We start from the raw sequence: 61,136 nt of genomic DNA, 5'->3' as shown, positions 1-61,136 counted from the left end.
GGGAGGGGAGGAGGAAGGAAGGGAGGGAGGAAGGAAGGGAAGAAGGAAGGAAGAGCAGCACGAGGGGGGCAGGGGAAGTAGGAAGGATCAAGTATCCTAGGGAGAAGCTGGGATGGGCCCAACACTGCCACTTTCTTCAGCCTAAGACCGAAGGCCATGTCTGTCTAGGGCCACCTCATCCCTGGGTGTCATAGCCTGCTGTTCTCCAGGGCTGTGCTCTCTCTTAAGATGTAGGTCTATCAGGAAGCTCAGGAGCCCACTGGCTAGGAAAACCATCCTTGGAGAGAGGTGAATGGCCCCTGGGTAACGAAGGAGGATTAAGGCCTACGAACATCCAGGCCTGTACACTGGCCTACCTCTGTAGACTTCCCCACACTGATCCCCGTGAGTGTGGCCCCGGGCCCTGAAGGACAGCCAACCCACTCACACTCAGCCTTCCCTCACCCCCAGATACGTCAGGTAGAGCTAGCGATTCATTTCAGACCTGAAAGCAGTGTCTCTCCGTTCCAGTGGTCCCCTCCTGGACACCGTATTCCTCCCACCCCTACCTTGACACTGGTCACCCATGGTAACAAATGACAGTGATTGACTGTTGAAGCCCGGGTATTCCCCAACAGACCACCAGGAGGCAGCGTGCCCACCCCTGCACCCTGCCAACCCTCACCTGCTGACAGCTCTCTGGATCTCTAAGCATCTCTGTTTCAGCAACCGAAAGATGGCCAAGGCTCTGTTGGCTGTGGCACCCTTGGGTGTACAGGTGGATCTGTAACAAGGAAAATACCCAGGCTGGGAAGCAGCTCCCCAGCAAGGTCTTTCAGCTGAATAGTGGTATCTTTAGAGACCACTTATAACCAGAAAGGACAGGGCTGGGCTCAGGATACCCCAATAATGCTGGGGGTGGAGGCTGCAGAGGGGCACCAATTTCCCTGAGGGCTTCCACACCTTGTTCATCAGGACACAGGTAAAGCAGGGTCCGGCCCTGGTTGTAAAAGTCAGAGGTGGGGAAAGCCCAGCAGTCCAGTGGTCCCATAGTGGTGACAGAGATGGACCACAGGGAAAGACAGCCTGGGTCAACGGGGTAAAGGTCCATGTACCTGTATTACCTTGCTGAGAAGGGCACACTGCTCCCGCTGACTAGAGATGAGGCATCGCCACCTAAACCGCAGCTTTCCCATCAGCCATTGCACTAGCCGGAGATCCACAGGACTCTTCGTTTCCACAAAGGGTGTAGGAGGACCAGGACCGGTTAGGGCCTCACGGTAGAGAGAGAACAACAGTCAGCCTGCTATACAACCCATACCTCGAGGAAGGACCAGGACAGGCAAGCTGTACTACTAACATAGAATCAAGCCTCTACATCCTCAGCGGGGAAGCTGCATAAGAACCGCGGGCACCAAGGGCAAAAACCATGTGACCTGGGAGCGCAGAGAAACGCAAAGCAAAGCTCAGACACCCTCATTACATACTCACCTCACACTGGGGCAACTGGTCACCCAGCTGGACACGGGTCTGGGCAAGCAGTTGCTCAAGCAAAGGTCTTCGGGCCAGGAGCCAGGATAAGGCCAGCAGCAGTTCCCGGCTTCCCTGAGAACTGCCGTCGGGAAATTGTAGCAGCACAGACCTGGGGTAGCCTTGGGACTCCAGTGCTGACTTCACCACACGGACTTGGGCCTCTGGAGTGGGAAATCATCAGCTCAGGGGATGCTAACCTGGAGATTTCACCTGGATCCCTCTGGGAACGTGAGAGCACCCCTAAGCTTAGAACCTGCTAACGATGGACAAAGGAGGCAAGATCTGAGCGTCTGTGAGGAGGCAAGGTGATAACGGGCGGGCAGGATTTCTGTCAGTGGTTGGTTCAGGGTGTAGCCAGTCTCGGAGTTTCACTGGAGTGATCAAAGCCACTACTACCCAGGTAAGCGTGATAAAGGCTAGTGGGAACCTATACTTAAGGAAGTGGGCGCAACAGTGAGCCGAGCAAGTGCCCGCAGGAAGGGAGTAGACAACGGAGGAGCTTTAATGGGGCGGGAGTTAGTGGATTAAGACAAAACTACAAGAGCCTTGGGGCGTGGCTCTCTGAGAGGGCGGGGCTTACCTGGGGCAAGGTCTGTCCAGGTATTGTTTGCTGCAAGCGATGAGAGCACGCGCAAGAGAAGCTGCCAGAGCACTGGAGCCTGAAGCAAACAAGGAGTTGGTAGTCAACGGGTATCAAGGTGTTACCTACATCGGCCCAAGATAACGCCTGCCCCGCTCCCGATCGCCTACTCGGGTAGCCTCACCGCCTCTGGTCGATCGAACTTTGCGCGACGGAAGATTTCGGGGCTGGGCCCAGCTGGCAGGGACCGACTCAGCGCGGCGACAGCCTCAGGCAGAGCCCGGGCAGCCCCTTCCACCCGGCTCCGCCGTCGCCCCATACAGCCGGCACTAGACAGCCTCGGATCGCCCGCCCGGGACCACGACCAATCACAGTTCCGGCTGGAGCCCGCCTTCTCCGCTCAGGCCCAATGAGCGGCGACCCTGGCGTTTGAGTGGCTACTAGTCTATCCCGTAGGCAGGCACTTCCGGGGTCGGGGGCGGGGATTGGATTTGCCAACTCCGTTGGAACTCACCAATCAGCACCTCGACTTAGCAACCTCCTTAGCAACCTCGGACTCAAGCAGAGCGATGGTGGAGGGCGCGCATGCGCCCGAGGTGTTCCCTGGAGGCATGGAGGAAGGAGCAATGTGGCTCCACCCAGCCACGAAGGGAGTGTCTCTGCAAAACCACCCAGGAGCCCGCCGCCAGGGGTCGCCAGGCCCCCGCGAGAAGCAGCTGAGCCCTGCAAAGTGGGTGGGGAGTTCCGGGAGCCACGTCGCCAGAAGTCTTCTTCAGAAAGCCATTTTCCCTCTCAAGTACAGCCCCAGACTTCGTTGTCCCCATTTTCATTCTTCCTTCAGCCACTAGAAGAGCAGTTTTTAAGGAAAATTCTCCACTTTAGAAAAGGGCACGGCCCTCTATTTGAAGATTGAACTTAGTTTTGCACTCAGCCCTACAGGATCAACCTTGGTAAGCTGTGAGAATCCTGCAGGGGGATTCAAAGCAACTACATGACGATGACAATGGCAGAATGAACCCAGAGTCCAATCTGTTGCGCAGGGAAGGACGCTGCACCACATGCAGTCGGTAATTAGCCTCTGCAACCCGCATGAGCCTACTACGTGGCTACAACCTAGGTGAAGCCAGAGCAGCCTCTATGGGGAGCCGGATGCGAAAGACCACATTATGTGCTCCAGTGCGTGTGGAGGAGGGCCGGATAAAAGCCGGACGCTGCCTACGGAGATCAGAGACGAGCCTGCAGGCAATGAGTGGCAGGGAGAATTGTGGGGGCGAGACCTGTACGCTCGAGCGGACACAAACTAAGCTTTGTGCACCCGATGTCACCAGCAGAAATAGTTGGAGCAGCGTTCAGTACTGTGTGTACTCTACATCTCAATAAAGCCGGGAAAGAGGCAGGTGCAGAAAGAGGCAGGTGGAGAGGGAGAGGGTGCGGTGCGGAAAAGGAAAGTGCGGTGAGAGGGAGGGGCAGAGCTGTCCTTAGGCACCTGCCACTTTAACTGCGTCTGCAGGATGGCCACGCCCTCCGGAAGTGCGAGGACTCCAGGCTCACCTTTCCCTTGACCCTCCCAATGTTTTGCTGCAGACCTTCCTCTTCTCATCTGGATACCCTCAGCTATCCTGCTTCAAGGTCTCCTCCTTCCTGGCCCCTTACCAAGCAGCTAGAGCTGCTGATCCCAATGGCCACGCCCAGCTAGATTCTACCTCCCCTTACCGCCCTCACTGCAGGGCCGTGCTTCTGCACACCTTAAACGCTTCGAAGAGCCCTGAAAAGCACAAAGACCGTGCGCTCTTGGCTACCGTGCCAAGGAACTGATACACTCTAAGGGAACTCTTTGCCTCTCAAGGCTTCTTTGCAATACTATGCGCTTCCCCCACCTGACTTACTCATTCCTACAGGCTTCAGGTGGCTGAGCGAGCGTTCTCCCCAAGTCTACTCCAGTTGAGAGACATGGATCTGGGTTCGAGGGGCTGGGATTATTAGGAAGACAGGGACCTCAAGTGTGGAAGACAACGGGGAGAAGTGAACTTCTTCCCTTCACCCATGCAACTCTTCCAGATCCTCTGCAGGTCTGGTTGGACACTAAAGATACCCACACCCCTCCCAGTAGGAAACTAATACCGAAGGTCACTCTCTGCTACTCTATATTGTGGTCACTATGGCTTCCACCTACTGAGATTCCAGAATCACCCAATAACACACACACTACACTACAGACCACCTATGGGACTCACCCATAGCCTGTCAGCCTTGTTCCTGCAGTGTCGGTGCCAAAGATGAATACAGGCTAGGACAGGACACTGCTGAGACCTTTGTGGCTTTGTTAAGTCCAAAGGGTCTTGAATGGCCAGTGGCACCGGGGAAGGCAAAGCTGAGAGCTGCCTGGCTCTACATGAGTTTCCAGAAAGCCCTTTCTACTGCCACCCTCAAATCCCATTAGAGCACTAGGCCACCCAGGGCATTCCTGGCGGGGGAAGGGGGGGAGGTCTGGGTCCAGCCTGAGCAGCTGCAGAACTCACCCACAAGGGCGCACTTCTGGGGACAGGGCGGGATTGCAGGAAGTGAAAATGGAAAGGGTAAGAAATCCACACAACTCCCCCAAAGCCGCTCAAAAAGGGAACCAAACCAGCTCCCACTGATTCACCCTCTGAACCATGGCCAGACCCGCCTACTCCATGTTCCTGCTGACCCTGACAGCCAGGGCTTCACCCCAGGCCAGAACCACTACAGAACCAGGCTACAGGAACTTTCCGGATCCTGATGTTGGATGTAGGCCTGAACTGATGCCCCTTTCTCCCCTCAAAGGGTAGTGGGCACCCAGTCAGCAGCAACAGGAATAGCAGTGCCCTGCATTAGGCCTGGGGTTGAGGTACCCAGTGCAGCTCCCCTCCATCCTCACACCAGTAGACAAAAACACGGGCCTTCCAAAGATCAGGTTTATTAAAGGCACGGAGGGCTCCTGAGAGCCCTACTGTCCGTGGGGGGTAAGGCCTGGCATGTGCCTGGGCGGGAAGGGCGAGTTTCCACAGCCTGTAAGAAGAAACAAACAAACGTGAGGGTAACATTTTGTTGCTTTCTCTATCGGGAGGAGTCTATGCTGTAGCTTGGTGGGCTGCGTGGGGTTGGAGATGGGGCTATACCTCGGTCTACTTGAAAGTGTGGCTCTCAGCTCCACCTCGCCCAAAGCCTGCAATAAATAAATAAATAAATAAATAAATAGATATAGATTAAAAAATAAGGATACTGATATGTTGGGGAGGGAGGTCAGCTCTGGGAGGCCTGTTAGGGAAGAGGTCCAGCAACATACCTTTGGGCCCAAACATGGCCGAGTAGCAGGGATGATTGCAGTAGGGCTTGCCTTCATGCTACAAGGAAATGAACACAAGGGGTCACCTTCATCCCAGCTCCTATGGCTCCTCCCTCTGCCTCCTAGCGGGCCCCTTACCTCAGCATGACCCCCAGAGGTCAGTGTCTTTCCACATTTCTCACACTTCAGGCAGGGACGATGCCAGTCCTTGCCTAGTGACGTCACTCGCTCAGCTGCAGAAGCACAGACCCACTGTGAGACACTGGAGTCCCTGCATCCCCTCTCCCACTGCACAGACACCTACACTTCATTCTCTCAATGTGGTAGTCCACCCTGGGTCCCCAGACTTCCACCGTGCTCCACAGAGGAGGTACCTTTGATATTCTCAAGTCAATCCTACTTCACAAACCAGAAGGGTCTCCTTGTCGATGGGATATTTAATTTTAGTTTTTTGTTTTTGTTTTTCAGAAACAGGGTTTCTCTGTGTAGCCCTGATTGTCCTGGAACTCACTCTGTAGACCAGGCTGATCTTGAACTCACAAAGATGCTCCTGCCTCTGCCTCCTGAGACTAAAGTGCTGGGACTAAAGGCGTGGGCTACCTGGCCACCCAACCCGGCTAATTGGTGGGACATTGCTTGTAGGGCTGGAGAGGAGGAGGCCTTCAGACTTGGGAGTGGGGGAGAACATGTCTGGAGGATCTAAGGCTGGGTCGACCAGGTTAAAGTCCTCTGACCTCTTCACTGAACCTGGGCACACCCTTCTCAGCAGGGACGGGGGACCTCTTACTCATGCACTTTCTTGTAGGAGCTCTAGGGCGCGCGAACAGCAAGGAAATGAGCACCCCCGGACGTGGTTTCGGGCCGTCTGTTTCTACTTAGCATTGGGAGGGGCCACCCCAGTCCAGCGTTCCTTCCTATCCAGCAGGGACCCCACCCAGGGCGCACAGACAGAAGGCGGGAGAGACAGCAAGATCCAGAGGCCAGGGTCACAGAGATGGGGAGACCCAGAAGCACGGGAGTCACAGAGACCTGGAGACCCAGAGGCAAGGAAGCCAGAAGAGCGATCCAGAAACATAAGACAGCGAGTGGGGACAGATGTCGGTTCCGTTTAACACAAACTGTCCCACCCTCAAGCCGCGGGCAAGGTCTATGGGTTCGATCCCAGGCGATGCCCAGGACTCTAGACACTCCGCTCCTCCAGAACAGCCAACCCAGTACTGTCCGCCTCTGGACCGTGCTTCCGCGTACCGCCTGCTGTACGCCCGCGGGCATGTGGAAAAAAGCTGGGATACCCAAGCTTGCTCACCGAAATACACCTCCTTGTCGCACTTGGGGCACTTCGGCATGGTTGTACCTGGTCCTGCACAAGTGGCTGCAGCTACAAGGAAGTAGGTTGTAGGCTCTGGACTGGGTGGCGCCCGCCTGGTCCGCGCTTTTTAGGTACCCCGTGGCCCTGCCCTTTAAGGCCCCGCCCCGCCCCCGCCCCACCCCCTCAGTCAGGGACTTGGACCCCTGAGAATTCTGATCCAGGCCGACGGGCCAAGAATGGTCATCTGGTCCATGCTCGCCTCCGGCAAGATAAACTGGCCAAGGGCCACGCAGGGGTGCTGAGTCTTCTGGGACCCCTAAGGAGCCCAGCTGCTCCTGCAGACCCAGGCCACGCCCCCTGCCTGGGGCAGGGCAAGCCTCCGGTCCTGAATAGGGAACGTTGGGTCCTCCCCTCGGAGGATGAAGCGCCCTATTTAACGTCCTGCACCTGCGACAGCTAGCTGGAGCCCGGGTGGGCACAGGAAACGTCTAAAGTCCAGATAAAGTGGGGCGTGGTGTGATTGTCCGTCCTACTAAAACTGCTGAGGCCAATCTGGTCTCCAGGGTGAGACCCTGCTTCAAAACACACACACACACACACACACAAATAAAGCGCAGGGAGATGCAAATTTGCATTCAAGGATTCTGCATATATTTTGACTCTTTTCCCGGAAAGAGTTGAGGACATTCAGAGTCCCAGCCTTGTAACTCAACTCCTCTCATCCCTTCTCAGCTCTAACCCATGCAGACGCCAGGAGGTCCACCCTGGCCAGCCTGCATGTGAACACCCTGACCTTTGCCAGCTGACTGGAGTGCAGCCACAACTTCACCCGGGGAAATCAGAAGAGGGGACTCCCATCCAGAAAAGCCCTTCCTGCCACAGGAACAACAGAATCTGAGCTTGAGGACCTAGCAACTTGAGGTTGGAGACTAGAGGTCAAGTCAAGGAATTCGGGTGAGGCCATGCCCAGGCCCCTCTGCCGATGCCTCGAGGCACAACTGATGACAAATGCTCCTTATCTCTGGGAGAAGCGCCTGGAGCTCATCGATCCAAGTCCACTGCCCAGCTAAGGAGGAGGCTGAGCGGTGGCTGGCACCAGGTAGAGGTCAGACTAAGCCTGCAGTAAATATAGAGGGCTGGGGTGGAGGGGGCTTCTACTGGCCTCCGTCTCAGAGTGGTTTGTACACTCAGCGGGGGTCGGGGCTCTGATCGTTACCTAACAAGCTGACGGTGCAGTTGCTGATAGCTGGACATCCAGCTCTCACTGTTCAGCCCTGCCTGACTGAGCCTCTTGTTCACACCTACCCATTATCTGTCTCCAGGCCTGGCTCTGGGCAAGGATCAGGGGTACCTCCATCTCAACGGCCACTGCTAGGGGGAGTCAGAACTCTCAAGATGGGGTTAGTGATGCGCCACGGGCGGGGCAGGGACTACCCACAGGTGCAAGCACAGCCCCCTAGAGTATCACCTTCCTCCCAGGGACCCTAACTTGAGGGTACAGTTCCGTTCCAAACTGGAGCTCCACAAACGTCCAGCTGTACAAAGACATTCCGAAGCCCTTGACTACCAGCTGGAGGCTCCAGAGCAGGGGCGAACATAAGCCCTACCATGATAGACTCCATCTTCTACTCTACCATCACTAAGACCTACCTAGAGGCCTACGTTGGCACCCCCGAGTGGTTTCTGGACTTAAGGCCACCAGCCTACCCATCCACCCCCAGCCATTTCTTGTAGTCCTTCAGCCCTGATAAAAAGACAAATTTCTACAGCTCCTGACTTAGTCTACAAAAGGGGGCGGGGGGAGGACATGCTATGGGCAGAGGTTCTGGAAGGAGAGATTTGAGCAAAGCCTTTGGTGATAGAAAGAGAGGCCAGAGAGGCCCAGGCCCATCTGGAAGGGTGGTGTCTCTACCACCGCAGATCCCTGGGGCCTGGCCACAAACAAAGCACACTACCTCACTGTCCATGGAAGAAGTCAACTACTGCCTGCCAGGGGTGTGCACTGGGTGGAGGCACAAGGCACCTGGCAGACTGCCTCCCCTCTGGTGTGTGAGTGTTTGTGTGTGTGTGTGTGTGTGTGTACATATGTCAGGGGCTGAATGCCTGGATGCACATGTATATCCTGGGGCCTGCAGGCATACCTGTGAGGTAAATACCCTTTGGGGTGGCTCTACTGTCCCATGTATGGTTTCTCTCAGAGCAAATAGCTATGTTTCTATATATCTACACTCAGGGACCTTGTTTGTTTTGTTTTTTGTGGTTTTTTTTTTGGGGGGGTTGGTTTTTCAAGACAGGGTTTCTCTGTATAGCCCTGGCTGTCCTGGAACTCACACTGTAGACCAGGCTGGCTTTGATCTCAGAAATCCGCCTGTCTCTGTCTCCCAAGTGCTGGGATTAAAGGCGTGCGCCACCACCACCTGGCTTGTTTTTTCTTTTTTCCTGACAGGTTTCACTGTGTAGCCTAGGCTGTCCCGGAACTCTCTCAGTAGACAAGGCTGGCCTCGAACTCAGAGATCTCCCTGCCTCTTGTTCCTGAGTGCTGGGACTAACGTTGTATGCTACCACTACCTAGCTAACACCCAGGGACTTCTTGACAGACTCTTCCTACCTCTCACCCAAGAGACATGTGCTGAGGTAGGTGGGTCAATAACCCTGTCCACGTTCCTTCCACCCACAGCCCCACCCCGGAGATAGCTCCTTCTCCCACTCCTGAATTCTGGCCCCACCCTGCACCACTGGAGAACCCTCCCGACACCTCCAAGCCACAGGAGCCTTCTCAGCCTTCCCTAATGTTGTTTCCTGTTGCCATGGCCATGGGAGGGATGCCAAGGCAGGGGCCAAGGGCTGATACCTTCTTTGTTGGTACACAGCAGTTTTTTTTTTCCAGACATTCCACTCAGACGTACCCACTTAGAGACACAAAGACTCGCACAAGCCGTGGCATGGCTTCACAGGCCCGTGATGGGCTAGAGTCACGCCAGAGGCTGAGGCTACAGAGCCAGACCCTGTCAAGAAATAAAGAAAAGGAAGAGAGGGAGGGAGGGAGGGAGGAAGGGAGGGAGGGAGGGAGGGAGGGAGGGAGGAAAAAGAAAAGAGAAAAACCAGGGATGATGAAGAGATAAAGCAACACCATCCTTGTTTACTTTGCTCACAGCCCTTCACTCCCTCAAATGTCACATCTGCCTTGGAAATACATGAGCCTGCTCTTGGCCTGAGAACTCTCTTTCAGCATTTGGAGGTGGAAGCAAGAGGATTCAAAACAAGTCTCAGTTCCATAGATCATTTGAGGCCAGCCTGGGCTAAATGAGACTGACTCAAAAAATAACCAGAACTACAAAGGGGTGGGGAGGAGGGGATTCTTTCATAGCTTCCATAGTGACTGCAAATGCCCCCCTACACACACACACACACATATACACACACACACAAACACACACACACACACACACACACACACACACTGCTGCTGCTAGTCAGACCACTAGCCTCAGCCCTCAATCCTCTTGGCTGAGGCTCAGCCGGTGTCAAAGTCCTGCCAGCCTTCCTGAGGCCCAGCTCTGTACTCTCACCTGCCTCCTCTTACCCCAGGCTATCCCTGGAGGAGGATAACTGACCAGGTCTCCTGGGCCAAGTGAAGGCCTGGTGTGTTCTGCACAAGCACCCAAAGGGCATACTGTGATCTCTCCACTGCTGGTACCAGGACAGCATAGAGGCTATGGGGGAGGGGAGGACGCAGAACCATGATCTATCTGCTCAAGCCTTCTCTGTACACACCCATGCGCCCTCCACTGGCTGGGATACCACACCCCGAGGCCAACCAGAGAAGGTAGGGCTTAGCCCCGTGGGCTGGTGACCACTGAGGAATCTCAATACCCACTCCCACTAGGAAAGCTCAGCGCCTCAGGGAGGGGCCTCTGCAGTGTCGCAAAAACTACTTTCATCTCCTGGCTCTGCTGGTACCTGGCTGAGGGTGTAGTCACGTGTGGAGATGTCCATCCAAAGGCTGGAGGTCATCTGAGCCTGCCCTATGTCCTCTGCTCTCAGGTGCAAATGCTGCCGGCACACACTTTAAAGAACATGCAGAGCCCAGACATACACAGCACAGGCCTCCCTAGGGCCCACCCTCCTCTCCCCCCTCAGACCAGTGGAAGACATTTACAAGTTCCCAGGGTCTATTTTCAGCAGCCCGTCTCCAGGGACCCCCGTCTGGCACAAGATCTGGCCCTAGGGTGGGTCTGCTGGAATGGTTGACCAGAATCAGAAGGGATTGCACACTGCTTCCCAGACAGGTTCTTCAGCCCCTCGGGCCTTATACCTCAGGCTTAGGCGGACAGCAATTACATTCTTCCTTTTCCAGAAGTAACGTGTCATAGCCAGGAAGGGGGTGGTAGACAATGGAAACAGGGCTCCTTAGCTACCCTTCTCACAGTAGGACTACACTTTTTACCTACACCCTATAATCTGGTCAGATGGGGTACCCCACGCTCTGCCTTCTTATGGCCTGCCCAGTGTCCAGTGGCTGCTTCCTGGAGCCAAAGCCCAGAAAGAACCGTCTGGAATTCCAGTCTCTCCAAACCAGCAGCTGATGGCCTGGAGCCCACCCCCGCAGGCAGTCTGGCCTGGGAAAAAGGGCTGCCCACACCTGGCACCCTGGGCTCTGGCCAGCCCGAACTGTACCCACTCAATAGTCAGAGCACTTAGCACATGGTGATCCTTTTGATACCCTGCCCACGGGCTTCAGCCAGCAGCCAGTGAGCAGGGCCAGCCATGTCAGATCCTGAGATAAATGGGATCAGCAGGCAGCCAGGAACTTGAGGAAGACTCGGGCAGAAGGGTTCCCAGGGCCGATGCAGGAGTCGCTGGTCCAGGAGAAGCAAGGCTAGGCAGGAGGGAGGATGCTAGGGTGTTGGCCAGATGACCTAAGATTAAGGTAAGTGGAGAGAAGGAGCTGTAGGCTGGGTACCCCATAAAGAAGTCCAGCTGAGTATACTGGTAAGCAGAGAGGAGCTAGGAAGATTCCAGAGCACAGCAAGGCTAGATACGTGGGATTCGTGGTAGGACGTGTCAGGGGAACTCCTGGAACTAAACCGTGCAGAGAAGCCTGGGCTGAGTCTCCTTGTGAGGTTCTGGGCTCGACAGAATTTAAAATGGAGTGAGGTGGTCTGTTGGCATCTAGAGTCATCTCGGAGTCTAGGTGTTTATTTGGGAGATCGGAAAGCTCAGGGCACCCTCCCAGAAGGGTGGATGCCAGACAAAGGCTTCTATTCTCTCCCCCATCTTGGATGCGTCGGAAGCTGGTGCCACTGACGCGACCTGGCAATGCAACGGACACCGCCTGGCAACAAGACCCAGACAAACAGTCGCAGCACCGCCGCGTTTCCACGACAACTCCTTGGAAACAAACACCAAGCAACGTCATCTTCCTCAGCAGGAAAAGGCCAGATCCTGCCCCGCCCCTCCGATGTACAGCAAAGCTGGCCGCAGGGTGGGGATGGATTTGCCCTGGGAAGACCCCTGCCCTCGTGACCCAACCAGGGGAATCCCCTTCTCCCCTTCAAAGAGCCCGCCCAGGATCGAGGAGGGCCCGCCCTCTCGCTTCCTTCAGGCTGAACTGGTAGAAGTTTTTCTGCCCGGAGGACTGAAAATTCATCGTCCCCTCTACTCCCACGCACTGCTAACCAACTAGAGCTGCCAAGCTCAATCCAAAATGTGCAGCCAAGAACCGGCCTCTTGGTGGGAGAGGTCATATGGGGGAGGAGTCCCAGAGCCCAATACCTGCTGGACCTCCCTTGGCAAGGGTGAAGAGAAGGGCAGACCCCAGACTCTGCGGCCAGGGACACGACGTTATGTCCTGTATGACGTGTGCATACACGACAGTAGCCCCAGACACAGTCACACCTGTGTCAGTGGCCTAAGGGCTGGACGAGAAGCCAGGGACAAACCTGAAAAGCCTTCTTGGCCGGTGGCAGTGACCAGATCTGGGAGCCACTTAGCCCAGACACTCTGAGATTTGGATTGAAGGGAGCAGGACTAGCTAGGGCAGATCAAACAAAGTCCCCCAAGCGCCACCAAAATGCAGGGGCGCCGTCTAGTGGGCATTCGGGGAAAAGCACGTGAAGGAAGGACACGCCCACTGCGAGAAGCGGGTTCCAGTCTCAGAAGCTGGGCCACGTGAGACAGTGGCTCACTGCCTCACTACAAACCCAGTTAACTAGACCCTTGCCTAACAGACTGTCCTCATTCTCTTCCTTGGCCCTACACTAGAGACAAGCCAGGGTGGTCAAAGGCCTTGTCCCCTGGACATAGCAGGAAATGGTCATTGCTGAGCCTGGTCAAACTGTCCACTTCAGGTTCCGCCCCGTTCTCACCAGCTCCCCATGCTCTGCACAGGACCTTTCTGGTCTCCGCCTCCAGGCCTCATTACATGGTTCCCAGTTGGACCTCACACACCTGTGAGGTGTTCCTCCATGCTCACCATAGGTGGCCTGAAGCTCTACCTCAACCAGGCCTCACACCTCTACAGCTTCAGAGCTGTGCCCTTAATGGATCCTATCTGCCCATCAAATGGACCCCTTTCCTCCTCACCTCTGCCCAGTGCCACCCCCTCCCTGCTTCCCACACAGTTCAGCGTTGGCACGGATGCCTCCCTAAATCGGCCTCCCAAGAAGGCTGAACTATATATCCCCACCAATACTGGGCCCAAGGGGGTACAAAGGGATGTCTGTGGAGAGAGAAAGGGACATGGTCTTGGGTTTACACACACCCCCACTTCCCCCACACACAAACACAACACTGGGTCCTGCAATCCTCAAACCAAACTATTTATTGACGGCAAAAGTCTCCATAGCTGTGAACCGTGTGAAGGTAAGTAAGTAGTGTGGGAGCCAGCAGAGGGCTCCTTGCAGGGGTGCCGTCACCCTGGGTATGCTGTGAGCTCATGGCCATCACCAGCAAGCAGAGCATAAATAATACTGGTGGGCAGGTGTGGGCAAAGGGACCTCACAGGACAGCCACCTCGGAGAGGTATCAGGGACATGGGGACACAGGGACAGAGAGAATGCTGGGTACAGGAACACAGGATCCATGGGGGCTATGGAGGCACACAGACAGAAAGTAAAACTGTGGGCAACACAGGGCATGCCAAGGTGATGAAGGGGACTACCCAGGCTTTCTCCTCCACCACTTAGGTCCTGGATTTGCAGGCAAGACATGCTGAGGCAGGATGAGGCGACAGGTCACTTTGCCTCAGGGTCAAATAGGGGACCCCGAGGACAGCACCTTCAGCTCTAAGGCTGAACTGTGCCTTCTGGGTCCTTGTCGTAGATATAGCTGCCCACAGCTCCAGTATTCACTCCTGTGGAGAAAAGCACCCCGGGGTGGCTGAGCAGGAGCGAACAGGGATTGGGGGAAGGAGAAAGGTCCTTACCTCCTCTACCCCGGCTCGACTCACCTTTGGGTCCAAAGAGTATTCCATAGCAAGGCTTGTGGCAGTAGGGCTGGCCATCATGCTGTGGGCAGTGTAAAGGGAGTACTGAGAACAGACCACCCCCTCTTCCTTTACTTCCCCAGATACGCTGAGACCTTCATGATGTGGTAGTCAGCTCCCTGAGGACTCTTAGGGGTCAAAGGTCATGCCCACTCACTTTGAAGGGAATAGCAGAGCCCCAGGGTGCATCTGCAGAATCTGCCCTCTAGTGGCCACAGGGCAGTATATCTAGCCTAGGGCAACCCCAGGTCAGGGAGCCTCCCAGTGGTAGAATTCCTGAATCCTTACTCCAGCATGCTTTTCTTCTCCGTCTCCTCCTACACCGCACAACCGCACCCCTTACCTCAGCATGCCCGCCCGGAGTCAGTGTCTTGGAGCAGCGTTCACAGCGCAGGCAGGGCCGGTGCCAGTCCTTGCCCAGGGAGGTCACCTTCTCAGCTGGGAGGGAGAAGGGTGGTGGTAATGCCAACTCCCCCCCTCCCAGGCACAATGTCTCTCGAGTCAGGGGGCTGGGTAGTCAGTCACTTACCGAAATACACTCTCTTGTTGCATCGAGGACACATGTTGGGCTCCCCAGTGAATGTGGTGACACTAGAAGCTGGAGAGGTGGAACTGGGTCAGGGTGGACCTTGGACACCTATATCCAATCCCCCACCCAAAGCCTGTCCCACCTTTGCTGGGACCCTTGGGGGGCCCGCTGGTCTTCCGCTCCTCAGTTCGCACTACAGGGACCTCGATGGGACCAGTGACCTGAGGGGCCTCCGTCGGAGGCTTCTCGTAGATGTAGGAACCAGCGCCCCCGATATTCACACCTGCAGAGGGCAGTCACGTCAGGAGATTTAATGGTTGGGGGGGCCCCGACCCCACCCATCTCACACAGAGCTTCTCCCAAAGGTGCTTCATGGATTTCAGGGTAGGAGGGACACAGAGAAGGAAAGAGCAGACAGAGCCCCAGCCAGCACACGCAGGAGCTGTCCCAGGTCTGAGGCCTGCCTGGGACCCTGCTTACTTTACCTTTGGGTCCAAACAGTGTGGCATAACAGGGCTTGTGACAGAAGGGTTTCCCATCATGCTCAGCGTGCCCGCCGGGGGTCAGTGTCTTGTTGCAGCGTTCACACTTGAGACAGAACTTGTGCCAGTCCTTGCCCAGGGAGCTCACCTTCTCGGCTGGAGGAGGAGGAGGGAGGAGGGAGGAGGAGGAGGAAGAAGAGGAGAAGGTTAAAGCAGCATGCCTGTTTCTCTTCTTCCAGAAGTTTCCAGGCTCCCTGGCAGATGTCAAGCTCCATTCCCACCCCACCCATGGTGACTCGGAGATCAGGCTACTGTTTACAGAGACTCCTTCAGCCATCCTGGAGCCCTCTGTCCTTGCTCGTCCTGAAGTAGACTCAGCCCATGAGCTTGGTTTAACCCCTCAGTGTCTGCTCACTGTGCCTATTTAGACCTGTTCCTCAAAGTCCCGCCCCACCCTCATGGTGTGTCTCCTCACACCTCTCCCGCTCCCCACAGAGCCAGACAGAGTCCCACTAACAAGAGAAAAACCCTTGATCTTCAGCACCAGGTGAGGGAACACCAGCCCTGGCTGCCGCAGGACCCCCGGGAAAGATCTCTATTTGGGTTCTTCATCCCTAAGCCTCGAGATCTCACTCCGCCCACTGCCTCCAGCTGCCAGTTTGGCGCCAAAGGTTTGTGACCAGCAGTTGAGGGTTGTGGACCCCACCCCGCAACTGTCAGGGCAATGACTACTGCCCAGCCACATCCCAATGGACGGAAGCCTGGGCCTCCCCCAAGGGAGTAAGGCAGGAAAAGGGTGGAGAAGTGTGCAGGAAGAAGGGCCTGAGCTGAGAGCAGAACTGGAATTCCAAAGGGAAGGGGCCAGGCCAGAGTGGCGGGCGGGGGAGGAGGGAGGGGTGTTCTGCTTGGCTTGGCTCTGGCACTCCACTCTGAGGATAACAGAAACAGCTAGCTCTCCAGCCTTCCTTTCTCAACAGCAGCCTGCTGGTCCCTTTGGGGCCATGCCCCATGCCTCCTCTGGACAACCTTGGCAAATACCAGGGAGCACGGCCTACTCTGAGAGCCCCCCTCCCCCCACTGGGAAGTGCTCCTGCTGGGCAGAAAGCCTGGATCCTCCATGCGGCTGAGTCTGGCTCTCCACAGCCCTAACTTGCTGAACCCCCCAGATCCTCGCCCTGGACAGTATGGTTTAGTTTCCTTTGTGATGCTAAGACACAGGTGAGCCTGCGACATCCAAGCCAGAACAGGCTGGAGCTACCCGGATGGAAAGTGGGCTTGGCTCCCATAACTGTCTGGCATTCTCTCTCAGGACAGTGATAAGGAGGTTGCTGGGATGGCCGTCGGTGGCTGTGGCAGCTGCAGCTCAAGGCTGCCAAAACCACTATGTTCTGGCCAGCTCTGGGATGTGGGCCATGTAGGGGCAGGGAGCTGACCCTCAGACCCATTGGTTCGGTCGATGGCCTCATTACACACCCAAATTGGGACTACAGCATTGATCAGGTCTAATAGCTTGGAAGGGAACGGTCTCCCTACTTGGTCATGTATTCTGGAAGAAAATCAGACTCACAGCACCCCGGGGTCCCTTGGGCCTAGAGTTTACTCAGAAGTGGGCTGCTAGGCTGCAGCCTAGCTGGTCAGAAAGGGCAGCTTTCTGGACCCCCACTGCCTCACCACAGAACAGTAGCCAGCCGACTCTGAGGAGCCTTTGTTTTCTGCAGAGAGCCAGAGGCGCCCAAGCAGGCAGAGTGCTTTTTTCCGGGTGGCCTGTTGGCCAAGGCCCCAGAGAGTCCAGAGCTGGCCTGGTCTCGACCAAAGTCATACAGAACGGCCCTGAGGACTGTCCTCACTCAGGGAACTTGTTAGACATCTCACTGTAGTAAAATGACTGAAGTCGGGCAATCTGTCCCCTCCAGGAGGCAACAGGAAACCCCTGGCTCCAGGCCACCCAGAACAACTCCAAGCCAAATCCGGTCCCTCCACTCTGGGAACAAACAAAAGTGGCCTCTCCTCTACTCCCGTCATCTGAAGAAGTTCACTGATCTGGACATTGACTACTGTTCTGGGAAGAGCAGAAGAGATCCTGCCTTTTCAGGCTCCCGTCTTCCTCTATCTGGCCCTGAGTCTACCTTTCAGTGGCAGCTACACTGCTACTCTGGCAAAGTTGCTCAGCTAGGAGCATAGCCCCAGGGGATTAGCAGATCAGGGACCAGGGGATGCTTGATAAAGGTGATTGCCTTCAGGGGCTACCTTAGCAGGAACTAATACCTGCATACCATAGCTTCCTTCCCTGATGGCCTTGACCTCCAAGAGCCCAGGGTCCTAGTCACCCAGTGCACTTTCAAGCTCATGGAGAAATACGTGTCACCGGTGCCCCACCCCGGGTGAAACTGCCGAGGCAAATGGCCAAGAAAGGGAGCAAGCTGGGGCACGTAAGAGGCAGAAGCCAAGGTCGCCCCCGCTTGGACTGAATCCGGAATCCTAGACCCGGTCCAGCGGCCTGGGCAGAGCACTGGGGTCACTCCTTCGGGTCAGACTAGTGGGCCCATGTGGTGACTGAGAGGCAGCCACAGGGTGAGGAGGAGATAAGGACCCAGAGGATCTCAACGGACCAGTCTCCGGGCGTCGGACCTCATTGGATCCCGCCCCGAAGAGTGTCGCTGAAGAAGGGCGATAAGCTGAACATGAGGGCGGCCAGGAGGGCGCTCCTAGCCCGGGCCGCCCGGGACTTTGAGTACCTCGCCCAGTGCCTACCGAGCGCTTCCGAACCCACCCGACGCCATCCGCCTCTCCAGGATCCCAGGTGGCCTCCCTCGCCCCGCGCAGCACTACCTTCGAGCCTCGGGCCGCACCCGCGAAAACAGCGTGGCGAGCTTAGCTACGGATCGCGCATCCCAAGACCGGGGCTGCGCACCCCATCCGTGTACATTACGGGGTGTGGCCCTCAGCCGGGAGCCTGGAGGCGAAGGCGGACGGCGGGTGGATACTCACCGAAGTACACGGTCTTGTCACACTTGGGACACTTGGAGGCCATGGTCGGTGCGCTCGGTCGGTCCGCGCCCTCCACCCGCGCTCTTCTCTGCGCCGCCGCCCGCGCCTGCCCCGCCCGCCCCCGGACGTCGATTGGCTCCGAGACCTGGGCGGGGCCTCCGGAGCCCGCCCCCTGGACGCGGCAGCAGAGCGCGCTGCAGGCGGGGCGCACCTGCCAGGGTCGGAAGGGCCCGGCCTAGCGCCCCCTACCCCGGAGTGAGGTGGCATCCACAGGGATCGCCCGAGGATTCCATGGCCACACTGTGATCTCTAGTTGGAGAGCAGACTTTGGCTCCCCAGCTTTAGGTCTCGAGGCCCGGGCCTGCTCGTGGTAGGAGGGGGCATGAGAAACCCGCGGAACGCCCCCCACCCTCCACCACTCCCGCCTCCCAGCACCGCCTCCCTTTGTTGCCTGGTTTCTATAGCAACGGGCTCGCAGCACAGAAGCACGAAGCATCGGATTCCGGGCGGGGCGCCGCGGTCCTGTCTGTGGTGCTGAAGGAGGGGCGGGCGAGGCTCACTTGTAAGCGCCACCACTTCCAAAAACAGCTTAAGAAACCACTGGGATGAGTGGGGGCAGGGTGGAGTCAGCCAGTGCAGGCTCTGAAGGAGCCGCAGGTGCACTTGCCTCTAAGGCACTTTTATCCTTGGAGGAATAGGGTACCTGCGAATTTCCTCCGCGGTCAAGTGTTGCGGGCTGATACCCCCTTCTGTGGGACTGCTGACACTCTTCCTTAGACTAGGTCTCTGACTCCCAGAATTCTGGCCCCAGTGCATTCTGTAGAGTAGCAGAGCCAGAAATCCTGCTTTCCAGATCGGGTCTCCCACCTTGCTTGACCTCAGAATAGTCCCCTCCCATTCTCCTTCCCACTAAAGGCTAGCTTGCTGTCCCACCCTCCTTACTTTCTGACTCCCATGGACCCACAGGCCTCTCTCTGAGCCTCTTGACCAACCTGGGCCTTGGTTCTGGGAAAGAGACACCTTACAAGTCCCAAACCCTGATGATCCGACCCAGTATGGACAGCTGACTCCAGAGACATCCCTCCCACACCTCCCTTGCTGCTGTGCTGGACACCCATATTTCATTTCTCTGTCCAGTCCATGGATTGGGAGCCAAGGGGGTGTCAGGTATGTTGGTGACTCCCGGCCTACTATGTCTCCATGTGCTAGCCCTTCCTTTGCACACATATCTTGCAGGAACTGCCATTTCCATGGTGACAAACGCCCAGAAACATATGCCACCCCCTCCAAGCCTGACTGACCAGCCAGACCAGCTCCCCCTGGCACCTGTGGGCACATGCCAGCCAAGGTGAGAGGCAGGCAAGGAAGCCTTCCTGGACAGACCCTTCATTCATAGCCAGGTTCCTGTTCAGGCTGAATTCATAGGTGTCCTGACTTCCAACGCAAGCATCCATTACTGTGCCCTCTCCAGCTTCCTGTCTCAGGAGTCCTCGTGGACCCTAGGTACCAGCCTGCCTGACCACCCAACCACTAAGATTTGTGGTTTAAGGCAGGCCTGATTGGGCTAGGCACAGTTAGTCTTCTGAAAAGGCCTCAAGGGCGCCCAGCCCAAATGAAAGAGTGGGTAGGAGTAGGCCTCCTCCAGGGGGCAGCGGGCAAAAGAATGGCAGGTAATACTGGCTAGGGCCAAGCAAGAGAGCTTAATTGCAGCTTTTGTCCTACCTCCTCTGCTGGGTCCCTGGACAATGATGAAGGGCTACAGGGCTGTTGTGAGCTTGGCAGGAAGGCACATTGGCCAATGACGACCTGTGGCCTTGGTCTCCACACCTGAGGCTGAGGGCCAAAGGGCAGTAACAGGATGGCATGGGCAGGCACAGAGAGGCACATTCCAACACACACCAGCCAAGGGAAGAAAGAGGTAGGGAGAGGGTCCCTTCTTTCAGAGCTAGGAAGACTTCATTTGTGCCCTGATTCCCAAGCCAATCATCCGTTACTGGGTCCTCTCGTCACCTACACAGTGTGGTAGACGGTGTGGTGTGGACCAGCAGGGCAACCGCTCCCTTCTCTAGGGCCCCAACAAGATAAGAAATACCTTGGAATTCTCTCTTCATAGGGCAGGGTCACAGATCTACTGGAGGGAACACATGGCTAGGCATGGCAAGGCCTGGAATGCAGGCTCTGAGCCTTCGTGTCCTGCCTTCAAGTTAGCACCAGTCTCTTGGGTCTCGGGTCATGACTGCCTGACCACCGTCGAATGGTAGAATGGGCCCTACCCATTTTCCTCATTAAATGCCTTCAGGTAGAGTAGATTACTTTCCTGGGCCCACAGGGCACCAACCTATGTCCACTTCTCATTCTTCACCTTGGCTTGAATGTCCAATCAGTCAAAGGTAGACACACAGCCTCGGACACACTTGGCCCTGTTTCTATAGTGGGCATTGGAGCCCACTTAGGAACATCTCGGTACCCAGCCTGAAGTCTGAAAAGGACAGCCTTTGGAAAAAGACCAGTGCCTGAGGAAAGTTGAGGGAACTAGGTCAGAAGGGGCTTCATCTGTAGCTGGCTTGAGCCATGCTCCCTGCAGACTCCCAGATGGGAAAGGGACTCACAGGAGGCCCTTGGAGCCTGGAGTCCTCCAGTAATGGCGGACAAGGTAGAGGCCAGATCTCCTGGGAGAAGCCCAATGACCCTAGGGACACGAGTAGGGCATGTGTCACAGCACTGTCCCAGACACCTGGTCTGTCACCCTGATAAGCCCCATCACAAGCTCAGGGAAGCTGAGATACCCCTTATCTGTATCCCAAGTGGGAACATAAATGGTTTCTATTTTAATCCCGTCTGAGATTTCCACACGTCACAGGCGCCTGAATAGGGCAGGAGCAGAAGGCAGGGGCCCAAAGACGCCACTGTTCCCACAAAGGGTCTATCTGACCCTCTTGGCCAGCTGAGAGGCAGCAGCCTGAGGGCTGACGGTCTGCGGAGCCAGACCTCCCTCCCTCCCGTAGCTGGCCAGGCCTGCACCTGTCTCTAGGCCTACAAGGATAGGCGCAGGCGGAGATAGGATTTCTGAGCAGAAATATGAGCAAATTCTTGAGAAAAGCACACCTGCCCGGGCAGCACGGCTTAGCAGAGCCTGACAGCTGGGGCAAGGCATCTGTTGGGCACAGGGGGGTGGGCCCTGGTCCTGAAGCTTCTGTGCCAAGCTGACCCAGGTAGAAACAAGTTGTGGGGCCTCAGGTAGGGTCAGCTCTCTTTATGGCACACGAGACAGTTTCTGCACAACTTCAAAGCGGTGGTTCTCAGTGGTCTTGGAGGGCAGCAGGCACTGGGCCAAAGGCCTGCAGGAATACGTCTCAGAGTGGTTTGCTCCGCCAGCCCGGATAAAGCCCTCAGCACTGAGCTGACCCCAGCCTGTTGCTACTTCTCATCTTTCTACCAAGGGATGCCTTGGGGATTCTGGGTACCGGAGCAGGGCGGGTTCGATGCCCTAAACGAGGAGAGGGACTGGGAACAAAAGACACAGAAGGGCTTGCTGGGGTTTTCCTTTTTATGAGATTTTTTTTCTTTGTTTTTGTTTAATATGAAAATTACTTGAAAAGACAAGGGACCAACCCTGCCAGGCAGCTTGGCCACTGCTGGCTGCACCAATCCTAACATTCCAGGTGTAAGTTACAGAGCTCAAGTTCATCTACAAAAAAGTAATAAAAATAAAATTTAAAATGGCACCTTCAACAGAACACAACAAAACCTTAGAGCCCACCCCGGGTGAGAAGCCCTGCAGCACAAGGCCCAGGGCACGCCTCATCTCTGCTCCAGCCAGAAAGTAAACACAAAGCTAAAAAAGACTCCTCGGTGTCTTGGAATAAGTTAGACCACACTTCTTCCCCCGCATGTCCACCAGAGGAGCAGTTTCTCTGCATGTGAGGGCGGGAGTTGGGGCACTACGGAAACAGAGGGTGGGGTGGGCAGCAGTCTGGTGGGGGAGGGAGGCCGCTTGGTCTCTGCAGGCCTCATGGATACTCTGGGGCTGATGGAGGCCCGGCAGGCCACAGTGTGGGTGACCGCCTAGTCCTCAATAACAATGGGCTCGTCATTGACTGGTGCGGGCGGGGGTGGCCGCAGCGGCAGGGCCTGGCTCTGGCGCAGGGCGATGGGCTTGTAGGGCCGGCGCGCAGCACGCTTGGTTTCTGAGGAGGAGAGCAGCTTTCGAATTTTCCTGAGGGAGGGAAGAGGTCAGCCAATAAAAACCACAAGGTGGGAGCGGGGACTCCCGTCCCATCCTGTCCCAGAAAAGGCTCCAACCTGGTCTCCTCGGTGGCCATGTAAAACACATCATCCGGGGCGTCAATCCAGTTCATTCGCCGCCGCTTGACTGGAGGCAGGGAACCACCGCGGATGAGGCGCACTTTGGTGGGGTAGGACTTTCCATTGAGCAGGAGATTCCGACTTGGTCCCTGTGGTGAACAAGAGATATGAACACAGGAAGATGGTGCCCTGATCTTAACCTTATGATCCTCAGCCGGAGACCCTAACCTCCTGGGCAGCCAGGCCTCAAGGTTCCCTACCTCACAGGCTAGGTAGGGAACCCCTGGAGGGCTGTAGAGACCTGAATGCACTGGGTCCACGCTACCTGTTAGGTCTGGCCAGGGCTCCCGGATGCTCTCCATGGCACCTGGTGAGGAGTGGGAGCTGCTACCTGGGCCACTTCCCCAACACCTTGAGGGATGTGTACGCACACAGAAGCATGCCAAACCTCTAGTCACCCATTCTTACCATGTGCCTGGTCTGTCCATGGTTTGCCAGACCTGATGAAAGAGAACACAAAGTGAGGCCAGACCAGGGGAGCATGCTCAGAACCCACACCGACTGTCACTGCTGCTAAGGGCAGGCTGTGAAGTTGGAGATGGGGGATGTACCTCCTGAGGCAACCCTCCGACCAAAGCCCACACCCAAAGGGCCTGTACGATGTCCTCAGCTAGCCCAGGTGGTCCCATAGCTCTGCCAACCCTGAGGGCCACCTATATCAGGGCCAGCAGAAGAGTCAACAGTCTGGTAGTTTGGGCTCCAGGTAGGAGGCCAGAGGTCTCATGGACAAGCAACAGCTGCAGGGCGTCTACACACACACACGCCATCCCCATCCCTCTGTAGGACAGCAATTGTCTGCTGGTTGCTCAAAATGCTAACAGCAGATGCTAGGTAGGAAACAGAGCTCTGATGACAACAGCATGCTTGTAGGCTGAAGGCCTAGGAAGACACTGAGCTGTCACTGGAATGAGGCTGAGAGGTTTCCCACGCCGGCAGGAGTGCCAGCTGCAGTCCACATCAGGAAGCACTGCATCACAGATCTGCGGCCATGTGTCAGCATGTGTGCCAAACAGGTCTCTGCATGGCCTGGCCCCAAGCAGGGAACAAGGTGGGACTCCTCTACCATGCCTGGCTCGTGCCACTGGACTCCATGACAATTTGCCAATCACCAAGCCCTTCTCATCAGAGATCTCCCTCTTTTTTAAAAAACTTCTTTGAGACAGGACCTTACATGTATCCCAGCTACCTGGAACCCAAGATCCTCCTGGCTTCAGTTTCCCAAGTGTGGGGTTTACTGTCTGGCCCATCTCTAAGAAGCAGCAGCCTGCCCCACGTCCTCTCCCTGCAATCTGCCCTATTCCAGAACCCTGGATCCAGCCTCCCTGGCAGTGCATCTGGCTCTCGGGTACCCCAACCTTGTGCCCACACAAAGCCCTATCACAAGAGCTACTTACCCAGGTAAGTGCCTGCCAGAGTGACGAGGCGGCAGAGAGAGAAGATACACACTAGAGTTAGAGTGAGCGGCATGCACGTGGCAGCTAAGCCGCAGGGCAGAGCAGCAGGCAGTATGGGGCAGGGGTTAGTGAGTTAAGAACCTGGGGTGCCAAGGGCTAGTGCCTTGCCCAGTTCCCACGTGCTCTGCTTATTTATGCAAGGCCAGACCTGAGGCACACTAGGTCAAGGCTGTCTCTAGTCAGTCGGCCTATGGTTCCTAGGCTAGTTCCAGTACTGAGGTCTAGTTTTACAATTTCAGGAGTGCCACTAGAGTCTAGACCCTCTGACATGGGAGCTGCCTTGACCACTAACAGGACCAATGAGTTCCCACTACATTCTGTTGGGTACCCATTGCAGGATACACCTCAGGTCTGCATGACAGACTTTGAAAAAACTCAGTGGAAATGAACAGCTCTTTATAGAAACCAGAAGCAAGGTCTGGGAAGGCCATGCCTGGGCCCCTGGCCTGAGGTGTAGATAACACGGCCAGCCCCATAGCCACACAAAAGGGATATGCCTGCTTGGGTACCTGACGACTGGCAAGCTTCCAAAGCAACTTTGAGAGGGAGTGTCCTGAGGGAATAAGGTACAGTTAGACAGTCGCTGCCTACTGCTACTCCTGGGCTCTTGTCTTGACAGCTGGGGAGGGGCCTGAGCAGGCTCATGCTGGCTGGTCGGTGTTTCCCACACTGCCATCCAAACTTAGTGCTATCCCTCATACCCAGAGCAGGCTTGTGCCCCACAACCTTTACCCCATCGGCAGACTCCAACTAATCCTCAGCAGACACAAGGGCGGTAAGTAAGCTCAGCCACCAACCCATCCCTACTGTCCCCATCAGGCAGGGCACACAAAAATTGCAGGTAGCACTAGCGGCCCTACAAGCAAGGCTGAAGGCATGCGAGCAGTCACAGTGCGATAGCAGCGAGGGTACCAGGGGCCTCGTGCAAGGACAGTCCACCCATGGCTCAGGCCAAGACGGGCCACAGCCAGAGACCCAGGGTCCATGATCCCTCTACCAAGAGACAAGTCCACAGCAGGAGCACGGAAGTGTGGGCTGTGGCCTGGGTCTTTGTGGATGGTCTGTGTGGATTGCCCCTGTACGTGCCCTGAACCGCCCAGTCTGCTAGCAGACAGTACACACAGGCATCACGACAGGACTCGGCCACAGCACCCCACCAGCGGCCGCCCCAGGCCTTACCCCTACTGGGCATCAAGAGGCGCTTCTTCATGTTGCCTGGCAGTGCCCAGGAACAGGAGAGAGAGGGAGAGAAAACACCATCAACTAAGACAGCCAGTTGAATAAGGATCACATGGAGCTCCAGGGCTAGCCCTAGTCCCATGGCCCTCAGCAGGCCTGACTTCCTTAAAGGGCCAGCCCTGCAGCTCCCAGGAGACCTGGCTTGGCCTCTCCACAGGGCCAGTCCCTAAGCTCAGACTCACCATCTACCCCATTGTGCTGCTCATAGCTCCTCTTGCCCAGGATGGTAGGGGAGCCATTGTTGATGACAGGAGCTGACTTGGCAGGGGTCAGACTGCTGAGCACACTGGATGAACTCTTCACAGGGTCGGGCTTAGGCGGGCGGGGATGGGTCTCTGTGGAAATGAACAAGGTAAGAACGTGGTTCAGAACTGGCAATGCGCTGGGCTGTGGTGGCGCACACCTTTAATCCCAGCACTTGGGAGGCAGAGGCAGGCGGATTTCTGAGTTCGAGGCCAGCCTGGTCTACAGAGTGAGTTCCAGGACAGCCAGAGCCACACAGAGAAACCTTGTCTCGAAAAAAAAAAAAAAAAAAAAAAAAAAGAAAGAAAGAAAAACAGAACTGGCAATGCAGGAGGGTCCATGCTGTAACAATGCTTCCTACCCTAAAGCCCCACGGATTCTGCTACAGGAAGCAGCCCCATGCTACCAGAGCTCACTGAAGCCAGGGATCGAAGCGCTGTCAACAGGAAGCTTACCTAGGATATCTTCAGGAAGGGTGATAGCAAGTAGAACCTAGCCCACTGCCTCAGACAGGAGAGCTGGCTAAGTGCTAAGAGCTTACAAGATCCAGACACAGCCCATAAACACGGGAGTTCTATCAGACAGCTTCCACATCCAGGCCACCAGGTCTGATGGCAGAAGGCTGGCTACTGGCCAGACACTGAGCTGGCTGGCTGGCCTGAGCAAGGATCCACCCCACAGAAGGCAGGTCCTGACACTGACCACACCCTCCTGGGTGAGGCTGGTTCTGGGGCCCAGGACCCAGGGAGCAAAGCCAGAGACACTTGTGTCTGCAATGAACACACTTAGCTTATAGTTCTGGAATGTCCTTTCTAGAAGGACTGTTGACTCCACACTGGAGGACTGATTCAAGTTCACTCAAACCCTGCAAACAAGTGACCCCAAGTGTCTGGCTCAGTCTCAGGATGTGCCACTCCTGAATGTCCAGGAGCACTGCTGAGAGAGCAACAGTCCCCAAACAAACACAAGCAAGGTGCTATCCCCACAAGGCTGCTAGCTAGACAAGCCCCTTGGCCATCAAAGGCTCACAGAAGCCTCGAATGCTATCTTATGTTGGGGAGAGGCCTCCTCGCAGCAGCAGGTGTCCACCCTGCCCTGGGGACTTGTTGGTAGGACTATACCAGGTACAAACCCTAATCAGAAGTCAGTGGTAGCACACGCCTTTAATCCCAGCACTTTGGAGGAAGAGTCGGGATGATCTCAAGTTTGAGGCAAGCCTGGTCTACATAGTTCTAGGATAGCCAGGGCTATGTAGAAAAACCCTATCTCAAACAAAAACTTTAGTTAGGACACAGGGCTGCTGGGTATGCCAGGGAGGTTAAAACCAGTGGGTGTGGAACTCAGGACCTGGAGGGAACAGGAAACAGCACAGCTCTCTGTAGGTTTTCCTGAGCCTGGCATAGTGTAACCTAGGTGATCACTCAGGGTTTCTTTTTTTTTTTTGTTTTTTGTTTTTTGTTTTTTTTTTGAGACAGGGTTTCTCTGTATAGTCCTGGCTGTCCTGGAACTCACTCTGTAGACCAGGCTGGCCTCGAACTCAGAAATCCACCTGCCTCTGCCTCCCAAGTGCTGGGATCAAAGGCGTGCGCCACCACCGCCCGGCCACTCAGTGCTTCCTAGATGGGGTGCTAGGATGAGAGTTAGAAACCTACGGCCCACCGTCCAGCTTACCAAGATACCGGAGCACGGCTTCCAGGGGCTTCCGTACAACCTGCTTCAGCACCAGTGGGCTCTGGGAAGCTTCAGGCAGCCGTGCTGTGCCTGTTGTATGAGGACAAAGTAAGGTAAAGAACTATGTTCCCCAAGAGCCAGGGCGCTTTCCTGTAATCCCAACCTGGATACTCTGAGTGTGGCTTCTGCTAGCCCCAAGAATGAGAACGGGGAAGACTCACATTCAGCCTTGATTGCTGCACTGTTGATGGGCATGTAGGGGTGGCGGGCAGCATGCCATGGGCGCAGGATCTCACGGCACAAGCGCCGGGCAATGCGTGTCAACTTGGTAGTATGCAGGTAGAAGGCCTGCCTTGTCTTCATGGCAAACTTGGGGCTCCCACTGCTCCGAGCTGGGACGCCATGGGGACTCTGTGGAATGGGGCACACCGCCCCGATACAGCACTGTGACTGGAAGCCAAGGACCCGAGGCTGACATGTAGCATGTGACAGATGAGTATGGTGTGTCCCACTTACCATGTTATTGCGGTTTGGTCCCGGCCTCTCTCCATCTAACCGGGTTGGCATTTTCAAGCCACCATATTTCTTCCAATATGTCCAACAAGATGCGCAGAGGCGACACTGCATGTTAGGGGGACCCCAAGAATACCACTGGTAAGACTGTGTGGCTACGGACAACAAAGTTGGAAATAGACGGATTCTTAAGCAGAACCAATGGTGCAGAGAGCATCCCACAGTGCCCCCACCGCCACCACAGCCACCCCACCCCCTGGCTCAGGACCAAAGTAGCTCCACCTCATACTCCTGAGGAACTCTTCCAAACTGCCCCCCACCACTGCAGCCCCTTTATGGTAAGTTATTCCAGGTTTGGACACAGGGGCTTTCAGGGGCCCCATGAGCACCACAGCCACACGGTAGCTTTCCTGTGGCCCGTCGCCCAGGATGGGTGCCACGCAGTAGCTTTCCCGTGGCCCCTGCTGCCCAGGATGGGTGCCAACCAGGTACAGCACTTACTGTAACAGCTCTCGCAGGCCCGACCGGCCCCGGGGCTCTGGCCTGGTGTCCCTGTGCCATTCACTACACTGGCCTTGACACTGTTGACGCTGATCTGGTTTGGGTTTGGCTTGTTACTGATGGAGGAGAAGGATCAGTCACAGATGTCCTGGGGTGTCTGTATCCCCACAGACATCCCTGTACCTCTGGTCCACTAGATTTCAGCTGCCATATCCCAAAATGCTCAGCACTAAACCCAGCTTGACTCCTGAGCCAAAAGAGCTTCCGTCCTGATCCCTCCTCCCCAGTGGAGCAAGCTTGTGAAAAGGGTGGCAGAGGTTCTTCAACTGAACTCAGGAAGCCGCCTGACCCCGAGTCCTACACCCCTCGCCCACCCCCCACCATCCCCGGGAACGTAAAATAGGACTTACTAGTTGGGAATATAAACCTGCTTTAACTTGCTCTCTGCTTCAGCTGCTTTCAAACGTTTCTTTAAACAAAACAGAGGGTCAGGGAGGTTACCAGGCTGGCCAGGGAAGACGGGAGACCACGGGGGTGGGGTGGGGGGTGGGGGACACGCCATTTGTTTCTCCATCATTGGCATCCTTGGGGAAAACTTGTGAGAAAATTTTCATGGCCCTCTGGCCAGCCTGGGGTCAGGAAGTGGGGTACCAGGCTGGCTGGGGGTCCGGAATGTCCCTTCCTCCCCATCTGAGTCCTCTAGTGACCCTGGTTCCTTCCTCTTTGCTCTAGGGCTTAAGGGGAGGGCACTGAGAAAGTCTGAACAAATGTAGAGAGGCTACCAGGAGCCTGGAGAGGACAGGCAGCGTGGCAGGGAGTGGCGGCCCACCTGCTGGACATATCTGTCGGTGGTCTTCCACATGTAGTAATACTCTATGATGCTGGTGAGCGACTTCCAGGGGAGCTGTGGCGACAAGGCAACATGGTGGGTGACAGGGATGGGGCGGAGGAGGAGTGGCAGAGGCAGGGCTGGGATCACTTCAGGTCTCCTGCTATGGAACCCCTCCCCCCAGTGCTAAACACAGCGAGCCCACAGGAAGTATGTGGCTTAACCTTCCCCTTCGCCTGAAAACCCAAGCAAAAACAATTCCGATTCTGCCTGGAGGAGATGACCAAGGATCAGAGATGAAAGGACAAGATGGATCTCAGGATGTGCTGCGTTTGCGTTGCTGGTCTGCCTTCCACCATGAGGCCATGTAGCACAAAAGCATTTGCCGAAGACAGACCCTCAACCATGGACGTCTCAGCTTTCAGACCAGAGACTGATCAATCTGCTGGCATTACCATTCTCAGGTGCTTGACTGAGAGGCCCCTGCACTATCCACACTCTTAACCCCACACTTCGCCCTAGCTGGAAAGCCAAGCCTCCGGCTTCTCTGGGTTACTGAACTCCACGGTTACTTTCCAAATGTTCTCCGTCCTTCCCGTCCAGTGTTCAGTTCCAGTGTTGAAGGCCTGAGTTTCTCTCTTTCATGACAGAGCTACCAGCCCCTAACCTGTCCCTCTTCCCTGGGCCACCAGCCACATCACTCAACTTTCCTCTTCTCCTGAGCTACTGTTGCTTTGGTTTGTCTTTTGGCAGTGGTAGGGATCAGACCCAGAGTCTCCTACATACAAGGAAGGGATGCATGCGTTCCACCACTGAGCTACACACCAAGGCTGGCAACTTCAGTCTAAAGGCTGGCGCAAACGCGGTGTCTTCAGATTTACCAGCTTTATCTACGTGAACAATTTCCTGTGAGCAGACCCGTGAAAGTGTCCTACGGCCTAAGGCATACAAAGGTAAGGTGGTCTGTTTGGTGCAGAATCCTGATTCTGTGCTCGAGTCACTCGATCCTCTGGCCCAGTCAGCCCTGCTCCCTGGCAGGTGGCTGCAGCCTTCTCTCGGAGTCTCTGACAAACTCAGTTTACCTGCTGAGCCGTGTCTCCAGGGCGGTCCAGCTCTGACGGCATCGCTGTCTCCCTATCCCACTCCTCCAGCTCTATCCACGTTCAGCTCACTTTGTTCAGTTGGTGCCAGCGAGCAGAGGCTGTGGGTACTGTGGCCCTGGGAGCAACCAGCACCCGAGCCTCCCAGCCCTATCCTTCAGGCTTCCATGTCAGCATTCTGAATCCTCCTGCCTCAGCCTTCTCAGTGCTAGGATTACAGGCTTGTTTCACCACGCTCAGTCTTGTCATTATTCTGATGGTGCTCCAATGGACAATACAGACCTGACTCTTAGAAACCTCACCTCCTCAGGCTCTTACGGAGGTGGCCCAGCTGCCTCCCCTCATACAGAAAAGCTCCTTCAGAGTGCCTACAGGCTGTCAGTCAGGTTTAACACTAGTCAGTCTTTTGGGAAGTTTTTTTTTTTTGGCGAGGGTGGGGAGGTGGGGATCTGGGGGTGGGACTCTGAGAACTCAGCCCTCCCACATTAAAGACCCTAAAGACTTGCTAGAACTGTGGGGTTCGGCTTAGTTAAGAACAAAACAAAAGCAAGCTTGGGCAGTAGTTAAGTCTTGAGGATGCTTCCAAGTGAACCTCCTCCACAGTAGTAGCCTAGCCTCAGCATGCTCCTACGGCTGCTCCGTGTGTTCACTGGTAGCCATAGCATCCCTGGACTGAGAGGGCAGAGGCCTGGATGAGAGGTGGCGCCTTGTAGCCACTCCCCCAAGCTACTTAAGCACTTACAAAATCTTGCTGAATGTCTGTGAAATCTTTCCCGTATTTTTCCAGAGCTTCCTCAAAAAGGTTGGCTTCTGATGCTGACCACTCCTCCATCTCATCCCTGCAGAGCACTGGCCCACCCTGGGGCACAAGGGCCGAGATGGCCTTGGAGATGTCGTAGATGTTCTTATGCAGTGTGTCCATAGCATGGAACTGCAAGACAGCAGAGTTCCCCTGGGTCCAAGCTGTCCCCAGGCTCTAAAGAGTATCTTCTAAAGATGTGACCCCCCCCCCCACCTCCACCCTTTCAGGTCTCAAGGTGACAATCTAGTAGCTGCCGAGGCCCCTAGGGAGTACCCGTCCCTCCCTCCTTAACTCCCTTAGCATGTTAGATAAATCTAAGGTGCACCAGGAAAGGCTGGAGTCCTGAGTTCTTAGTTACCCTGCTAGGACCCATGTGCCAAGGTGGGTGCTGGACCCCAGAAGAAAGCAAGAGAGGTGGCAAATGGCTCACTCACCAGGGTGATGTCTCGGGAGGCTGCTGCGGCACTCATGTGCAGGCTAGGCTGCCGCACAGAGCTGCTACAATCCAGGGCCCGTGCAAAGGTGCCCACAGAGCTGGGGAGAAGGAGACCCACTAAACCACCAGAGCTGACCTGGAGGGATGGCCTCCAAGCAAGTCAGTGAGGACCAGGACCCAGGTGGTGTGCCCACCAAAGGGTGTCTGGGGCTCAGCTCTAGAGGAGCACAGGTAGAAGCTGTAGTGCATACTGGTGGCATGAGGCCCCATGTGTAAATGAATCAGAGGGCAAGCAACATACAAAATAAGCCTCAATGCTGGTTGAGAGAATTCTCTGTATCCATGTGTCTGCTGGAGATCTCTGCATTGGGAGCTGCCTCAGACCGGGGGACCCTAAGCCTCACTGTCTATAGCAAATGCAGACAGGCTCTTCTTAGGCCATGCTGGGACTGGCTGAACCTCAACTGCTCTGGAGGCTCAGCACTGATTCTGGAGCCCTACCTCCTTCATTTAGGCAGCCTCGAGCCTCCCACTCAGCCAGCCAAGAGCTCTTTAGCTAGGTCCTAGCCTAGCCCTGGAAGAAGCACTTGCCTATGGTGGAGACAGCCCTAAGAGCATGCAGTGAGAATATAGGCCCAGATACCTAGGAATACTTATCACAGGATCCCAGGGACATTTGCAGCCTTAAAAGGCTGCATTCATACTGAGGAAGAGGTCTGAGCAAGACACAGGGATAAGACCATGGCCCCTCTGTTGGCTGTACAAATTAAGGCTCCATGTCCCCAAGTCCCACCACCCTGCTCCAGGTAACATCATACTGGCCCTGTTTACTGGACTCACCGGGCCACCACCAGAAACTGGTCAATCTGTTTATCCACAAGTGGATTGTGGGCTTCCCACACCTTGGTCTCCAGTTTTGACTGGTCACGGCCGTCCTCCTCACCTACAGGGAACAAGTGTGCTTTATGGAGAACAGCAAAGGCTATGGAAAGCAGTCCAGCGTAACCAAAAGTCTGTTTGCTCTCCAGGTCCCATGGCACCACTTCTCCCCAGGTGACATGAGATGCCAGCTTGGAGGGGAGGCTGGCACACACACCCAAACCTGGGGGCTGGCGGGAAGTAGGGGCTGGGTGGGGGTCAGGTCCTCTGCTCTTGGATTTCTATTATTCTGGGAGTTAGGGGACAATTCCTGATGAAATAACTGTGTACTCATAGAGATCATACAGCAGGACCAAGAGTTCCAAGGAGAATTTTGTCCCGAGCCAGGCCAGGCCTGACTCTAGGGAAACACCCAGGAGAAATCCCACTGTCGTCCACTGTCTGACTCTCCAGCCAAGGGCTACATTTATAATTTAGTGAAGGTATCAAGCTTCGCAGTTTGCATCAGATCCCATCAACTCCCCTCTGGCCCTTGGCATCAACGCACCATGTGGCCATCAACAGCCTCCACTTGAGTCCTCGAAGAATACTGGGTTCCTAGTCAGGGCACTGAGCAAGCTCTCTAACAGAAGGACTGGATGATATTCCTGACCTTTGGAGAGTTACTATCTATGGGTCCTAAATCCAGGACAGAGCAAGGTAAGGCAGGTCTTCTGATCAGCTAGTCAGAGAGGATGAGGGCCCTGAGAAGCCTGAATCATCGGGTTCTCTGGTGCTCTCGGACCACAGCTGGAGTCTACAAACTCCAGCCTTTGCAGGCCCAGGACAGCGGCACTTTCCCCAGTGTTGTAGGTGGGTTTCAGTCTTGATGTAGACTGTGCTTAATCGGGGAGGGGGGAGTTGCAATTGAGGTGGGGGGTGTCACAGGGTGCAACCCTTGGTATTCCAAGGTCCCCAAAACCAGGATGCTGTTTTGTTCACAGCAAATGATCTGCAGCTGCCTGGAACAGAGAGCAAAGGATGCCTGTGGAACCCAACCCACATCGCTCACGTTGAAATTTCCAACAGAGTGAATGAAGGAAAGCATTCCATTTCGTATCATTCAAAACGTACACTCTGGGGCTGGAGACATGGCTCAGCAGTTAAGAGCACATATTGCTCTTCCAAAGGACTCACCCTCCAGTACCCCCGTCTACCAGCTCACAAACACCAGTATCTTCAGCTCCAGGAGATGCAACGCAACACTTCTGGTCTTGTCCAGACAGGAGGTACACATGTATACACACACACACACACACACACACTTAATTTTTAAGAGTGCTACCATGGGAAAGCCACTGACCTTTGTGTCAAAAGGCTACAGAACTACAGAAAGTAGGAAGGAAGCAGCTGCCCTGGTAGCTGGAGACTCCCCGAGGTCTGGGTCTTTTTTCACACGCCCTAGAGCCAAAGCATGGCTCTCTCGGGGGTTCTCCTAGCCCTCGCCAATGAGCCCACAAATGCCCAGGACACCTGGAGCTGCTTGGTTCTGAGGAACAGATGCTCAAAGCGAGGTCCTCTGACCTTCGAGACCTCTCCCACTCTCTGGTCCTGGTGTAAGTTGACGTGACTGTGACAGACTCGGCCTCTGATACTTCCCCTCAGCCAGGCTGAGAAAGCAGATACTATGGCTTCAGCCTACGAGGCTGGCCTCATTCAGGCCTGTCTACAGAGTTTTAGGGCTGGCTGGCTCTGGCTGTGAGGCTGTGAACAGGCATCAGGAAGCACGGAAGAGAAATCAGCAAACACAGGGCAGCCTCCCATACACAGCTCAGAGGGAAGCACTCCCGACAGCCAGGCCCCACCCAGTTGCCACACAAGTAAGCTTAGCACCTCATTCTGAGGTCCAACAAACACCAGAAAACCAAATAGAAACCACAAGGCAAAGGGAAGGACATGGAAAACACAGGAAACAAGTGCTGTGTCGGGCCAGCCACCCTGAAGGCAGCACACTGTCCTAGCATATGGAGAGTTGTAGCTGAGGAACCCAAAACCACCCAACAGCGCCGGCCTCTGAGACCGAGGAACCCTGAAACCACCCAACAGCACCAGCCTCAGAGACTGAGGAACCCCAAAACCACCCAACAGCATCGGCCTCAGAGACTGAGGAACCCCGAAACCACCCAACAGCACCGGCCTCAGAGACTGAGGAATCCCGAAAACACCCAACAGCACCAGCCTCAGAGACTGAGGAACCCCGAAAACACCCAACAGCACCAGCCTCAGAGACTGAGGAACCCCGAAAACACCCAACAGCACCAGCCTCAGAGACTGAGGAACCCCGAAACCACCCAACAGCACCAGCCTCAGAGACTCAGTGCACAGAAGCAGAGCTCTCTCAGAACCTCCAGTCCCAGCTGAGTAACAGTTACATGGGACCTGGGGCCTCACTGGGACAGAGCCTGAGTGCTTTCCTAGGAGACGAGGCCAGGGTCTGACTCATCAGGTCACTCTGCCAGTGCTGCTGAAGGGATGTGGAAGGGACAGGCAAGCCTTGCAGCCAGGTCTGCACTTCCCATCGAACCTGACCACCTCAATGTGCTCTCTGCTGCCCACCTACGACAGACTCAAGTCTTGTAGGGCGTTTCTGACCAAACTCCTACATATGACTGAGTGGATGAATGAATGGATGAAGGAATGAATGTAATTTTTTGTTTGTTTGTTTTTGTCTTTTGAGACAGGGTTTCTCTGTGTAGCCCTGGCTGTCCTCGAACTCAGAAATCCGCCTGTCTCTGCCGCCCAAGTGCTGGGATTAAAGGCGTGCACCACCACCGCCCAGCCGAATGAATGTAATTTTAACCGCCTCCCCAAGGGGGAGGGCTGGTGAGGTGACTCAGTATGCAAAGGTGCTTGCTAAGCCTGTCAACCTGAGTTCAATCTCCAGAACCTACATGCCAGGTCAGAACTAATCCCTACAAACTGTCCTCTGACCTTCAAAGTTCACCAGGGACCTGCATTTGATTCCTGAGTTTCACACTAGGAAATGAAAAACCAGATTCCAGCAAGTTATCTTCTGACCTCTACAAACACACACACACACACACACAAAATGAATGTAGAATTATGAGGAGTCTGGTGTGATGTGTGATGGCTTGCTACTGTAATCTTATCCCTTTCAAGGCCAGAGAGGGAGGCCAGTTCAAGGTCAGATTGGGCTGTATAAATAAATGACACCCTGTCTCAAAAAAGGCGGGATGGGGCTGGAAAATGGCTCAGTGGTTAACAGCACTGACTGCTTTTCCAGGAAACCTGGGCTCAACTCCCAGCACCCATAGGGCTGCTCACAACCGGCTCTAACTCCAGTCACCAGAGGGCTAATGCCTTCTGACTTCCATAGACACTGCACAGAGTGGTGCCCTGACACACACAGGCAAAAAATATCCATACACGTAAAACATAAATAAAAGAATAAAATAAGTAAGGAACGTGGCTGGGAGTGCGGCACGTGGCAGAAAACTTTCCTAGCAGAAATAGTATAAAATCAAACTCAGAATGAGCTGCCAAAGGGAAATCTGAGGTCAAGGAGCCACGGGGCTCAACAGGCAGCTCTTGGGTTTGAGCCTTGCAGCCGGAGGCCAATATCCACCAGGAAGGAGGCTTCGGAGGAGCTGAAGCCCAGGTGAAAGCTACAAGCACTGCTCCCAGTCTCCTCCATGCTGTGGCCCAGCCTGAACCTCACCTTCTTTCAGCAAGTCAGTGATGTCAGCCTGGTATCGGTTTCCTACACGAATTTCCCCTTTATCAGCCAGGAGGGTCTTCTGCTGTGGGTCATAGACTAGAGAGTAGAAGAAGAAATCCTGAAAAACACCACACACAAGACAGGAGTCAGACAAGTCTTCTCCTCCAGCTGCATCCAACAAGCCAGTCCAGTTCTGAGGGTGAGGGACGTGGCCTGTGTCCCCGTGACCCAGGGCAGAAGCGCCTCAGAAACAGAATGAAGGACCGGGAGAGACCGCATCAAACCGCTACAGAGGGAGCTTGTCTGGTGAGGAGCTAAGCGGACCAGCTGTACAGCCCCCCCACAACAGCCACTGCCTTCCTGTCACAGCGACCTTTGAAACTCAGCTTATGAAGGCCAGGCACAGTGGCTCACACCTTTAATCTCAGCACTTGAGTCAGAAGTAAGCAGAGCTCCGTAAGTGAGGCCAGCCTGGTCTACACAGTGCATTCCGGGACAGCCAGGGCTACATGAGAACCTGTCTCAAACATCACCACTACCCCTGGGTGGAAAAATCAACCTATGAGGATAACAAAACCCAAGGTATCTAGGAATAATTTCTACAGGCTGCAGGCAGGCAAGCACGTGAAGAGGCACTAAGCACAGAGCTGCAGACCAGACCAGGCCGCATCCTCATGGCTTATCCCGATGCTCTGTGCCTGGCCAGCAGGCTGAAACTCACACAGCACAGCCTTTCTCAGTCTCTCGTGTGTCAGGCTGGAAGCCCCAGTCCTCGCCTCTTCCTCCCCATCACCCGGGCCCTCACTGGCCCCTGCCCCCTTGTCCCGCTCTCCCACAGCTCCTCTGCCGCTGGTCCACCCCATGACTTACAATTCCCCTTTCTCTAGCTTCCTTTCTTCTTCCTGCTACCTCTCAGAAAACGAGTAACTCCTCTCAGCCACTGCATGGACATGTTAGTCCATGACCACTGCCTTTCTAGGGCTCCAGTCCACTCCGTGGACAGTGGTGCCGACTCAGGCCTGTCACCGTCTTCAGACTGTTTTGTGCTGGGTGGCCCGGTCTATTGTCTGATATGTGATTGTCTTCTTGGTGGGGTCCCTGCCTGGGGAACTGAGGGTGTACATCTCATGGTGGCTTAGACTCCCAGCCCTGCAGGACTTCAAGCAGCTCTCACCAGACCAAGATGTCTAGGACTGCTTAGGCCTGTGGTCCTGAACCACTACATCCCACCATGGGCTCTGTACAGCAGGTGTAGAGCTACAGCTGAGACATGGGGTGGTATCCCTACAGAGTGGCTTCACAGTGAGCTCTGCATTTAGACATGACCCCTGAGTTTAGGACATATTCCGCCGTCCTGGTACTCTTAAGCTCACTGGCATGCCCTGTGGGCATGCAGCGAGTGAGGCCTGTCTAGGCCAACCTGAGCTACCTGTATATCAGAAGCCTCAGACCACAAGGTTCATGAAGAGATAAGAGCCCTAGAGGCCAGGTCCCAGGCAAGAGGTGTGTGTGAGTGTGTGTGTCTGTGTGTGTGTGTGTGTGTGTGAGAGAGAGAGAGAGAGAGAGAGAGAGAGAGAGAGAGAGAGAGAGAGAACATACATGTTTCATACTTGACTTAGCATTCCTTTCTCCTTGCCACATCCTTCAGGAGACTGACTTGCCAGCCATCTAGCCTCAGAAGCCTGACCTTCCCAGCAGTGGTATCCTACATCTTAAGAGACTTTGCTTGTCCTGAGACACTGGTTTCTTTGGGGTGACATCTAATGTGTAACACCTAACTATGTGCAACGTGAGCCTACAGAAGAACTCCCTGCTCCCGATGTAGCAGCGCCCACCAAGGCCTGCAGCCACGGGGTCACTTTAGACTGTGGACAGAGATGCCTGTGTAAGCTTCTGTTTTCCATGGGATACCCACAAGGGTTTTTTTGCAAGCCCCAGGTAGGAGACAAGGTAATTCTTGTCCCTGGAGTCCTGGCTAGTGAGGCAAAAGTGCTCACCAACTCCAACCATTTATTTCCCCAGAGCCGAGACCTCCACAAAGGGCTCACCTCGAAGGAATGCCTATTAATACCTGAAATGACCAACAGGATCCAAACTTCTCTGAATCCTGGTGACAGGGTACTGTGGGTAAGGAAGGAGTTGTAATGAAAAGGGCAGACGTCATGTCCAGGCCAGAAGACAGGAGGGCGGGCCTTACCTCACGCTCCAGGTAGGACTTGAGTGACTCAGTCTCATTGAGCAGGGTAACACTGCACTTGCCCCTGGAAGAGAGAATGGGTAGGTGGAGGAGGAGCAGACAGCAAGGTGCCAGGTAGAGCTGCAAGAGCTACCTGATGTGGGTGGCAGGCAAAGACTCCAACTGCCGAGAGAGGAACAGTTCCCGATGCCGCAGCTGATGCTTAAGTTTCTCAGGCAGGTCCACCATCTCTGGATTTTCTACCTCCTCCTCCACTTCCCCTAGAGGACAAAGAGGCCCAGTCAGTCATCTCTGAAGATGGCACTTGACAGCCCCGGCCCCCAAGCTAGCTCTCCCTCGTGCAGGGCACCAAGCATAGCAGGGTCACCTCCCTGCCTAGCACACCTCCTGCCCATTCCAAGGAGGCTCAGGGCTCTGGGCAGGCCCCACAGATGCCCTAGAACCTGGAATGTGGGGCTCAACACCAGGACGGGAAGATGAGGACAGTGCTCAGACCGGCCTCAGAGCAGCAGGCAGAGAGAGGCAGGAAAGGACAGGTTTCATCCGCCAGCCTGAGGCCAGAGGGTCCACACAAAACACGGTACATCTTCTGCACTAGCAGGACAACCCCTTCAAGCCTGGGCCATAGCCAAGGCCTGGCTACAGGCTACACAGCCCTAGGGAATCCCAGCCCTCAGCCGGCTGGCAGGGGATGCAGGGATGGGCATGCAGGCGGCCCATCCAGGATCCATCCATTTGTGCATCGCCCGCCCCAGCCCAGGGACACAGACGCGAGGACGCCCTCCTTGCAGAGGTCGGCTCTTACCTTCCTCGCCGGTGTCCGCCCCCGGTCCGGCTCTATAGCAGACTGACAGGGCTACATAACAGACAGACAGCGCCCAGATGGCAGGTTAGGGCCAGTGACAGCGCTTGCTCCCTGCCCAGGGCCCGGACCGAGGAGACATGGGGGCCACAGGCCTCCCAATGGAGGACAAATACCACCCAGCCAAAGACTACTTATGTCCCCTAACTGCTGCAGCGTTCTGCCCACCCACCTGCAAACCATCCCTCTTCCAACTACTTCCTGAGACCCCTTGTGTGTGCAGCTTGTGTCTGCCCCTGCCAGACTGCTCAAACACACTACACCAATCGGGAGCTAGCTCCTCCCTAAAAGGCAAGTACAGGAGTCCAGGCCTTCAGATAAGGTTGCCCAGACTCGGGCAAGAGAACTGCAGCAGGCCAGCGGGGAGGATGCTGACTGCTGGGAGAAGTGCACGCTATACCAGTGCCGTAGCAAGCACTTTAGCACCGTGGTTACTCCCCACTACCCTGAATCAACAAAACACTCCTTAGCCTCATCTAGATCCTCAAAGTGGGGAGTATGGACTAGTGTGTGTGCACCATGAGAGCCCAGCAGGGTGACAGCCCTGCTGACACCCACAGCTCCAATAAGCCCGACAGACATGGCTGCTCTCTGTTGCCCCCTTGTGGTTACTGCAGGACATTCTGGCACTTTGGAAAGGGATAGCCCTAGCCTTGGGCATCTTAGATGGTGGCCAGGGCTGAAAGGTGGATGTAGATTTGTTTTCAGTATGACTGGGGCCCAGAAGCTGGGGCATCTCTACTAAGCTATTTTTCTCCTAAACGCGAGACAGGCAGATCTGTCCAGAGCACTTCCTGCCCAGCAGCCAGGAGCTATGCACACACATCATTCTGGAGCCTAAGATATCATAATTACACGAGGCCCAGCCATCAGCCACTCACAGAGGTCAGCTTTTGTGTACGTCCACTTTGTATTACACATCTAGGGGATTTAGCTATGGTCCCACTGGTAAACGGACCTGTGGGCTGTAGCAATGTCAGATCCCCAGGTAAAGTTCCCCCACCAACTCTGACCCAGGCAGTAAGTGGTTCCAGGACACCCTCCTCTCTTCTAGGCCTGCAACAGGACCAGACCTTATCATAACTATATGCAGAGGCCTTGGCTCCAGCTCTCCCTAGAGACCTTTTGAAGGGCCAACCCTGAAGGCAGATGGGACAGCCCCAACCCACATTCCCAGCCCAGAACCCCTCTCAGGCCACCATTAGTCACACTCTGCTAAGCTCTACCTTGCTCTGGAGAGTCCTGTGCAGAGGCCAGGCCACAGTTCCCTCTGTGGGCATCTGGAAAGGGCTCCTGCTTATATGCACCACAGGCTACAGTGTCAGACTTCCCATCTGGGGGCGGTGCTTTGGTTGGACACCCTGGCAGGTCACCAACTGGGAGCCAAAAGGCAGGGTCCTCTCAGAGTCTCTAGCTCTGGTGTAATGGGCTCCTACTGTGCAATCAGCTGTGTGTGCCTTGGAGGTAGCGAGCTGTATGTAACCACGAGGCAGCACCAGGGAACAGGCACTCACTAATCACAAGACAGGCCTAGAGGAGTCAGCCTGCAAACCCTGGCACCCCTGCCTGCCTGCACTGTTGGCTTAATGAAGCTCTCAGGAGGCCTGGCCAGAGATGCCCTGAGCAGTTTTTCTAGGAGCACAGTGTGAGGTCCTGGTTCCAGGAGGCCCTCCACCCTGAGGTAACATGCTCCACTTGAGAAAACACGCCTAGGATTTCTTTGCATCTGTCTTCACAGCACACACCCTCCTCCACAGACGCAGCAGCACCTCTGGGTCATTTAGACAGTAGTGAGGGTCTCACCACACACTGGTTCTCAAAGCAGGCCACTGCCCTTCCAGCAGATGCCCCCTCCACTGTAGTGGGCACAGGATGGCCCTAACTAGGTTACTGGGGACTTGGGACCCACACCTACAGGGCTACAAGTAGGTCATTATGTCAAACATTCAGGAAGCAGGACCATCGAGCTCATGCAACCTGAGCCAGAGTATGGGCTTTGAGGTCAGAGGTCAAGGAGCACAACTTTACATCCAAAAGCGGTCCTGAGCACGGGCCTGGTCTAAGATAGGAGCCTCATTTTCATTTTGGAAATAAAATGAAAGGCTTGCAATGCTGTGCTGGTGGGAATCGCCCAGGGCTGCCTGTGGGTGACAGGGACTTCACAAGAAGCCACTCTGAAGTCAGCTCTGGCTCCTTCCTGCCCCTCCCTCTCAAACACTTCTGCTTAGGGTAGGTTTCTAGGGTTCCCACTTGACTGGCTGCCACCACAAAGAGATGCTGGCTCCTGCAACCCTATCCCCGTCTGTTAGGAATGGGGACCACGTGAGTGTGTGCATGCGTGCACGGGTGCACTCGTGCGTGTGCGTGTGCATGTGTGTGTGTGTGTGCTGTATGACTGGGACTGAGCCCTTCACCTAGCTACGAAGTGTCATGGATGGTTCTTACTGAATTCCTGATGGAAAGTTACCCTGCGTGGACAGCTGAGGCAACTGCTCCTCGCGTGCTGAGACAGCACTCACAGTGACCACAGCCTCACAGAACCCCAGGTGAGCAGAAGTGCATGGCACCTGGGAACGACCCCCAGGTCGAGCACCCAGGGCTCAGCTCCTGTCCAACATTCCTTCACAAAGCCCTGCCCCAGTTATGCATCCAAGCATACAGAACAGCGCAGGTCCGTGGGGTCTGTTCCAGTGAGAGCAGACCGTAAGCAGGAGGACCCAGCAAGCGTCCGGTAGGCAAAGTACCCCGGACCGTACTCCCCAGGCTCGGGCTTGAGTTACCCCGAGTAAGGAGAAAGCTCTTTATTTCTGAAAACACTACTGAGGGCATAGGAGACATCTTCCAGTAACATGAAAAAAACCATCTGTCTCGAGGGCTGGGCAGTGACCACAGCCTCTGCTCTGGGCCATCATCTTTCTCTACCCTATGGGCTTGAGCCAAAGGCCGTGTACACCAATATCCCGGGCTCACCATAACTATAAGCATAGGACACTGGCAAGAAGCATGAAGAAGGATGCTTCACATTCACATTAGCCTATGGGTAAACAAGACCCGAGAGGGACTACGCACTGACACAGAGCTGTAAAGGTAAATCAGCAGAGATCGGCTACACACAGGGAAAGCAAGCCAGCAGAACGGCCTGTGAAGCCGGGACTCAAAAGCAGGCACTGAAGGGGCCAGGCACTGTCACCCGGGGGGAGGCTGAGACTCACTTGCATGCTTGTCAGCCAACGCGATGAGGCTGCTGGAAATGTCCCGCCTTCTGTAGAAACACACCACTTTGGCCTCCACATTTCCGTTGGCTGTCTGTAACAGCAAGAGAGAGTTATCTCATCAATGTAAGCTCCCAAGAGGGGCTTCCAGTAGGACCTGGTCCCCAGCCAGGGCCCCAGAAACATTTAGAAGAAAATGACGGGTCTCCAATGCCTGAGCCCAGGTGTAGGGCCCCAAGGAGTGAGCCCCACACCTGACACATCCAAAACCAGGTGTGAGCAGAAGGGAATACATGCTAGACTACATACATAGACTCCTGCCACCCAGTTAACGGAGCCCATAAGGGTACTACACTGCCTGCCAAGGGTCCCACCAAGACAGTAGCCCTAAAGCAGTGGAGGCCCTGCTTGCTTTACCAGAAATCCTAAGGACAGCCCCGACACAGACTGCAACCGCCTTCCTTCCCTTCTACCTCACTCAGGCTCCAACACTGTCCTCCACAGGGCGGCCAGCAGTGGAGACCCACAGCACCAACAGGAACTACCAAGTTGAGACCTCAAGTGTGTGCCTCAACCTCAACTCCTGTGACAAGCTGCATGCTGGCACTAGCAGAGAACATTATACAACTTGTCAGGGTTCACATACATGCTAAATAATGCATGGCACGCCTATAATCCCAGTGAGATTTGAGAGGCAGGAGCAGACAGATCTCTGTGTGTTCGAGACCATCCTGGTCTATAGAGTGAATTCCAGGCAAGCCAGGACTACAGCATGAAACCCTGCCTAAAAACTAATAATAATAAAATAATAATGTTGCAATTACGCAAGGTTATAACCCTGACTAGTGTTCCCACCTTGGGCAGAGAATGCATAAATTAAGTTCTACACGAGGCATCTGTCTTTCCGTCCTTTCCCTGTTCACTCACTTACACTGGCATGGTCTGTGGACACCCAGAGCACACTCATCCAACAGAACACTCTCCTTCCTGTGCTCTCCTTCCTGGGTGGCTCCCACGCCTGTCAGACCTCACCATGGTGAAGCGTCACACGGTCTGAAGCATCAGCACTCAGAGTGAGTGCTGCAATGACAGCAGCCCCCACACAAACAAAGCCTCCTACGTCCAACCTTGCACAGGTGCTGACAGTACTGTGGCCAGAACACACTCTGCACACAGTCCAATACCCCTGTATGTTTCCTCCATACAGTCTTCTAACGTTCTTCCGCACGTGTACTCTCGCCTTTATTTCTCTTCCTGTTGCTGTGGCTGAGTTAGCTGGCAGAAGGAACTTAGGGAAGAAAAGGACTCAGTCTGGCTCACAGCTCCATGTGTCAGCCCCTCATGGCAGGGGAGGTCCCCGACAGCACCAGAAGCCAGCAGCCCATCACACGGTCAGGAATCAGAGTGGTGCTCGTCACTACAGTTCAACTCTCCTTTCTCCACTTACACAGTCGGATCCCAGCCAGGGAATGGTGCCGCCAGCAGTGGGCAGTTCTTCTCACTTTAATTCACATAATCAAGGTAAGGCCTCACTGGTGTGCCCAAAGGGCAGCCTGGCAAGGGATTCTAGATTCGGTCATGTTGACAATACTAACCAGCACTCTCTATCTCTTCAGTGACAAGACACTCCCAAGTAGACACTCTGTTCAGTCCTCAAGTCCCTCCTACCTGTTGGCAGGACTTGTTTCCTGTAACTCCTTCTTCTAAGCGGGCATTGGGCTTTAGAACTATCTCCGGCTTTCTGACTTATGTCCCAGTCTCTGTACTCCTGTCCTACTTCCTAGGAAGGCTACTCAACCCTCACCCCATCCTCCCTTTCTGCATTCACTTCTGGAGTCCACACTTACTCCCGAGAACTCACTCACTGAGCGCTGGCACAACACAAGCTCAGCAAGAACTGCCTCCTCCTTCCTGAGGCCCTGGATTCTAGTGGCTCCCTTTCCTCCACTCTCACATCTGCATCCCTATCTTCTCTAACCCCTCATCCTGTCTGCGTCCATGTCTTCTCTAACCCCTCATCCTGTCTGCGTCCATGTCTTCTCTAACCCCTCATCCTGTCTGCGTCCATGTCTTCCCTAACACCTCATCCTGTCACTCACGGTGGGCAGGCATCGGTCGTAAAGGTGAAAAGCTGAGTCCAGTGTGTTGTCACAGTGTCAATCGATCACTGGGTGTGGGTATAGAACCACAGTCTACTCAACTTTGTGCTTTGGCTCCCAAGAGATGCTCCTTGTCACCTTTCTGAACACACTGTGGGGGAGGGTGGGACTTGCCTGAACTGCATAGTGCCTACTCTTCTAGCCTTGGGTAGGTAGGGCTGTGGCCAGTCAAGTTCTAAGCTGTTCTGAGTTTGGTCAATTGCCATGGTGGAAGTCGAACTTCTTCCTCCCACACAGCCTGGCTGGGCACTGGAGCTTCCTCCCCTGTGCCTGTGTTTAGTGTTCCTTTCCTAAATTCTAGGGTAAGGCTCTGTGTTCTGCTGGCAGCACTAGCTTGAAAACAGCTGTAGCCACTGTGCTGGAATCCAGGAGTTTCTGTCACTGATGATACTCATCTTTGTTTTGTAGCAGGGTCTTGAAACAATTTCATGTGTGTTGAACCTGCTGGCTATGGCTGCCATCTAGGGATATCAGGCAAGTCTTACAGCTTTGTTAATCTCCTGTTGAAAGTAAAACCTAGAGCCCACACAGACTGGAGAACCAAGGCAAGCCACTACAGAGGTCCAAGGCCAAGGTCAAAACACAAGCCCAGACAGGAGCCCCACCCTGCAACAGAGGTCTAACACCTAGACACAGCAAGGCTGGTCTACAACTGGGCCTGCCAGCCTGGCTCACAACTCCCCATTAGATGACGTCAGCTGCACTTGGCTTTGAGGTGGGCGAGGCTTATGCCAGACTGTCAATCAAAAAGACGGAGTTGACACTGCTACATATGCCGAGCCAAGGGACGTCTGCTAGCTGCTGCTCACTCAGGGCGCAAGGGACACAGGCACAGACCTGGCCACTCACTGCAGCTGGGATGCTCCTCTACAAGCCTGTCTGCTCATGTCCAAGTTTCTATAACCGAAATGTGTAACGGAGAGCCCACTGCTCAGACTGAGAGCTCCAGTCACTCTACCTACTGCCACCTGTGGCAAAGGCTACCCAGTGGGTCCTCATCAGGGCTCTGGGGCTAGTGAAGTGCATCAGAGTAAACACTAGTGCCCACCTATATGCCATGACAGGCCTCGGGTCTCCAGAAACTCCCAGCATGCTCTGACCTCCCCAGGTGCATACTTATACACATAAACACTACTTGTCCCCAGGCTGGTAGCAGATGCAGCAACTGCAGCATAAGGCCTCAGACAGCATAGCCTGAGCTACATGGGCCCGAAGGAGCTGGTAAGGCTGACCCCTAGAATCTGGGGCCACATCTATGCTTTCCTTAGGAGCTACCTGCAGGGCCCAGTCAGGCTCAATAGGGCCACCTGTGGGGTAGCATCCAGCCTTGTCCTCCCTGTACCATTTGATCCCAAGGATCTGCAGTCTAAGAAAACATCTCCCCTCACCGGTCTGTGGCACTCAAGAAGGGAACGAAGCCTCAGGACCACCCAGTCTGGCAAGAATGAGCAGGTTCTCAGGGACACAGGTCTGGGAAATCTGTCATGCCTTCTGCCTGGCTTTGGAGGAAGCAGAGCAGGAACATGCCTGCCTACCCCAGAACCCTAGTAAAGTCTCCAATCCTGTGTTAGCTTTAGAGCCAAGAGTGGGTCACCTACACTTGAGGCTCATAGTAGGGAAATAGCCATGAGCTCCTAGCAATCCAGAAGGAACAAGAAGGTTCCTAGCATACAGGCATGCTATGACTTTCGCTGGCCTGAGCCCACCCCACTCAAGTTTTTGAAAACTATGCATCCATTTTTGTCACACTTTTAGCATCCACCCTAGATGGCATGTAGATACACCCCTGGGGTTCCAGTAATGAAACAACTATATCCCCAGTCCAAGGATTAAGTATCTGCCGAGGACTCCCAACATGCCAGCAAACACAGGCCATGGGAGAGGAAGCTACTGGGAAAAGAGGCCAATAGGACCCTAGTATACAAACAATACATGTATAGTTATACATGTACATTTAACACAGGTATATTTATGTACCCGCAAGGCTATACTGGACAGAGCAGACGACTCTACAACGTCCACTGTAATTCTGTGGCCAAGAAGCCATCTAGGCTAATGGAAATGGGAGGAGGAAGAGGAGGAGAAGAGGAGGAAGAGGAGGAAGAGGAGGAAGAGGAGGAAGAGGAGGAAGAAGAGGAAGAAGAGGAGGAAGAAGAGGAAGAGGAGAAAGAAGAGGAAGAGGAGGAAGAAGAGGAGGGATAGAGGAGGAAGAGGAGGAGGAAAGAGTGCATATAGGTAGAACTAGTGGCACTGGAGGCCACTGGCTGCCCTTAGTCTGTGACTCATGTCCTCTGTATCTTAGGTATGTACTCGGTCCATGAGGGCTCCTGTGTCAGACAGACCAGTATGCGCTGAGAGATGAGGCAGGGAGAACTGGTAAGACCTTAAGACCACCCTGAGCTCGTCCTCAAGAAGCCTAGGCTAGAGGCTGGAGAAATGGCTCAGTGGTTTAGAGCACTGGGTGTTCTTCCAGAGGTCCTGAGTTCAATTCCCAGCAACCACATGATGGTTCACAACCATCTATAATGGCATCTGATGTCCTCTTCTGGCACACAGGTGTACATGCAGATAGAGCGTTCATATACACAAACTAAATAAATAAACCTAAAAAAAAAAAAAAAAAGAAGCCTAGGCTAGAGCTGGAGAATGGAGTTAAAACCACTTCCGGAGGACTTGAGTTCAATTCCTAGCACCCACATGCCAGTTCACAACTATCTGTAACTTCATTCAGTTCCAGGGAATCTAATACCCTCTTCTGGCCTCCTCAGGTACCCACATGGTGCACAGATATACATGCAGACAAAACACCCATACACATAAAATAAAACAATTTTAAAAAAATCCCAGGACTTGGGAGGCAGAGGCAGGTGGATTTCTGAACCAGCCTGGTCTACAGAGTGAGTTCCAGGGCAACTGGGGCTACACAGAGAAACCCTGCCTCGCAAAAAAAAAAAAAAAAAATCTAGACATGGCCCCCAAGAGGTCACAGGGACCCACCCCCAGTCTCTCCTGAAGGGACATTCAGATCTCGCAGAAAGACCCCGACCACCCACAGCAGGGCAGGCCCCGACCGATCCCCCCGAAGTGCCGGGCAGTAGCATTGGTGTGTTGAGCTCTTACCTTGTTAAGTTCTTCAATCCTGCGGATCAGGTACGGGTTACTGGAGGAGTTCTCAAAGTAGACATAGTCTGTAAACAGAGACATTTTACATGTATGTGTTTTGCATAAACACACAACACCAAGTCTCAAAGTCATTCCCACCATTTTTAAGACACTCCGTCCCCGCCCCAAAAGGGCTGGAGAGATGGCTCTGTGGTTAAGAGCACTGGTTACTCTTCCAGAGATCCTGAGTTCAATCCCCAGCAAGCACATGGTGGCTCATAACTATGTGATCTGGTGCCCTCTTCTGGCATTCAGGTGTATATGCAGATAAAGCACCCATATATTAAATACATAAATAAATCTTAAAAAAAAAAAAAAAAGGACCCCTGAAGAATTGACTGGGAGCCTCAAGCAGACCCTTGGCAAATCCTTTGTCACTAGAGCAGTAGATGGACAGAACCCAGAGAGGGGGTGCAAGGCCAGATCACAGCTGTTGATAGAGGGGCCACCTGAGAGGGGCCTGCAGCCCTCAAACATCCAATATCAAATGCCTTCAGGAGCACAAGCCTTAGTGGGAAGGCTGTGGGGACTGACTGCAGCTTCCCTCAGAAATTCCAACTACAAAGCTCCCCTGAGGTCCTGCTCAAAGCTACTAGGCACCTTTCCAAGTAGCTGCTGCATGAACAGTGTGTCTGCCCTTCACCACCAGAGACCATTGCAGCCCAGGAAATGCCCAGCCTCTTCCAAAACAGAAATAGCAACTACACAGAACACAAGACATGGCTTCTAGGCGGTCATACATCCCAACAAGGCAGTCACCTCAGAATTACAAGGCGTCTCCTCTAGGGTCAGAGGCCCTCTAGGGCCTAAGAGCCTGGAGGAGCACAATGCCAGGGGTGCCCCCATGAGCCTACAAGGTCCCCTGGGACTATCAAGTCAGTATAAACTTTATCATTTTGGTGAAACAACATGGCTTCAAATTTTCTTACTAGCTCTACAGAGAGACATGAACACTTTTGTAAGCTGGCAGGCTCAGTCTGGACAGCTCAGATCACCCCACTCCCACAAGGCTCTGGGAGTCCCAGTGCAGACAGCATGATAGATTATCGTCCTGTCAGGCTGGAACTCCTTGCCAATGAACCCCTCCGTAACTGAGCTGACTAGACGGTTCCTCCTGTTGAAATGGGCCCTGGACAGAGTCAGCAACTGTAGCTCCTGCTCCCACTCAGCCACATTCTTGCAGGTACAGGCCTGTCACCAGATTTCTTCCTGAGCCTGTGCCAACTACGGACAGGTCAACCGCATCCTTACAACTACAACAGCTAGTGCTCGGAAGGGTGAAGGGGCTCTGAGAAAAAGCAAGGCCCACAGAAGCAAAGGACGTAGGATTGATGGAAGTCTCTGAGCTTAGATGTGGGGCCCTCCTGGAACACCCTGAGAAAACCACCTGATGAATTTCATCCATCTGGGTAATTTCTTAATAAAACTAGTTTTTGTTTTTTTTTTTTAAAAAAGGGCATCCACAATCTAAAATTTCATGTTTACAAATCATAGCAAATTAAACCCTAAACACCAAACTATTCATACCTGCCAAAAACTGGAATAAAATCAAGTGTCTCCCAAGTAAAGAACAGACAAACAAGCAGGGCATCCAGGGATGACACATGAGAAGCAGGCACTGAGACAGCCCCTCTCAGGGCAGACACACAGTCATCCAAGAGCAAGGGATGGGTACCGGTGTGGGGAGGGGGTGGTACCACAACAGGACGCGCTCAGTGACACCAGAGACCCAACTTCATGCCTCTTCCAAATCTCAGAGGTACCTGCCCAACATGGTGAAGTGTGCTAAATGCACATTACACTTTAGTATGAAGGAAACAAAGAACGAAGGAAACAAAGATGAACAAAAAGCAAAGAAACTAAAAAGTGATTAAAACATTAATAAATGTCACGCTGATAACAAAAAAGCTACAGAAAACCACCCACCATGACGGCAGGAGCATCCCTACAGGTCCAGGGCTGTGAGGAGGGAGAATGGCACGGAGGCCATTACTCCATCCTGTACCAGTCACTCAACAACTCTGCTGAAACAAACCAAGTGCCTAGAACACAAACCAGTACAGCTCACTCAAGAGCAGAGAGCCTCCTGCACCTGTGGAAGACAGCGATGTATGTCTCTCAACAGTGGCAGCTCAGGGATGGTAGACTCTAAGAGTCCGGTCCCCCCACCCCCACACACTCACACACACACACACACACACTCACACATACACACACACACACACACAGATAAGGTCTGTATGATTAAAGTGTAAACAGTGGTGGGCTGGAGGGATGGCTTGGCAGTTAATAGGTTAATATGTACTGCTCCCAAACACACAGGGACAAATAACCGCCTGTAACTCCAGCTCGAGGATCAGAAGCCCTCTTCTGGCCTCCACAGGTACTTGCGCTCATACACACCCCCACACGCAGACTGAAATGGAACTGTGAGGTGTCCATAAACTACAAGAGACTGACACAAGTTTGCAGATCCAGACAGTGGAACTTAGGCTGGCAGGTGAAGCCTGAACCGAGCACAGCACACGGGCACAGCAAAACTTCCAAATGCTTTATTGAAATTAAAATGGTAAAAACTGTATGGATGGCTCAATGAGAAAACAAATGGCTTAGGGGTGACAACAGCTCAGGGTTAATGCTCTGCCTGAGCTCTGGATGACAGCAAGCATGGGATCTGTGCGCAGACACCGATCTGAACAGACACAGCTGCTGCGGAGCTTGTTGAGTGCTTTCTACGGACCTGTTCTCCAAGAGTGGCCAAAGCAAGCGCTCTCCCTGCAAGCCAGGCTGTCCACACAGTCCCAGGAGTCTCTCCTTCCCAGGCTCTGGCCATGGCAAATCATCCTTGGTACTAACATCCTTGGATTAAAGTCCAGGCTGAGGCTATGGTAACAACCTGACTCCTGAAGGGACAGAGACTGAGAAAGTGGTCACCCATGGACATGTGACCAACCTCCAGTAACAGTCCTGGTGCCAGGGATTAGTACCACATGCTGGCCTTGGCTAGTTTGGCACACCCTTCTTTTCAAGAAGCAAGTAACTGAATTTAACAGCACTACAGTCTCGTATTTCTGGCAAAGGACTGGTCCTGAGGGCAGTCTCAAGAAATGCCTCCACCCCTCATAGCAAGGACTATAGTGCAGACCAACCTCTCTGGGGCTGCTGAGGCCAGCTCCCGGCACAGACACGAGCTTCTGCCAGACAGGAAGTGTTTCTGCTCAGACCTCCAATTTTATTTCTCCATAGTAAGAGTGAATTTAATGCAGTCTAAGCATCGCAAACAAATCTGCGGCCTTGAGCAGGAGTACCTCACAATGAACTAACAGCATTACCAAGCGTGTAGCAAGAACTAAACCCAAGTCCTTCTTTGGTTTAATAATGGTGATTGTAAGTGGTTTGCCTTGTTTTGGGAATCTTCCACTGGGAAGACACCATGCTGAGCTGTACTCGGGGTCAGATCACAATGTCTACCTTCTGCTTCTGACAATGTTCATAGAATCGTGGCCAACCAAGGCCCTGCAGTCAGAAGCAGGCTGTCTGTGGCACTGGCCCAGTGAGGTGTGGCTGCCTTTCTGGGTCTTGATTTTTTTTCTAACCAAGTTTCTTCATTTGTCTAGTCCCCACCCCGTCTGCCCCGTGCACCGTCACACATCTTAGCAGACTCCTCTCCTGTTTGCACCTCCACCACTCTCCCAACTTCCCAGGTTACAGACCGGTTCAGAGGCTCGCATGCTCTTCCGATGCCTCAGATTAATGGCTGAGCAGCACCAGCTAAGCGCGCTGCTTCGGCACTCCCTTCTGACACAGCCTCATTTTCTGAGGACGCTCCCCTGGTATGAGATTCTCTCTCTAAATTTTCTAATTGTTCTGACCATTCTGCTTCAAGTCGATGATATTGTAAAGCCAGTAGACATATACTCCTCCCACACAATGATGGAGTCCTGGATATTGGGCAAGACTTTACCATTCCAGGTAATCAATGACTGGTGCCATTATCTGCCACTGCCTCAAAACCACAGCAAAGTCCCTAATTCACACTACAAGTGTATCCGCAGCACACACCTGGACTCAAAATAGTAAGGCCACTGTGGTCATAGGACCTACAGTGTGTCAAGCACACACAAAACCAACAGCTCTTGTGATACTGTTGTAAAGGAAATACATATTTGGTCTCCATCCTCAGTTCCTGGAATATAGCTCCTAAAAGCCTTGGGACCCTTCAGAGAGATAAGAGTGTCTTTTGCATGTGCAATTTTAAGATACGGGGTGCTTCCACAGACCCATCAGCAGAAAGGCTTGGTCCCTAGCTAGGCAGCATTGGGGGTAGGGCCTGTACGCCTTTCCGGTCTTGTGCTTTCAATGCTCCAAGCCACCACAGAATGCCCAGTTTTGTGCCATCTTACATCTCCACCCAGGTGCTTTGCTGTGTCACAGGCCCACCAGCAACACAACTGACGGAGACTGAAACCTCAGAAACTGTCAGCCAAAATAAACTTTCCTCCTTGTAAACTGGTAGTCTCAAGTTGTGATAGCAGTAAAAAGTTGACTAACACAGGACACCCACAGACGGTTACACTGGAGGCTCCCTGTTGCCCAGCACATCACAGGACCCCTGTGAGATGGTTATCCCAGACTCCCACCCCCGTGGTCAGGCACAGAGCTAACCACCGAAAGACCAGTCAGGTCAGGGGGTGGGACTTCCAGCTCTTCATCTGTATGCTTATGTCCTTTGTAGTGAGCAGCAAGCATGGCTTGCCCTTGCAAGCTGCTCCAGCAAATTCATGGAAACTGCAGAGCATCATGGGAGCCCTGATCCAAAGCTCTCAGTCAGGGGCACAGGCTACAGCCATGGGTGCACAACTAGCCTGTGAAGTGTGTGGGGATCCGGTGGAGCTGAGCCCTCAGCTACAGGTCTGCGTGGTCTCCAGGCAGATGGCATCAGAGCTCTATTGAATCATAACACACCCAGCCAGTGATCTATGGGGACCTGGATGGCTGCCGTCGTGAGCCCCACACCATGTTTGATGGCAAAGCCACAGTACTCTGAACTGTGCCTGAGGAGGACAAGCTCCGTAGGTATAGCTCACAATCAGCCACAGAATATACACTTTAGCTTCAATGGCCGTGTTCCAATAAAACTTTATTTATGGGTAAAGTAATTTGAATTTCATATAATCTCATGTCATGAAGTATTCTTGTGATTTTTTTTCCCCCTCAACCACATAAAAATGTAAACGCCATTCTTAGCTCGTGAGTCACACAAACCTAAGGCAGTGCAGTTTGCCAATGCAGTTTGCCAGTCTCCAAGAGGCCCTGCCACCAGCCAGGGTCATCCAAATCTCACTAACTTGTTTGCTTTGTAGAAATCAACACGCCAGGGCCAGCGACTAAGAACACTTGCAGACAAACCTGACAGCCTGACCTCAATTTCCCAGAACCCAGATGGTCAAAGGAAAGAACAGGCTCCCCTAAGTTGTTCATACGTGTGCTTTGGCACACATGCACACCCCACAACACACACACACACACACACACACACACGAACAAGCCTGTGCTTTACATAAATAAATGTAAAATACTACACATTAAAAAAAATAGATGTAAAATAGTACACATTAAAAAAAAAAACTGCGACAGTCTGGGCAGTGGTGACACAGGTCTTTAATCACAGCACTCAGGAGGCAGAGGCAGGCAGATCTCTGTGAGTCTGAGGTTAGCCTGGTTTACACAGTGAGTTTCAGGATGGCAAGGGCTACACAGAGAAACCCCATCTGGAAAAACCAAACCAACCAAACAAACAAATCAGCAAGAGCCATGTTTAGTGGCACACAGCTTTAATCCCAGTACTCCTGAGGCAGAGGCAGGTGGGTCTCTGTGAGGCTGAGGCCAGCCTGGTCTACAGAGTGAATTCCAGGTCAGTCAGAGAGCTATACAGGGAGAAATAAAACAAAGCCCAACAAGGCAACTCTCCACTTTTGACAGGGAAGCCGGGAACTAGGACAGAGTGCACTGTTTTGTAAAAGAGCAAAGCTGGAGGACTCACGGCGGCTACCCTCCAACACTACCGTACACTGCAGGAGGAATCACAGCGGCTACCCTCCAACACTACTGCACTACAGGACTCAGGGCAGCTACCCTCCAACACTACTGCACACTACAGGAGGACTCATGGCGGCTACCCTCCAACACTACTACACTATAGGACTCACGGCGGCTACCCTCCAACACTACTGTAAGCTGCAGGTCACAACTTGCACCAGCAGAGCTGCCAGAGACAACTGTGCCGTCCACCAACCCAATGTCGCACAGCCTCACTAACCATGCTGTCAAGGTGACCCAGTGAGAAGAACTCTTAACCCTCACAAAGCAAGATGGATACCACAGTCAAACTCAAACTTTTAAGGATTATGTAATAAAAAAGGATAAAGACTTTGCAATCTTGTGTTCTAAGAGACATACAAAACACACCACCTCAGTCCTCTGAGAAGGGTCTGAAATGCAGGATATAAACCAACTCTTAGGGCTGGGATATAGTAGGAACAGCACTTGTCCAGTATAAACAGGCCCTTGGTTAGACTTCCACATCACAAAATAAAATATATACATAAATAATCACCTCACAGTTCATGACAGTAAGAACACAATCCAATTTTAAAACCAGGAAACGCTTGGCAATAGATATTTATGCCTTTAATCCCAGTACTGAGGAGGCAGAGGCAAGTGAGTCGATCTCTGAATCCAAGGACAGCCTGGTCTAACATAAGGCATTCCAGGACAGCCAGGGATACATACATAGAGTCTCTGTCTTAAAACAAAACCCCAAAAAACTCACAAACAAAAAACAAAAGTCAAACAGCAGAACATGGAAGCCACACCTTTAACCCCACACAGCAGAGGTATGAAGACCGCCAGTACACAGGTAACCTGGGCTAAACAGCAAGACCCAGTCTCAAAGAACCAAACAAACAGAACACGCAGCCGGAGATGGGGACAGCACACAGATGGCAAGAACTCATGAGAAGCCGAATACCACTCACCAGGGAGCTCGAATTAAAACAGTAAGGGCACCCTGTATACCCGCCAAACGACTGCAAGGCAGAACTGACACACAAGTGTGGGTTCTGGTCCCCCCCAGAAGCCATGAAGAGGGGAAGCAATGGCTATGTTAGCCAGACCAGCTGCCCTCCAACTCCTGAGCTCACCACCACACAATTGTGCATTTGTATTTGGGAGAAGTGAGAACCCATGTCTGTTCTCCTTGAAAACCTTTGAAGTCCACAAAAGGTTCACGGATTCCCGGCAACCCAGCTGGAAAGGAGGAGCATTGCTCAGCAAGAGAAAGCCAATCCAGAGTGTGTGGTAAGCAGCCATCTTAAAGGATGGATCCATCTATGTGACAGGCACTCCAGGGGGCAGTACAGTAGTAGTTGAAAGAAGGGAGACTTCCCAGCAAAGAACATCAGGGAATGTGTAGGATCATGGGAATGTTCTAAAGGTCAAAGGTGATGTTTATCAAAAAGCACAGGTCTAACTGGGTATGACGCACATCTGCAGTTCTAGCACTTAGGAGGCTGAGGCAGGAAGATCATATAAACTCAGGAGTTCCAGGGCAGCTGGTCTGGCTGGTGGGTGGGCACCAGAAGTCACACCCTCTACTGTCACCACAGATACTGACCAAACACTGACCCTGTACTCCCAGTCTGAAGCAAGGTCGCTATGAGCCCTTTGGCCCCTCCCCTCCCTACTGACACAGACGGGAGCAACATGTGCAGCACCACGAACCTGCAGGGTCCACTCCCAGAGCTGTGTCTGTCTTGTTCTCAGCTAGGCCCAGCGGTCTGAGGCTGGGTTGGTTTCCATTTCCAGGCTATGGATAGACTGCCCCTAGATAGATCCTTCGGGAAGCATCTAGCTCTGGAGCCACAAGCATGCGAACGCCTCAGCTCTCCGATGTTCTCTTACCTGACGACGTAGGCATCCCTGTAAGCTGAAGCTTCCACCTCTAGGGGTACCTAGACCTGGCCATTGTCCGGTCACTCAGCCAGCACCCTACTAATCCTGAGTCTCCTAGCTCAACATGGCCTCCACCCTACCTCAGAGGGCCTTTGGTAACATAGTAATGGCCCTGGAGGGCAGCCAGCATAGGAAAGGACCATCTCACTGGTCCCATAAAATCTAAGATGAGGAAGAGGTCAAGACCCTACCTGCAAACGCAAATGACCAGTAATCCCCTGCAGTGGCACCCAGTATGCACAAGAAGCCACATCGGCCCGGAAGGCCACAAGCAGTCCCATTACCGCTCTGACAGCCTCGAGAGAAGAACCAGCAGGCTGTCTGAGATTCCACTGGCCTACCAGTGGCCTTGTGGTTCATTTTCTAAGTGGGTGTGGGGTACACTAAGAACATGCCTACCACAGTAGTGACCCACACCTTGCCTCTGACCCTGGTTCTTCAGGATCTCACACACTACCCCAGCATACAGCAGACTGTGAACCTCCTCAACTGCAGCAGCGCCCAGCTGGGGACCCTAAATAAGAACCTTAGAGTCCCCCAAGTCCTGAAGGCCCCTCTGGGGTGAAATGGAACAGCATGGGGTGGAACACACACAAAGGCTTTAGGCCACCAGGGCCCTGTGGGCACAGCAGGGGCTGAGAGCAGGACACTGGGTAACAGGCTCCCTGAGCGGCTGTAAGTAGATCAGATCTGCTCAGAATCATCTCCCTAGAAAGGCATCACAAGTCAGCAGCCTGAGCCAGGAGGAGCCAAGGGGGCGCTGCATCCTATGGATACGAAAGGACTTCCAGGCCTAGAGATGCCAAGCGCCCCAATTAAGCACACAGGTAGACTAATCCTGCCCAGGAGCAGGTACAGGGAAGACATCTGACATCATCTTATATGCTAATGTCCAGAGCCAGAGCCTCTCCCAAGTCCCTATACAAGCAACCCCAGCAGCCCTCCTCCACACACACCAGCCGATATGGGGTCCACAAGGACTTTGCTTATTGCCATTAAGGGAGCCACACTGCAGCACTTACTGTGGACACCCTGGGGAGTTCTATAGAGGCCCAGGGCCCAGAGAAAACAACTCTAGGCCATGAAGCAAAGATGTAATCTTTAGTCTGTAATCTTAAATTTCCTGAGAACACAGGTGTGAAGCAGAGTGTATGCTGGGACAGGACAAGGATTAGGAGCAACTGGCCCCAAGCAGGACCAAGCTTCATGTTCGGCCAGGAGCACCCAAGTGTTCAACAGTGCCAACCTGGGACAGAGGGGTCTATGGCTGTCTCAGGAACTCACCCTAACATCCCTTATGCCATGCTCAAGTGAAACTCTGCTTCACAGGTCACCAGCACCCTGCCCAGTGGGATAACTTTGGAGGTAGGTCCCTGTAGGTGGGTGCCAGTCCTGTGAGCCTGTACAGAGGGACGAATTGTGTTTTGGGATTTAGCTGCTTCTTTAGACCATTTACTTCTGTTTTAGCTGCAGGCTCGCCATGCTCAGTAGGTGGGGAGGAGCCTCTGCCCCGCACCCCTCCAGCACAAAGGATAGCTCAGTGGCTTGAGAGGCTGAGGTCCCCTGCTGCTCCACACAGGTACAGCCTTGGGCCTGGCCTACTTCTACAACTCCTGCTACAGATGCAGGCTTGAGGGAAGAGAGCCAAAACTTGTGGGGTTTTCCCTACAAGTGCTGTGGCAAAGGGCTGGGCAGGACCTAGAAGCCTCCACAGGGGTTCTCAAAACAGCACACATACGAGCACACTGCATGCGGTATAGGCTCACAGTAGAGGTATTCCCTTGCAAGCCTAGAATTCCCAACCATGGGAATATCTTGTTCAAAAAGCTTCAACCAGCCAGGCTGTGGTGGCACATGCCTTTAATACCAGCACTCTGACCCGCCTTCCTGTTCAACATGGTTCCTGCTGAATTGACCCCTGCTTCCGCTGACTCTAAGCAGGTGGATTTCTGAATTCTAGGCCATCCTGGTCTACAGAGCAAGTTCCAGGACAGTCAGAGCTACCCAGAGAAATCCTGTCTCAAAACACCAAAATAAGGACTGGAAAGATGGTTCAGTGGTTTAGAGCACTGACTGCTCTTCCAGAGGTTCCGAGTTCAATTCCCAGAAACCACATGGTGGCTCACAACCATCTGGAATGGGATCTGGTGCCCTCTTCTGGTGTGTCTGAAGACAGAGACAGTGTACTCATATACACAAAATAATTTTTTTAAAAAAAGAAAGAGCCGGGCAGTGGTGGCACATGTCTTTAATCCCAGCACTTGGGAGGCAGAGGCAGGCGGATTTCTGAGTTCGAGGCCAGCCTGATCTACAGAGTGAGTTCCAGGATAGCCAGGACTACACAGAGAAACTGTCTCGAGAAACAAAAAACAAACAAAAGATTAAAAAAAAACTACTGAAGCAGAAACCAAAAGTCTCTAATAGTAGGATGAAATACAAATGATGATATAAATGAAAACCCAAGGTAGGAAACCCAGAGGCCGGCTCTGGGCGTGTGAGACACCACACTGAATCAGGGCAGGACACTGGGGTGTAGCTGCAGCCTGCAGGCTGTTGCTTCTGTAACATTCTACAAGCATACAGCCACTCAAACAACTAGGGGTTAACTTCTTGCAATGAGAGGAAAAAACTACTGCACAGGGAATGGCCAGAGCCCTTCAATTAAAGAAACAAAGCTCCCATGGAGAAGCAGCTGTGGGGTGCGAAGACTCACAGCACTTTCTGGTCCTCTGTTCAAAAATGCCACCGAATTCTCAGATGCACAGGTACAAAACACAGGTGCCCTAGGGTGTCCTCGGCCTTCATCCAAGCTCTCAAGGGACAGCCTCTCAAACCCTCACCCAACCACTGTTCTCAGGCTGACAGGAGCCCCGAATACTCAGTAAACCCACGTCTTAAGAAGCAGTCCGTATTCCCTCCCTGGCTGACCCCTTGGTCCAAGTGTTCTTCTGGCTCCTGCAACCTCCTCTCTGGTACCTTCACCCAGCCCAGCCCACTCTGACAAGTCTTCCAGACAAGCTTGCCAGAGAATACAGGACTCCCAAACATTGTGTTGCAAATTACAATCTTGAGTGTCCACATGCCTTCACAGCTGGGACACACTCACACTAGGGCATGGCAGTTTTTCTGAAATTTAAATCTGACTAGGCATCCTGTACTTTTCTCTGCTACATGTGCCAAGAGGGGGGTGGGGCAGAGGTAGAGAGATTCCCAACCTAGGTCCCCACCAGCCGCTCCTCAGAACAGATTTCTCAGGGGGCCAAAGCCAGACAACAGACTGAACCAAGGCCTGCTCTGAGAGCCACAGTGTGTCCTCTCTCTTCTGGGGGCCTGAGAATCTGGCAAGCAGTGACTGGGGCAGGAAGCCAACAGCCAACACCCAGAGCACCATCGCAAGGCCCTGCTGGGACTCCCAGGATGGCACTAGAGTTCTCTATCCAAAAAGTCCTACAGGGGCTGACTCTGACCTGCCATGGACACCCTCTGGGGACTACTACACTCCAGAGCTCTCCAGGCAACATAGGTGGTACCTCAGACCACACTGGGCAGCCAACATACACATACAATACAGACCTATGCCTGCTTCTTAGCCATGCATACCTGACACACAGGCTCAGGTTTGAGCCACCTACCCTCATGGGACCTCAAGCCAGGACACCAGTTAGGCCCTGGAGGAGCAGCCACAGGACAGAGGATGAGAACAGGGATGGGTTTCCAGCCATACCGTGGGGAGACAGGTCAAGGTGAGCCAGTCTAGGACCCCTCGCCAGCCTGCTAGGGCCTTGGCTATAGCCCTCTGCCAGGCAGGCAGCTGTGGGGTTCTTAGAGTCGGGCTGAGACCCCAGTGCCCCGGAGACCACCTTCGCCGCTCTCACTGCCTTCCACTGCCTGAGTCAGAGGCAGGAGCCGACCCCCACTCTTGCTATTCATTCATTTCTTCAGCATATGACATGCCATCATGGGACAGAAACCATGTGGACTGGGGGTAGAGGTGGGGGTGGCTCCAGACCAGAAGGGTCTGAGAGAGAGAGAGAGAGAGAGAGAGAGAGAGAGAGAGAGAGAGAGAGAGACAGGCAGACTGAGAGAGAGATTGCACATGAGTAGGGAGGGTCAGGGACCAGGATAATGGGAGCCTTTCACAGGCAAAGGAGAACCTTTGAAATGAGGGAACTACAGGTAGAGCCCCAGGAAGCAGCGGCCACATCAGCAGGAACCATGGTGAACAGGAAGGGGGTCTGAAAGCAAAAATGGTTCACTAGGCATAGTAAGGGGCAGTCCCTGGAAGAGGGCACCCAGGGGAGCCAGGAGCAAAGCAGAGGTAGCTTCTGCCCTAAGGCAGGCCAGTAAGCCCATAGAAACCAGTGCTCTGGCCCACTCCTTCTGGGACTGGCAAGGCAGAAACATCAAGGACTAGCCAGCCTCTCCTCACAGGGCCTCAATACCCCAGGCTGTGCCCTGTGACAGGACCTGGCAGAAAGGAAAGGTGTGAGGTCAGGGATTCCCTGAGAGAGCCTGCCGTGGGTGGATGACCCATCTGCGTGGAGGCAGCTGCACCGCTGTGCCCAAAGCCACAGGACTGAGCTGGCTGGGTCTCGCTGCAGTGAGATGGAAGGAAGTGGCCTAGGCACTCAGGGGTCAGGGTCACACGCAGGAGTAGTGATGGGTGGTCTCCCATTTCAGCCCTCTCTCACAGCAGGGCCCAATTTTGCTAGTGGGGGGGAGACAGCAACAGAGACTCATCCACATTTAGGCTGTGACCAGGAGGGTCTCCAAGTCTATAAAGAGAGAGCAGAAGGCTATGGGGATGAGGTAACTGTAATGGTCAACACGGACTGGATATGTGCAAGGCCATCCCAGTGTGTCCCGGTCACACACACACACACAAACTAGGGAAAGGGCTTCCTAGGGCCCAACAACAGGGGGACCAGCCCGGGTAGACAGGCCCTCATGGCCCCAGGTCAGTAGGGACCTCTGGCCTTCCAAAGGCTAGTAAAGTGCCTCCTTGCTAGGCTAGGGTGAGCAGGAAAGCTGAGAAAAGTTTGGGGTGACTCAGACCTGCACTTGGGATGTAGGCCCCCCGCTGTAGCCAACCCTCCCCCCACCCAGGAATCCCTGCTAAGGGAAGCCCCTCGGCCGGGACGAGCTTGTGGCCCCTGCAACAGGACTCCCGGTGCCTGCACACCTAGCGGGCCCTGCACGGCCCCTCGGGAGACCGCTCGCCCCCCAGACCCCCAAACTCCTGCTCGCGGGACGGCAGCCAGTGCTCCAGAGACACGTGCTCCTGCTCGGGGGGCTCCGGCCCGGACCCAGGCCCAGGCCTCGCGCCGCCGGGCCCTCCGGCCACTGGGATGCCCTGGCCACTCGCCGCTACTCCGTCTGCGTCCCGCGGGCCACCCCCGGCCCCCAACAGGTGGGCAGAGCCCCCTCCCGGCGCCGCTCGTCCCCCCCGCGCGCGCGCGCGTCCCGGCACCGGCGGCCCAGGGGCCATTTTGGGCCAGGACGAGCACCGGAGACCAGAACCGAGCCTCGCGGGCGGGGCGCGAGCGCGACGGGGGCGGGACGGGGGGGAGGGGCGCGGGCCGCGCGCG

At 54.1% G+C, this 61,136-nt stretch overlaps 4 protein-coding genes across 4 annotated transcripts in view; all 4 read right to left on the bottom strand.

Moving 5' to 3' along the window:
* Tedc1 (tubulin epsilon and delta complex 1) overlaps window positions 1-2,411 on the bottom strand; it is an 8,653-nt gene extending 6,242 nt beyond the window's left edge. Inside the window, exons 1-5 of the mRNA XM_028764444.1 lie at window positions 2,277-2,411; window positions 2,093-2,171; window positions 1,471-1,673; window positions 1,104-1,253; window positions 665-763 (exon numbers count right to left, since the gene is read on the bottom strand). Of these exons, the coding sequence (XP_028620277.1) occupies window positions 665-763; window positions 1,104-1,253; window positions 1,471-1,673; window positions 2,093-2,171; window positions 2,277-2,411 (666 nt within the window). The remainder of the gene's footprint in view (window positions 1-664; window positions 764-1,103; window positions 1,254-1,470; window positions 1,674-2,092; window positions 2,172-2,276) is intronic.
* Window positions 2,412-5,014: 2,603 nt separating this feature from the next.
* Crip1 (cysteine rich protein 1) lies at window positions 5,015-6,847 on the bottom strand. Its single transcript, XM_028764528.1, has 5 exons — window positions 6,706-6,847; window positions 5,538-5,632; window positions 5,400-5,457; window positions 5,233-5,279; window positions 5,015-5,122 (listed from the first exon to the last, which is right to left on the bottom strand). Exons 1-4 carry the CDS (start codon window positions 6,743-6,745, stop codon window positions 5,239-5,241), a joined length of 234 nt encoding a protein of 77 aa, XP_028620361.1. The 5' UTR covers window positions 6,746-6,847; the 3' UTR covers window positions 5,015-5,122; window positions 5,233-5,238.
* A 6,661-nt stretch (window positions 6,848-13,508) lies between these two features.
* Crip2 (cysteine rich protein 2) lies at window positions 13,509-18,308 on the bottom strand. Its single transcript, XM_028764484.1, has 7 exons — window positions 18,194-18,308; window positions 15,209-15,361; window positions 14,866-15,006; window positions 14,724-14,792; window positions 14,538-14,632; window positions 14,159-14,216; window positions 13,509-14,062 (listed from the first exon to the last, which is right to left on the bottom strand). Exons 1-7 carry the CDS (start codon window positions 18,234-18,236, stop codon window positions 13,995-13,997), a joined length of 627 nt encoding a protein of 208 aa, XP_028620317.1. The 5' UTR covers window positions 18,237-18,308; the 3' UTR covers window positions 13,509-13,994.
* Window positions 18,309-21,722: 3,414 nt separating this feature from the next.
* On the bottom strand, window positions 21,723-47,577 carry Mta1 (metastasis associated 1). Its single transcript, XM_028764443.1, has 21 exons — window positions 47,494-47,577; window positions 42,215-42,308; window positions 38,946-38,996; window positions 38,274-38,400; window positions 38,141-38,204; window positions 35,944-36,061; window positions 32,187-32,289; window positions 31,345-31,444; window positions 30,851-31,039; window positions 29,009-29,083; window positions 28,590-28,648; window positions 28,180-28,295; window positions 27,682-27,833; window positions 27,387-27,576; window positions 27,166-27,255; window positions 25,434-25,586; window positions 25,192-25,227; window positions 23,953-23,964; window positions 22,967-22,998; window positions 22,496-22,647; window positions 21,723-22,409 (listed from the first exon to the last, which is right to left on the bottom strand). The coding sequence occupies exons 1-21, from the start codon at window positions 47,575-47,577 to the stop codon at window positions 22,259-22,261; spliced, it is 2,148 nt and encodes a 715-aa protein (XP_028620276.1). The 3' UTR covers window positions 21,723-22,258.
* Window positions 47,578-61,136: the final 13,559 nt, after the last annotated feature.

The sequence above is a fragment of the Grammomys surdaster genome, unplaced genomic scaffold (assembly GCF_004785775.1).
Source record: "Grammomys surdaster isolate TR1022 unplaced genomic scaffold, NIH_TR_1.0 144, whole genome shotgun sequence".
Classification (NCBI taxonomy): Eukaryota; Metazoa; Chordata; class Mammalia; order Rodentia; family Muridae; genus Grammomys; species Grammomys surdaster.
This window is presented reverse-complemented; position numbering and strand designations above follow the sequence as displayed.

Coding starts and splice junctions, on each gene's coding strand:
- Crip1 (XM_028764528.1), bottom strand. CDS start 6,745: ATGCCGAAGTGCCCCAAGTGCGACAAGGAGGTGTATTTCG. Junction 5,458..5,537: donor CCTCTGGGGGTCATGCTGAG/GTAAGGGGCCCG, acceptor ATTTCCTTGTAG/CATGAAGGCAAGCCCTACTG. Junction 5,280..5,399: donor GGCCATGTTTGGGCCCAAAG/GTATGTTGCTGG, acceptor TATTTATTGCAG/GCTTTGGGCGAGGTGGAGCT.
- Crip2 (XM_028764484.1), bottom strand. CDS start 18,236: ATGGCCTCCAAGTGTCCCAAGTGTGACAAGACCGTGTACTTCG. Junction 15,007..15,208: donor CACACTGTTTGGACCCAAAG/GTAAAGTAAGCA, acceptor TGCCCTCTGCAG/GTGTGAATATCGGGGGCGCT. Junction 14,063..14,158: donor AATACTCTTTGGACCCAAAG/GTGAGTCGAGCC, acceptor TTTTCTCCACAG/GAGTGAATACTGGAGCTGTG.
- Mta1 (XM_028764443.1), bottom strand. CDS start 47,577: ATGTCTCTGTTTACAGACTATGTCTACTTTGAGAACTCCTCCAGTAAC. Junction 31,040..31,344: donor CCTCCCGAGACATCACCCTG/GTGAGTGAGCCA, acceptor GCTGTCTTGCAG/TTCCATGCTATGGACACACT. Junction 29,084..30,850: donor CAGACATTCAGCAAGATTTT/GTAAGTGCTTAA, acceptor TTGTCGCCACAG/CTCCCCTGGAAGTCGCTCAC.